The sequence below is a fragment of the Carya illinoinensis genome, chromosome 7, assembly GCF_018687715.1.
Source record: "Carya illinoinensis cultivar Pawnee chromosome 7, C.illinoinensisPawnee_v1, whole genome shotgun sequence".
In the NCBI taxonomy this organism is placed as follows: Eukaryota; Viridiplantae; Streptophyta; class Magnoliopsida; order Fagales; family Juglandaceae; genus Carya; species Carya illinoinensis.
This window is the reverse complement of record NC_056758.1, coordinates 32,463,265-32,522,216: the sequence shown is the minus strand read 5'-3', so window position 1 is coordinate 32,522,216 and position 58,952 is coordinate 32,463,265. Positions and strand designations below refer to the sequence as shown.

Sequence of the window (58,952 nt, the reverse complement as noted above, 5' to 3'; positions counted from 1 at the left end):
GTAAATAAAAAGGGAGGGATCAGCAGAACTACAAGTAAAACCATAAGCAATTAAAAAATTACTAAATTTATCAAACCAAGCACGAGGTGCTTGTTTTAACCCATATAAAGCTTTATTTAATTTGCACACATGAGAGTTAAGAGTCGGATGGATAAAACCTGGAGGTTGTTCCATAAACACGTCTTCTTGGAGATCACCATGGAGAAATGCATTCTTGACATCGAGCTGACGAATATCCCAATTATGAACAAGAGCAAGGCTGAGGACAAGCCGTATAGTGCATGGTTTAATGACAGGAGAGAAGGTCTCAGTGTAATTTATGCCATCAATTTGGTGGAAGCCCTTGGCTACAAGGCGAGCTTTAAGACGATCTAAGGAACCATCTGCCTTGAGTTTTGTTTTGAAGATCCACTTGCATCCAATAACATCCATGTGTGGTTGGTGAGGGACAAGAGTCCAAGTGTTGTTTGCATGAAGTGCCTAAATTTCCTCCTTCATTGCTTGGGTCCAACCGGGATGTTTAAGAGCGGAACGGACAGTCTTGGGTTCATTGGGAATTTCAATTAGGGAGTGATAGTGGGCATACTTGGGATTAGGTTTGCGGATCCCAACTTGAGATCGGGTTACCATGAGGTGAGGAGGAGGGGGGGAGTTAGGTGTATGAGTAGGGGAGGGTGGAGGGTTTGGTGTAGGAATAGGAGGTGCCTCGGGTATAAAGGGCAAGGGTGGAATAGGGATATGATCAATCTCGTGTGAGGTGGGAGTAGGTGGTGATAGTGGTACCTGCATAGGGGAAGCACTAGAACCATCCATAGGATTAGTAGTACGCCAATCAATAAAGGTAGATAAAATTTGATTGTTAGGAGAAGGAAGATGAAGATTTCCAGGTTGTTTGTAAGGAAAAGAGGACTCATCAAAAACAACATGTCGTGAAATGAAAGTACGACGAGAGATAGGATGATAACATTTATAACCTTGATGTTTGTCACTATAGCCCATAAAAATACAAGGAAGGGTTTTGGGTTCAAACTTGTTTTGTTTAGTATCCCAAGTATAGGGATAACATTTTGAGCCAAAAATTCGAAGAGAGGTATAGTCAGGTTGATGGCCATAGAGTAAGAAAAATGGAGATTCCAATTCCAAAGTAGTAGATGGAAGACGATTTATTAAAAAAACAGCAGTTGAAAAAGCTTCGACCCAAAAACGTTTAGGAACTCCACTTTGAAAAAGTAAGGTCATACCTAGTTCACGAATGGTACGATGCCGTCGTTCAACTAAACCATTTTGCTCAGGAGTGTGAGGGCATGAATATTGATGGATAATGCCTTGGTTTTGAAGATGCATGTTTAGTTGATGATTAGTGAATTCACCACCACCATCGGTTTGAAAAACTTTAATTTTTTTGTTGAATTGTCGTTCAATTAATTTTTCAAATAAGATAAAAGCATTAAAAAAATCAGATTTTTTGCGTAAAGGAATAAACCACATATACTTAGTGAAAGCATCAACAAAACATGCATAATATTGAAATTTACCAACAGATAAAATAGGAGCGGGTCCCCATAAGTCGCAATAAATTTTATCAAATACATGAAAAATATTGTTAGAAGATTGTAAAAAAGGAAGTTTACTCATTTTTCCTAATTGACAACTCTCACAAATAGAGTTGGTTTTATTTTTTCCAATAATTGAAATAAGACCTTTAGAATGTAAAGCTTGAAGAGTAGAGGCTTGAGGATGTCCCAACCGTTGATGCCACACTTCCTCAGAAACAGTGCGAAAGCGGTTCGAGAAGTGTGCCTCAAGGGGTGGGGACAACACATATAAATTACCCTTCCGTCGGCCGGTCAGTAATGTGCGGTTGGTCGCCCTTTCCTTAATAGAAAAACCAACACCAGAAAAGTCACAATTATAAGGATAATCTGAGGTTAATTGACTGATAGATAATAAATTTTTTGCTAAGTCCGGAACAAGTAGAACATCTTTCAATTTAATAAAAGAATGACCAGATTGAATAATTGTGTCGCCAATATGAGTTATTGTGTGGAGACTACCATCACCAATTAGAACAGCATCATGACCAAGATATTGACGTAAATTTGAAAGCATACCTGAATTACCTGTCATGTGGGCAGAAGCACCGGTATCAACTGTCCACTCAGCATCATGAATATTATTTTCAAGTGTCAGGGCAGCCAATGCTTGGGGTATATCATCAGGTTGGAGAGCATGATCAAACCGGTGCCAACATTTAATCGCAGTATGGCCTTGTTTCCCACATATTTGACAAGTGGGTATACGGTTAGGGTCACGTTCAGCCCGTGTATTTTGAGCCGGAAAAGGTTTTGGCCCACTGGGCCCACTGGGCTGAGGAGTTTGCCGTGCCACTTGTGTGGCTTGAGAGAAGCCACGTCCACGGGAAGACCAGGACTTTCCTCTTCCTCGATGTTGACCCGTTGAATGGCCAAAAAGTGCAGTTTGCTGCGCATGAAAGGCACTCTGTTGTGCCGTGTACATCTCGTGCAGCTGGGTTCGAGTCTCAAATCCTTGCAGCAACGGCACCACTTCAGAGTAGGAAGGCATCGGAGGCTTGAGCATGGTGGTGGTGAAGGGTTCATACTTCGGACCGAGACCATTGAGGAGGGCAAAGACTTTGAGTTTATCACTCACAGGGCGTCCAATTGCTGCAAGATTATCACAAACAGATTTAAAGTTTTTGAGATGTACCTGAAGGGAAACTGATTCCTCTTTCCGCATGTATGTTAATTGTTGGGTGAGTTGGAACTCCCTTTCTTGTGAATCTTGAGCATAAGCCTCTTGAAGAGCATGCCACACTTGATAAGCCGAATCAAGACCAACAACCAAGCCAAGCGATTCTTCGGATAGAGTGCTGATAATCCACCCACGAAGCAGTCAATCTTCTTTTCGCCATTGGAGGTAAGTAGAACTAATTTGAGGCTGTGTGGTGGTTGTTGGGTCATCAAGGGGCACGAATTGAGGGGGAGGGACAGAATTGTTGAGATGATTCATGAGGTCTTGGCTCTCGGCCAAGGCCACTACTTGTTCTCTCCATAAGGGATAATTTCCCTGATTCAATCGGAGAGTGACAAAATTGTTGACAGATAGGGAAATAGCTGCCATGGGAGGAAGACTCTCTTGCTCTCACAAGGCTCTGATTACCATAAAGACAGTTGAATGCAAACTGTTCGACACAATGTCTCATCAAGCGTGAGAGCATTTTAGAGAGCCATTTCATTTATATAGATAACATACAAAGGTGTAGAAAAGACTAGGCATTATACAATTGGAATTTAGAGAGGAAATTAGGTCTCAGTTTCTATATTAGGATTGTAGCCGTTGAGTATTGTTTCCTTGTATAGCTTTTGTGTCCGTTGGTGTGATCTGCTGTCTTTGGTCTTGGTAAGATTGAGGTTGAGTTGCCTTAGTTTCCATGTTTGGTTTTGTAGCCGTTGGTGTAAAGACTTGATTATCGTCAATATTGTTCATGAAATTATCAACTGCTTGGGTTGATAATTGAGCAGTCCCCTACCTGGGTTGTTTTCCGCATGCCCGTATTATCAACTAACATTGCATTGAAGTTTTGGTATTTATAACTACTAACTAATATTCAATCATGCCATGTTAAATCCAATTCCTTGCCCCCCCCCCCCCCCCCCCCCCCCCTTTTTTTGTATTTCTTTTTATTTCAATTTCCACAACAATGCATACAAGGTAAGGGCTCTTACCATTAATCATCTTTGTTCTCTCTGTGACTAATCCGGGCATTGTCTGAGTTTTCAGGGTATTCATAGTCAAGGCTTCTCTAATGTGCGTATGCCACATTTTAAGTTGCAAGAACACCTTCAATTAAGTTTCAAAGAATGGTTTGCAACTCAATGGCAACTGTAAGTGCCTTATTTAGTCACTGTACCTGCAGTAATTGCTAATGAGAGTCTCGATTGCTGTCTTAAAAAATGGAAGACGGAGTTTCCTTCAATAGAGACCAAAAATTTCATGACACAGACCGTAGTACATGTCCGCTGATAAGCATATGCATTATAATACTATCTTCTTACTAATCAATTTCATTAGTATCTTCTTACTAATCAATTTCATTAGAATCTTAACGCTCACCTTCCCGTGTGGTCTCAGCCCGTTTCCTGGAATAGCTTTGATGCATGTTAAATCATCAATTATCCAAAAGGTTAATGTATACTGGAACAAACGAATCTAATCATTAAATTAAAACTCTTTAACTCATTCTATGGCTTTTTGTGTCAAGGAATATTTCCCGTAATCATTGTAGCTATTATAGTTGTAGTCGGTAATCTGGTTTCACTATCATATATTGGGTATGTTACTTTAGGATCTAGAGCTGCAGGCCAAAGTGACAACAAAGTGCTTCTTTGATGTAGAAATCGTCTTGAACCTGTGGCTGTAGGTAGAATTGTAATTGGCCTATCTGGAGATGTTGTTCCCAAAATATTTCAAGATGAGAATGTCTTTTGGTAACTTGGAAATGTTTTTGACCCCTAATTCATGACATCCTATGGCAACGTTAATGTGGTGGCATGGTGCTTTACAAATTAGCTAATGAACCATTGGAAAATGAAAATATACTCAAATAGTATCTCCCCTACCCAACTCTTATGGGTGAAGGTGAGATTGTAGGTTTAAGACCCATTGGATGCATGTGTAACATACCAATAGAAAGAATAGGCACAATCACCAGCTAAAGGTTCAATATTGGCATTTCTCCTTGAGACTTCTCAGGAGGCATGACCCTTACTTGCAAATATCAAAATACTAAAAGGTGGAAGCTGAGGTTATGGCCTGAACCCAACCAACATTACACCTGAGCGAGACAGTCGAGTTACTAAAAAAGTTTCATGAGTTTTATTTATTATCTTTTAACTGTGTTCATTTCAGGTCAAAAGATATGGGCTTTTAACTGAATCCATTGCCTTTTATTAGGCAGATGTTTACAGTGCTGATCAGGTCTGGCCCATTTATAACTTCCATGTTTCAGAGGAAATATAAATAGTTATACAGAAATCCTGTGGTAGTGTTGGTTCTCTATGGCTGAAACACCTAATTGAAAATGTCCTGAATTTTCTTTATCTGGACAATCGACGTGTTATGTTTGGACATCTTATTGATGGAATAGATGTTGTGAGAAAACTGGAATCCCAGGAGACTAGCAGGTCATATACTCCTTGGGTGCCATGCACAACGTCAATTGAGGAGAGCCCCCTATAGATGGTTGATTCAGCTGTTAATTGATTTGTCCCGTGGTTTCTCTCTCTTTTTCCTAGTGCCTTTTATGTTTATTGTGCAAATGATTTAGCCAATAATCCCGTACATCAGATATTGTTAGTTTTGGGTGAGGAAAATTCTGACGATTTTCAATGAGCTAGCGTTGGGAGAGCGCGTATTATCATTAAGAAGTTTGTCACATAAGTTTGTAGGCAGTTCACAGGCCATTATGGGATGCCAAGTTGGAGAATATGTCTTGCTCAGAAAGAAATAGCAACTCGGGGACTACGATTTTTGTAATCTTTATCCTTTAATGATAATTGAATAAGCTTAACATAGGCATTCCGCATACACTTTATTCTACAATTTTGTATGAGAAGGTATACATAAATGTATGGCTAAGGTGAAAACTAAGCCAGAACAACGGTTGGAACAGCACCGGGCTGAATAACTTGCTCAATCTGTTCTTCTTTACCTTCCCATATCTTAGGTAGTGCTTCTTTGATATTGTGGATGCTAGTCAAGGCATGATCTGCACCAGGCACCAGTGTTGAGCTCCCCACCTGTACCAATAATCTTGCTTTGATTAAATATGAAAAAATATTTATTCTATTTCTCGAGTAATGATACTACTAAACTCTTTTATAACTATATTTAAAACTCATTTCACAATCAATCAGGAGTGATGCTATGTAATACAGTCAATCACATTAGTGAAGTATGTAAATAGTACGCAAAAGTATAGATGACATCAAATTTTATTTAATATATATATAATACAATATATATATATATATATATAATATATATCATGTTATCCTTGCTTTAGAGTTTCGAAGGTATGATATGTAACGGTCTTTTACAAATAAAAACCGAGCATAGGGCTTACGATAACGGTATGAAGTCCGGCTGCTTTCCCACTCAAAATGTTTCGAGCACTGTCATCGAAGAAAATCTGAGAAATGACAAAAAAAGACCTCCATCACTCACTCCGACGATGTTTTAAATCACGAAGTAAGATCAATAGTTTTCAAAGAAATGAGATGTGTTTTGAATATTACAGTTTTTTTGGGGTCAATATTTGCAATTTGAATAGCAGCTTCAATGGCTTCCACAGAGGGTTTGCAGAGAACTCGTGAATAAGAGCTGAGATTTGCACAATCAGGAACATTGGCCTTTGCGCCAGCTGTGATTTCGGCATCATCACCATCTGGCATATCCATGCAATTAGAAACTGGTTCAAGGGGAGGGTTAAGAGTTTCAAAGCATATGATGCCTTCAAAACAATCTTCCAAACCCAACCTGCTCAGAACTTGAGCTGCATGTGCTTTGTCTGCGTTAGTGAATATCTGAAAAGCAGCGGAAAATAGCCTTAGAATCACCAATTTCTTTGCAGTATTTTTCATGAACAGATATGATTTATACGTACAAGTTTGCGCTGTGGCATAGAGAGTAGAAGGTTCCTTAAAGTTGGATCGGGCTTGAGGACATCGTAGGGTAGTCTTCCATGGACATAAGCATGAAACTCATCGTTGTCAAACTCGTAACCAAGAGCCTGCTGGTTAGGAAAGAGTAAAACTTATGAATATATCGGCCATGAAGAACTTATAATTAGAATTCATGTCTTTGTATTTTTACCTTTAGACCCGCCATTGTTGTCCCGTATTCCTTGTACAAATCGAAGCACAACCTTGGTACTTCAGTTTCTTCCATGTGCAAATGCTGCAACATGAACCCTGCAATTTTAAAAGCTCAATTTTATTATCTTTGTAATGATAACACCACCACCATCATCCTAATATCTGTTGACAGTCATACCTTCTATGTTCTTGCGACAAGCCAAGTTGATACCTGAGCTCATGGGGTACAGAGTATCATCCATATCTGCAGAACATGTTTGGTACACACTTAGTTATTAAAATTTCCAAGCAAACTTCATCATCTTAAAGGATTTTTTATCAACTTTAAATGGTGATGGATGCCTTGTTATTTCAAATTTTCCAATCTCTTATTTAATTGATTGATCAAAACATTAAAATTTGCTTACACACAAATGGAGACATCCATTAAAGCCATGCGACCTTTATTCTGCATAGAACATAATTAAACTGACTAGATTAAAGTTGCCATACCAAAAAGCAAGCACTCATATTTAGCTGATTTGGACCTCCGAACAGAATCCATCTTCAAGACTGTATCTGCAAGAATTTTCTATTTCATAAGATTGCAGAAGACTGATTAGAGGAATCTGTTTAGAAAATTCTACTCAATCAAGCTGTCTTTCCCTCACATAAGCAAAGAGGAGAATCAGAATTTATAAACTCTAATTAAGGTAAGGGAAAACAGTCTAATCTTATCATATAAACATCTAACAATCCTTGCAGTGATGAAAATGCGGCCATCTAAAAACTATATCCATCATTTAATTATTTACGTTTATCATCTCATATATTGGAGTATCATGAACTTTTGATCTAGTCCACGATAGGATTCACCATGAAAGCAAAAACCTATGACAAGAAAGGAGAAGATGGGGGAAGAGGTCTATGATTAAAAACCAGTTCAGAAGGAAACAAACCAAATTTGATGAGAAGAAGAGAGAGAAATACCTGATGAACCTTTCAAGAAATGCAATGAAAGAGCATATAACAGGTTCAAGGCTCAAAGCTTCCAATCTAAATAATTGATAATCTAATGAGCCCAGATTTGAAAGGACAACATATTCAGCAATTTTCATGGAAATTATGATGAAAGCAATGTAAATCCATCAATGTTAGCCACAAACACAGAAATACTCTTAACGCACTACTGTATACATAGAAGGAAACAAATATGTGCATATGTATATACACTAAATAAATTAGGAATAGAAAGCATAATATATCTTTGGTACCTTCAAATAGTAGAAAGATTTAACTGCTCTGATCACACGTTATCCAACATTGACAAAGAGGGCTTATTTATACATATGTACAGTATATGATGCCCCACCGATCTGAACGAGGAATGCGAGAAGTGACGCATGCGATCATGTCTGAGGTGTTAAGCATATTTATCTTTAATTCTTTGGTACACATTGTATGAGAGTCATGTTGCTTTCTGTTACCCATCATTTTCGTCATTTATATATATATAAATATATATATATATTTATATATTGCATGATATGAGAGATCTCTCATCACAACACACCCATACATGGAGTTGGTTTAATTTTCCAAGGCATATATAATTAATCACGCTTGGTGAGCCATATATAACAAAAGATACGGAGCTGTAAATGTTTGTGAAAGGACTGCATGCGAATACTTTCCGCCTGGCGGGCTATCTTGGAATCATGGATATGTGGGTGAGATTACCTATAAGTGGGGTATTAAAGATGAGGATTATTCTTTTTACTAAGGAATAATGGATCATAAAAGTATCAAATAGCTGTAATATATATTATATTCTGATAGAGGATATGATAATATTCTGCATAATAATATACATATATAGCATCGGACCTCTTGAGATATCCTGTGATCTTTTTGCAATATTAATCAAGTCGGCTGCATTGCATATATATTTATATATATGTTTCCCTTTTAACGTGGCCATGAACCAGAGCTTGCGTCAACTGCAAAGTCGAATAATGATCATCCATTCAGTTGCAGGTTGGCAAGTGTAGTACTTAAGGTGGAAAGTTGATGTTAGAACGAGAAAATTCGTTTCGCCGGAACAAGATGCTCTTTATATTAATGGACAGTGTTGGCAACCAGCAAAGATTCGAAATTAAGGCGTCTAAATTCTATTTGCACGCCTTCTTGATATTATTAGAGCCTACCCTTTTGTCACGGAACTTGAATTTCACAAAAGTTCAGCGTACAGATGCTACTCTTTCGTTGCATTCTCATCGACACGTACATTTGTAGTGAATGATGAACTGAAAGTCCACGGAAGAACTCGATCATCAGCATTAGATATTGCTTGTACTATTCATTTGAGCTCTGATACCTATCTTTTTTCTCCCTGCTTTATCATTCAAGATAAAAAATTTGGGTAAAACTGATCCTGCAAGCTGGTTTCTTTCTTCATCAACCTGTAACAGATTTATCACCGAGGCAACTTGTAATAATTTCCCTCATGATCTTGACCTCTTAGAAGCCAATCAAATTACTTGTATTATATATATAGTTCTTTAACATGCTTGATGATAGAATGTTAGCTATGCTTATAGTGTGCAAAGATAAATGATAGTTGTAATCGTAATTACTATGTAAGTGCCGCATATTTATTTTAAAAAAAGTGAATAAATACGAAATCTACATAAAAAAAATTAATTTTTTAATAGTAGATTTTACTCTTTTTTAAAATAACTATATAGTACTTATATACTCTGCGACTATATATAGTATTACTCTTACGCATATAGTGTGTAAAAATTTTTGCTACTTCTAAATTAGTGAGTAAACATATAATTTATTCCGAGACCATGGCAGTTTTACAAAAAGGTCAAACATTATTTTTTATTTTATTTTATTTTTAGACTAATGTGATATACTTTGATATCATGAGTAACGTGTTAATAAATAGATAACATCTAACAAGTTATAAATAAACATAACTTATAAATAATTTTTTTGATTAATTACAATATCAGTACCAAAATTTTCACATTTTTTACAATTCAAAACTTCCTCACTCAAAAAGTTTACCGGAAGGCACTGCGCATGCTTTGAAAGCTCATGAGTAGCTTCTGCACTTGGTCTCTCGCGCGTTCTCTTCCCTGGTTGAAATGTAAGCTTCATAGAATTATTTTTGTTAAACTTCGTTTTATAAAATAAACAAGCATGTTTTAAGGACCCTTGAGCAGAACAGCACATGAACCCATCAGATTAGGGACTATGGTGGCCGGGTTCATGGTGTTGGGAAATTAATCACCCCCAGTTACCAACGATGCTACACACAAATAACATGTAATAAGAAAAATAAACAATCATACAAAATATAAAGATTTACGTGGTTTGGTAATATTCATGCCTACGTCCCGTCCATGGAGTTGCATGCAAGGATTTTTATTACGAGGAAAGTTTGCAATACATAGTGAGAATTCAAGAATTTTCACTCTCCCACTATTTCTCCCTCTCTTTAGCGCTTCTCCCTTTCCTCTTTGTGAAGAAATCACCCGTCCCTCTCAAACTCGCATCACACTACTTCTGTGCCTTTTTAAACATATGTGTGTGTGTGCGACTCGGTAAAAATCTTAAGGCCGCAACTTTGAATTATTCACTCAAGCGAACTCTCTGTCCAAACCCAAGATCTAGCTAGAATCTCTTTTATGCACTTTTTCAACAAGAATTAGATCTCAAAAGTCATCATATTTCAGTTTCATCTTCCCGACAAAATTACTTATAGTTATTCTTATGGTCTCCCAACTATTCGGCAATGCTGCTACTAGAATCAATGTTTGAATCTCACCCTCAAAATCAATCTAACAAAAATTGATTTGTGATAGTGTTGAAATCATTTACATGTTGAGCAACCAACGTACTTTTTTCCATCTTGAGGTTGAACAGCTTCTTTATCATATGCTTGTTGTTATTCGCGTATAGCTTTTCATACATACCTTACAAAAGCCGCCATAAGATCCACTGTGGTATTTTTCTTGATAATATTATGTGCAACTGATTTCAACAAGGTTAGCCGAATAACTCCCAAAATTAGTCATTCTAATAGGTTCCAATCAGCATCCTCCACGTTGTCTGGTTTCTTTCCCAACAGAGCAAAGTGGAGCCTTTTTTTTTTTTTTTTTTTTTTTTTTTTTTTTTTTTTTTTTAAGAAGAGCCGGTAGCCACCCACATAGCAGCCCCGTCCCAATTTTATTAATAAGCCCTCACTTGTGGCGGAGGAATACCGTGGTTACAACCCATGGCCTCGGGGCTACAAATAAAACCAAAACCCAAGCTAAAAAAACCATGAAAGAAACCACAACCACAAAGCAAAAAAAACATAAAAAAGACGCAGAACCACAACCTGCACAGACAAAAAGTAAGAAAGAAAAAAAATAGAGTGTAAAGAAAAAGACAAACCTGAAGATAAAAACCATCGATCAAAGCCCATTAACATCGTCTTTAGATTTTCCGAATGTAGGGAAGACCCCATTTGTCCAGCCGAATATTGCCTCTTATGGTAGCAGGTAGATTAGATAAAGAAAACCATGAGAGGGTATGGCCCTTAGCACCCATTTTAACAAGCCCATCCGCAACTGAGTTACATTCTCTATACCAATGAACAAGAGAAACATTAAGCCCGGCAAGACGACTCTGGATCTCATCCCAATAATCTTCCATGTATCACAAGCCACATCTCTGAGTCCTCAACCAGTTAAGCACAAGCATGGAGTCAAGTTCGATTTCCACAGATGAGACACCCAGCAGGCCTATATGTCGAAGCCCATGAAGTAAACCCATCAGTTCTGCATGGTTGTTGGAATTATGCCCAGTGGCAGCTGCAAACCCGCAAAGAAAATTGTCGTTATCATCACGAATGATGCCTCCTGCACCCGAAGGGCCTGGATTGCCTAGAGAAGAGCCATCAACATTCAGTTTGACCCAACCTGGCTTAGGAAGCTTCCACTTGACTGGAATAATAAACTCTTTCCTCGTAACATTTAAAGGCATATTAAAGCAGTGCAAGACACCTTCGTCACGTCGAGAGAGCAAGTTGACATCCTTAAGCTTTAACCCGATCCAAGAGACCCAATATTTAATAAAACACCAAACCTGTTGGACCGATTCCATCAAGCCTTCCATTCGGGCTTTACAGCGACGTCTCCATAAACGCCAAGTAATGATAGCCGGAAGAAGACCCAGCAATTGACCCGGGCGATTAGAATTTTTTGCCCGCCTATACCAGCACTCCACCCTCTGTTTCCAAGAACTACCTTCCATTCAAGGAATTCCAAGAACAACAGAACAAATACGCCAAATTTTTTCAGCAAAATCTCCTCTAGCAAGACAATGATTGAGATCTTCATACTTGGAATTAGAGCAACAATCGCAACGAGAAACAATAGAAATACCAAGATTACGGATTTTGTCATCCACAGGAAGACAATTATGAATGGCCTTCCACATAGTAATCGAAATATTATTTGGAAGAGCGGAATGCCAGACCCAATTAGCCCAAGGGAAAACAGGAGCTCTTATACGAATACAATTCCACGCGCTTTTAGTAGAGAAGAGCCCATCTGCTTTAGGAAGCCAAATCAATAAATCCTTCCCGTTTTTAATCCGACCCAGTTGCAAAATAAGATCCTCGGCTTTGTGGTGACTAACCAACCGAGTAAACAAATCCATATTCCAACCCAACCCAGCTTTACAATCCTCCAATTTAAGATTTGGCATATCAAAAATCAGAATATTATCACAAAGAGGAGCATCATCAGCCCAATGATCATGCCAAAAGAGAACATTACCCTCCCGAACTTTCCATTTAGAATTAGCTTGCACTAAAGGAATACTGTTCAATATCATCTTCCAGAAAAGAGACCCTTTCTTATGATCCACCACAGAAATATGTTTATCACCAATATATTTAGCATGGAAAAACTTAGACCAGAGAGAAGTACCTTGTAGAAGGTTCCAGGCTAACTTCATGTGAAGAGAAGACTGGACGTCTTGAAGGTTACGAAGGCCCAGACCGCCTTCCGAGACAAGCTTACAAATATCTACCCAAGAGCGCCATTTTTTCTTAGGCTTACCATCTTTAACACCCCAGAAGAAGGTACTGATGATTCTATGAATTTTCTCAATCACGGCTTTAGGAGTTCTTAAGATAGAAAGGCTGTGCACGTGAATACTTTGAAGAACATGTTTAATGAGAGTCAAACGCGCCCCACTAGATAACAATTTGGCCTGCCAACCCTCCAATTTAGACTGAACTTTAGCAATTAAGTCATCAAAGTGAGCAATCTTCAGTCTACCTGTGATAATAGGAACTCCCAGATATTTAAAAGGAAAACTTCCTTCCGTAAAACCAATGAAACGAAGGAGGGCCCGACGCCTAGATGCAGAGATCTGAGTAGAGAAAAAAATATGGGATTTATTTATGTTCACAACTTGCCCTAACCACTTTTCATAAGTCTTCAACACAGCAGTAATAGCTTTCAAAGAAGCCTTTCCCCCATTACAAAACAGGACTATGTCATCCGCATAAAGCAGATGTGAGATAATAGGGGAGCCTCGCGGGTGGTGAAACGGAATGATCTTGCCCATATGGATCTGTTTATTAATCATCCTGGAGAAAATGTCTTCCACAAGAATGAAGAGATAGGGAGAGATAGGGTCACCTTGACGAAGCCCACGACCACCTTTGAAGAAACCTTTGGGAACTCTGTTCATGACCACGAAGAACCAAGGATTTGTGATGCATTGACGAATCAACTTACAGAAAAAAGCTGAGAAACCGAAAGCTTTAAGAACCTGCAAAAGAAAGGACCAGTCTACACTATCGAAGGCCTTCACCATGTCAATCTTCAAGACAACATTCCCACCATAGACAGGTTTATTAATAGAGTGAATCATCTCTTGAGCCAGGCTAATGTTATCAAAGATGCTACGGCCCTAGAGAAAGGCTCCTTGATCAGGAGAAATAAACTTAGCAAGCAGAGGGGATAAGCGATTAACCAAGATTTTAGTGCAAATTTTGTAGAAAACATTGCACAAGCTAATCGGTCTAAACTTATCAAAACTCGTCAGATTTTCAACTTTTGGGATTAAAACCAGATGAGTAGCATTGAAAAACCGAGGGAGAGCCATACCTTGAAAAAACTCTGAGACAACAGCGACAACATCGGTACCCACAATGTGCCAAATAAATCGATAGAAACCCGATCCAAAACCATCAGGACCCGGGCTACTATCTTCCGGAATGAAGCAAAGAGCATCATAGACTTCTTGAGACAAAGGAACACAAGAAAGGAGGTCGTTGTCATCTTGTGAAATAATCGGTTGAACTAGGTCCCCCAGATTAGGATCATCACGACTGTTACCTGCTTTCAAGAAATTAGAAAAATAAGAGATAGCCCCGTCGTGTATTTGTTCAGGTGAGGAGAGAATAGAACCATCCTCGAGCTGCATCGTTTTAACCTCTTTGTGATTACGACGACTGACAGCACGGAAGAAAGCAGAATTTGCTTCACCCTTCTGAATCCAACGTTGTTTGGCTTGTTGGGCAAGGCGTTGTTCTTCCTTGTTCAACCAGACTGATAGCTCCAACTGGGAGGCAACAAGATCATCCTCCATGTCTTCAGCATATTCAAATTGTAAACTTACCTCCAAGTCCTTTATACGATCCTCAAGAGCCGCTATGTGGGAGGCAGTTTTACCAAAGATATGATTGTTCCAAGTTCTCAAAGCCATTTTAAGACGTTTAAGTTTAGTAACAAGCATATACAAACGAGATTCCCCAACATCATCAACATTCCAAGAGTGCGAGACACAATCGAAAAACTGAGCATGAGAAACCCACATTTGCTGAAATTTAAAGGAAGGAAAACCATATCGAATAAGCTGATTCTCCAACGAGACTGCCATCGGCGCATGATCAGAAGAAGTGCGTGCCAAGTATTCCATATTAGCACCAGGAAAAGCATCGAGAGCCGCTGTGTTGAAAATACAACGATCAAGACGAGCCCAGTGTCGTGATCTACCAGAATGACCATTACACCAAGAAAGAGAATTTCCACAGGAGGGCATGTCAAGAAGCCCACAAGAGCCCACCCAACTGTTAAACTCCTCCATAGCCAAAGCCAACCTTGGCCTACCTCCTCTACGCTCCGAGTCATTTCTAATAATATTAAAATCACCCATGACCATCCAAGGAAGATGATGAATATTAACCCCCATCAAAGAATCCCACAGTCTTCTACGCTCCAAATAGGAACATTTCGCATAGACAAAAGTAATACGGAAATCATTCAGATTAGTGATTCTAATAGTCAAAAATTGATCACCCATGTTCTCAACAACAAGATTTAAATCTTGAGACCAAAAAAACCATAATTTGCCGCCTTTATCAACATTAAAGCAACAACCATCGAAATGCAATCTATCACGCCACATATCTAAACGAGAGATACTAACCATAGGCTCAGCAATAACAACAAGTTTAGGGTGAAACTTCGTTACCAAATCCTTAAGACGCTTTCTCGACGTTCCGAGACCCCGAACATTCCAATATAAATAAGAGACCTTCATAAATTAAGACGGGAGGGCTTGCTTACAACCCTGGAAGAACCCCTTATTTTAATGCCTTTCCCATTCCGTTTAAGACCCGAAGGGATATCCGAGTCTGAGACCACAAGGCTATTTTTAGCTAAATGTTCCAAGGCCCATTTAGAGTCGGTATCTGAACAAACTTGACCATCAGAGCAGGTTTGATTACGTTCAATCTCCTCACAGTTTGGTGCACTTTCATCCGGGGCCATGGCCGGCCCATCATGGACCATATCATCAACGTCTTCCTCGTCAAGCTCTTCAAGAATGATTGGATCAGGTTGAGCCTTCGAGATGGGCCCAGTTTTGCCATGTTCCAAAGTAATGGCCACGGGTTCAAGACCCATCGAGTTCAAAGAACACCCCAAAGCTTCAGCACCCGAGTGTGGCTGCATTCCTTCATGATTTTTCTCATACAATCTAGACGTAGAAGTGCACGTAGTCCCTAGACCCTTAGCTTCAACATGGGCATTCCTGTCTAGCAAGAAGTCAACCAAATGAGTCTCACCAACCAAAACGGGAACAACCTCCATCAAATCAGTCTTCTTCGAATATTCTTGCATCTGCTGCACATCGTCCAAGCTCTGAAGAGCTTCAGCGGCAACCAAATTGGAATGATTTTGTTGAGGTTCTTTACTGGATTCACCTTGTTCAGTAATCACAAAACCAGCAAAAGGCACCACCCTCTTCTCAATATTATCCGAAAGAGACACATCCACTATAATCGGTAAACATCCATTGATGTTCTCCTCATTGGCACTCGGTTTTTCAGCTTTCGGTTTCCAGACTTTTCCTCCTTTCACCGTTTGTTTTTTTTCCCCTCCATTTCAACAGTTTTTTGGTTATGACCTTGGCATCGACACTTTAAGCAATAAGCCGGCAAAGTCTCGTAAAGGATCTCCTGCCTGCGGCTTCTTGGCATTCCAGGAATTCCAATCCAAAAATGAGAGATGGGCTGCTGAGAGGCATCGATTTCTAGACAAACCCAGACTCCATCTGTGCGGGTAGCACACTTCGTAGGATTATCTTTGCGTATATAGTTCCCGATTGGTGTCGTGAGCATCTTTAAGAGGGAGGAGTGGTAGAAGTTGGGTGGAAGGCCTGGCAAAAAAACCCAAACAGGCACAGTCGGCGGCTCAACGTCTTCATCGAACTCAGGAGACCATGCAAAGGCACGGTAGGGGATTCCTTCTATATCACACGATTCCCTTGACAAAGCCTTGTGACGATAAGGTTCATTAGACATGCAGATGAAAATATTTCTGCGGCGTTGCATGGCAGAGACGACTGGCAAGGAGGACAAACCCCAGCGGCTTCGTATGAAGGCACGAATGCTATCAAGGGATGGCCTTTGTCGAAGAAACTTCACCACCATGGAAAATCTGAAAGGCTCTGCAGTTTTAGCAAGTTCTTCCGATGAAAAGGAGAAGAAAGTCTCACCGTCGATGTATTTTGGTTGCCGGAAAGGAACAACCACCTCTGGCAGTGGTTGGGGCACGGACTAAACCAGGTCGGCGAACGACTGTGGAGGACCAGCCATGGGAGGCTGGCCATCAACGGCCGCCATGCAAGGTACGTGAGCGGAACAGAGAAAACCCGTGAAGCCCTAGCAGAGCGTTTCACGTAAAACGCACCGTATCCCGTAAAGATAATACTCCATCTACATCCTCCAATACCCAAAGTCTATGTAGTCAAACTTTTTGATTCCAACATTTACTTTATCTCTAGCCTTTACTTCATCAACAACCATTGTTTTTACTCAAATCCGTGCTTAAAGCTTTGATGCTATTTGTTGGGAAATTAAGCACCTGGCCTCCAGATTCTTACCAATGATTCTACAAACAAATAATAGGTAATAAGAAAAACAAACAATTACACAAGACATAGAAATTTATGTGGTTTAGCAACGTGCCTACTTTCATAGAGCTGCAGGAGATTTTATTTAGAGGGAAGTTTCAACACACAGTGAGATAACAAGAATTTTCAATCTCCCACTATTTTTCCCTTTCTAGCTCCTCTCCCTTTCCTCTTTGTGAAGAAATCATCTGTCCCTCTTAAAACGCCCTCACAGGCTCACACTACTTTTGTTCATTTATATAAATATATAAATAAATATATATATATATGTATGTATATGTGAAGCGAGGTGAAAACCCTAAGGCAACAACATTGGCTTATTCGCTTGAGCGGGCCTCAAACAGACTCTCTGTCTAATGTTCACTCGAGCGATCTATAAAGCAAGACTTGAGCAAACTCTCTACCTGTGTTTCCCTTGAACGACCTATCGTGTGGCTATATAGTGGACTTTCTATCTCAGCTTACAAACTAGTCTCCACAAACCTAACACATGGCAGGATGTTCATATATTCTCTTAACAATACAACATTAAATATATTCTCCTAAATATATTCTCTCATATATTTAGGACAATATTCTCTTAACTCAAAGAAACTGTCGGTAAAAAATACAGCATTAAAAGACTTTTTTTTTTCCCTAAAAAACTTGCATTTAAACACGATCAACTCCCCAAGAACAATTCACTGTATAATTTAATTTATGAAGTCACATCATATAAGTTTATTTTAATAAGAATTTTATGCAAGTATTCTATTTCTCATTGAGGAATACTTTAGCCATAAATAAATTATACAAAAAGATTACACAAAAGTAATTCTATAAACTGGCATGATTTAATGTAGTTTGTCAGATTATAAAATTATTTTTATTATAAAATAAATCTAATGGATGATATGAAATTATAATAATTTGTAAATTTATTTTATAATTTATATATATATGTTGCACTTCTCGTTCTCATCATTAAATTGTTCGTGTTTTGTCAATTAAAATGCTATTTTTTTTCTTTTTTAAATTTTGTATCAGAAGAAAGATCCCGATCCTGATGTGTACTTTTTTTCAAAGAAAAAAACTCGAGCATAAACCTTAGAAAAATGATGGGCCTGTTCAAAAAGTTCGTATTAGATTTTGCTTCTTCTCCCGGGCCCGCGTCCATGTCTGTATCTGTTCAGTTTGAAAATGGAAAATTCAGCAGCAAATGCAAACGCAAAAGAAGTTGGTCAGATAGTTCACGTCTTTTATGGGTTTCTTTGAAGGAGTCGGGAAGGTGTTAGTGTTACAGGTTACAAGGGTGGGATTTGAGGATGAACTTGTTCGAGAAGTATGGAACGTGGGCTTTGGTCTCTTGGACGTAGGCTTTGAAGTATTGTGGATGGGTAGCTGAAGATTGGGCCACAAGATTAAGGAGTTGGGCCAAGCTAATATAGTAGTAGTCCAGTGTCATAGACTTAAGTGAAGCCGTTTTCTTATTGGCTGTTGTTTAGAGACCATGTTATTATGGGTTACGGCAGAAGTACCTTAAGTTTGTTATTGACACCCTTTATAAGGGAGGAGTAACCGCTGTATGTCTTTTATGCATGATATAGAATTTTATGAGTTTCTTCTTCACTTATTTCTCCTGGAGGTCCTCCCGTCGGAGTGAGGTTTATGTTCGCGACAAGTTTCCAAGCCTTGGAAGCCGCCAAGAATGGGGATCTCCAACACCTAATCAAGAAAGCCATTTAGTCCGCCACTGATCTTTCCGGCCTCACTAAGGGCAACAAACGCCGCCTCTCGGACCCTAGCTCCTCCAACCCCGCTTCTATCGTTCACTTTTCAACCACCACTGCTAACGACTCCTCCTCGTCCTCGGAGGAGTCTGTAGCTTTTCATCAACAACAACACTCGTCATCGTCCAATGATGACAATGACAGTCTTACTAATATAGCAGAAGCTACTTCTTCTTCATTCACTACTTCTGCGGCGGAGAATTTGGATATTCGAGATGCGTTTGGATTGGTCAAAGAAGGTGAGCCCCAGGATTTGGAGGAGAGAAACAATGCTCAAGTGTTATTGAAGAGGAGGAAGCTGAGGGAGAGGCGACTTCCTTCTACCCCATTTTCCAGAGGGCTTGGGTCAGTGCTCTTTTCTGCATCTATTCGTCCCAATTTTATAGTAGCCTTCCTCGTGCTTTATAATACGACTTGCTATTCTATGATGGTTGTATTGTATATCAATGTCAACTTTTGCTTATCAATTCCTGACTAAAAATTCTCCAACTTTTCTATAAGGTTTGCTGGCCTTGGAGCGGGACTTGCATGGGGAACTGTTCAGGAGTCTGCCAGGAGGCTTGTCTTTGGCTCGCCACGATCACAAGACAAGCAATCTGCGGTCTCTCCATTCCTCTCTGAACAAAATACATAACGTCTGGTCCTTGCACTTTGCAGAATGCTTGGAGCAGCGCTCAAAATAGGCCAGATGTTGAGTATATAGGATGAATCGCTTGTGCCTCCTCCGATTTTCTAGTTATTTTCCTTTGTGCAATTTAATTTGATTGCCCGGAATAATCAAGTGACGAGGTTCATTTTTATAATGATAATTTTTCCTACTCCTTGCATCCTCATGAGAATCAATTACACAGTGTCAGGATTTTTGAGCCGAGGTTGGGGTTGAAAATATCGAGATCCAATATATTTTCAAGCTTGCTGTATGTTCCACAAACTATAATGCAATAAATTCTGTCGTATGGCTTTTAAATTTGCAGTGCTTTGATAATATAATCTAAGGAGAGTTGCTGAAAACAGTGATCACTAACTGTCATCTTTGTAAGATGAATGCCAGGTTCCGTGGCATTGGTTGTCAATAGTTGTAATCTAGTCTAGGCTTTGGGGAATCTAGGAAATGGTGATTTTGATCTTTTCATTTTCTCTGTTGTTTTATTTAACACTATACCTACTACCTAGGCTTAGAGCATGGAATATTGAGAAGCTTTACATTTTTTGACAAGGAATTAAGAGATTTTATTAGCGCAAGGATAGAGACATAACCCAAGGACACGTGAAGTATTGAAGCTGAAACACTTAAATACAAGCTATGAACTAGGAGCAAAGAGCTAAGAAAAGCTGAAAGAGAAACATTCATGTTATCCCCATTCAATACAAAACTTTTGCCTAAAGACAGAGTTCGGAAGAAAAACTCTCTGAATTCTACCAACAACCGTTATCTAACATCGAAACACCGCGCATTCTTTTCCAGCCATAAGCACCCCATCAAGCATTGAGAAGCTTTTCTAATGGCAAAACAATATTAGAAATCTCATTTGAACGGATTAAGCTATATTTATGCTATATAAATATATACGTGCTACAATATTTTTGACATATTTCGATTCAATGTAGATATTGGCTGCTCTGGATATTGTCCATCAAGTTGCAAATGTGATGCGAGGGAGCCAGCTTAATCAAATTTTAGATGCTGAATTGGGTCCTGACTGGACGTCAAAGTTGACTAGCTTTGATTATGAACCAATAGTTGCTGCAAGCATGGGTCAGGTGATAAGACATTGCTACATTGTTCGGTACAGTCTGTTCCCTGAATGCTAGTCCCCCCACCCCTTCCCCAGAATCTGAATCTCAGCCTATATTTAATGTTATCCAATCATCTTTAAAAAAAAAATAAAAAAGTAAAAGTACGTGTAAAGATGGTAGATGATGGGTATCAGAAGTTGATATTTTTCAGATTTTGTTTTGTCAGTTCTAGAACAAGGATAGTGATAGGCTTGCTACCTAAAACAATTATAGGTTCAACAACCTGTCACAAAGGATGGAACGCAAGTGGCAATGAAAGTTCAGTAACCAGCTATTGCAGATGGTATTGAAAGTGACATAGAGAATGTGAGACTTGATTATACAAACCTAGTTGCAGAAGGACTTTATCTTGACAGACCTATGAAGGTAAGCACATTAAAAAATGCGTCATACATTGATATTAGTGTATTGATTAATTTAGTCCTAGTATTGGTTAGTCTTCAACGCCATATTATCCGCATGCAATCTCCAAGATACCCCAGCAGCTTATTGTTCTTCACAAAGCCCAATTATCTCAACTTTTCATGCCGACCTCCTATCTTTAAAGAACCAATCAAGTTCTTGGTGAATTATGGTTCTCTGATCTTCCAACAAACTCGTGCCACTCTTCTATACCAGTTGTCAGTACACGTTTCAGTCTTTGCTCATATCACTCTCTTTTGCCACATGATTTGGACATTTAGTTCTCTTCTGTATGATTAGGTATGGAGATTAATTCACGGAGGATGCTGGCTAAAGCTAAGAAAGATGAAGGGTTATTTGTATTGAACTGTTTAAAATGCATGCTTAATTGCTTCCTGGAATTTTCATAGGTGGCAAGAGAAGAATTAGCTCGTGAATGTGACTATGAATTGAAGACAGCATGTGACGCCTCCAAATCCCACGTACGGACATATGGAAATCGAGACGTTGGGGATGATGATAACACAGGTCACCACCCTATCGCCAAGTGCCAAGTGTGTGTACATGCAACAAGTATACAATAAAAATACGCAACGAATAATAAAAGTCTTATAACTGAGTACCAGAATTTTTGTTTAATACAAACCTGTTTAAAACATACACAATAAATATTACAAGTCTCAAATATCGTTTTAAAACCAAATTACAAGGTATAAAACTCTAAATCAATACTCTGGTGGAGCTGCATCCTCGGGCTCAGCCTCCTCCTCCTCCTCGACATTTGCATCAAAGTCTACGGTACCAAAATGGTGCCGCAGGTAAATAAAGATCCAAACGCCACAAGATAAAAACATATTAAACTCAATAATATGCATGAAAGAATGCCAAATGCACATGTTCCATAAATCCACATTTTTTCCACGCACACCAAAAATTCCATTTGGTCCAAAAAACACATTACCTTCTAACTCACGCTAAAAGTCTCATTTGACCCAAATCCAAATTCATTTCAATATCCAATTAATCCGAATGCACCATGACCTCCCCTAAGGGTCATCCGCACACCCTGGCTCCCATCGTCACACTACAGGTAACGACCATGCGTGTGATTTCGTAACGAGCAATGTCCAGTTCCATGCCCCGCGCGTACGTAGCCAAGCATCTTCTAACCCTTGCCAGTAAAGAGCCACGGAGTCGGTACGAGAGCGTTACCATCCCGGCTGCTCCCGTTGTCGCTTACCTAAGGGACGTCACTCAGTATATTATGCTCCCCAGTGACTAGAGGAGCTCCACCGAGATAATACCCCATCTCGGCTTGTGGTCATGATAGACACGTACTCGAAAATCCGTTTACACAAATAAAACTGGTTTTTTTTTTCAATTTAATAAAGGCACATGAATGCACTATGTAATGCTCACCTCAAGACACAATTCATCCAAAAGCGGCGGTTTTGGGCGAGTGGCGATTCTGGGTGGAGAAGCTGAATGGCGACAGTGAGGAGAGAGAGAGAGAGAGAGAGAGAGAGAGAGCATGTCGCGCACGTGAGAGAAGGACGGAGAGAAGAAGGGAAAAAAAAGAAGAAAAAGGAAAAGAAAAAGAAAAGGAAAAGATAAAAAAGAAAAAGAGAAAAGAAAAAGAAAAGATGGAGAAAAGAAATGAGATCCAATCCTCACCCCTAGAGTTCAGAAACTGATCTGATGAAAATAATTTAAAAACCATAAAACGACTAAAATAAATATAATTAAAATATAATAATTTAAAATAAAAGAACTAATATTTTAATTAAATTAAAATATTCATTCAGTGAAAATATACATAAAAACGAGATATCACACAGCAAATTAAAAGCACTTCCATAATATTCTATCTAGCACCGAGGGGTTTTATGTTCCATTGGTTGTGGACAATCTTTCTAGCAAAAAAGTCTTTAACTTCAGAACTTGTTTCTGGTAAGGGCACTACAGCCTATATTTTGCTTCAATTACGATGTGTGCAACCCGAACCCAAGGCTTTTTAAATGCTCCTTAAGCTTCCAAACAGAGAAGTACACGGGCAATTTTTACAGTTCCATTAAGACCAAGGAAAAAAAAAAATCATTAGTCACATAGAGACCTGCTTATCTATTAAAACGCATCAAATGTAATTTATTACTGCCAGAAAAGTCACCTTCTTGTTCAAGTAATTGCAATCATCAATTGAAATTGCCATTTGGTCAGATCGACTTTTATTACTAAAAGCATCAAAATATATGATTGCTTTAATTTAATGCCGCAATAAAATGTGGCAATTGGTGTTTTTGGAGGCCCCCACATGTTGAGCCAATATTTTATTTAAAAATGCGATTAATATTTCCTGATGTGGTCCACAGATATAATGAACAATTCTGTTCTTGGTTTCTCCTTGTCTGCAATTAAAATAGTATTCTCTTTTGGAGATTTTATATTGGTATGATGCCAGCACTAATAATTGTATCATTTAATGGAAATGAAAAATTAAGCAAGAGAAAGAATCTGTTCTTTTATTTGTATTCCGTTTCATGCAGGCATGCTCTTTTCTGTGTATAATGAAGTTTTTTTAGTTTTATGTGTAGTCTCTATTTGTCTTGTATCTATCTGAGTTTCTTTAACTTTTTCCACACATGATTCATTTTCTATTGCCTTAGGAGCGGCTCAAGCATTTGTTATCAATGACTGAGGCTGTTCATACCTGCAGTGGTTAATATGAGCGGCTTCCTGAAGCTCAGTCCCTTGCTTGTTGCTTTACCAATATGCTAGAAAGGGCTTTTCTCGCTTGTTTAGTAAATTTTTAATAGACAATTTATACACACTTCATTATAAAGTCAGTCATCTGAACTTGAAATTGTTTAGAGTTTTTGGATCAGATATTGTAATTTGGTTTTAGGACAAAGCTAAGAGAAAAATCTACTTGTGATGCACGGCGTGTTTGATTGTCAAATTTGCTGCTGTAAAGTAACTAGTATGACTGCTGATGATAATGCTCTGGAATAGAAATGCCCCCTTATGATTCTTTCAATCGACTGATAGTTGTGGGTGGTTGACATGCTGGAACATTGTAATTAGAGGTGTAGGCAGTGCTTCTTGAAGTAATAAAGCTAGACAAGATGTTTGGTTGAGAAAACCATTTAACTGGGAAGGTGGGAAAGATATCACAGAGGCATGAAGGAAAGTATTTAGGAGGTTTTGCTTGACAAAAAGTGTCAATACCTCATCTAGTGGGTAGTCAAAACTACATGCCTGAATGGGTCTGAAAATGTTAGGATAATCCAGTTGAACCAAATGTTGGTGGGTAGATAATTCTCTTAAATGGGTGTGACACAGAGCCCACCTTGAATAAAATGAGAAAATGTTTTAGATTTTGGGTGATATGGATTCTTAGGTTTTGGAGCCCTAGTCAAATCAGACCTGCTTAGAACAAGAATGGATGGTGTTTACTAGAAGCTTACAGTTTAGCGGAGGCCCAAGCGGTGATCTAGTCCAATTTATATTTTTGATATTTTCTAACTCAGTTGCTTAGTAATATCAAGAGTGAAAGCATCTGTTTTACTTGACATGCATGGTTTTGATTGGTTGGTATGCTTGTTACTTCACGATTTCTCTGCTATTGTTTGTTGACACTTGTGCTGATTTTCCCCCTAACTATGGTGTACTTTTGTCTTTGATCAAGTGCAGACTGATCCTAATTGGAGTAATTTCTTGTTCGTGGAGGCAACAAAAGCAATCAATCTTATTGACTCTGGAGCTGCTCAAGATTACCCGAAAAGTTTTGTTGATGACTACCTAAGAATGGTGAGTTTTTTTTTTTCTACATTTAGCTTACCGAGGTTCAAAGTTTTGTTTTTGGTCTCTCTCTCTCTCTCTCTCTCTCTCTCTCTCTCTCTCTCTCTCTCTCTCTCTCCCCCATTTGAAAGTTAGTGGTTCACATTTATAACATTTTCGTCAATATATCTATAACCATGGCATAATAGAGGGAAGAGGGAAACATTAATAAGCATACTGGCGTGCTTCACTGCGAAGAAGGCTGTTGAAGCTAAAAGAGCATTGAACAAGGATGTCATCTATCTTTTTTGGTTGCATGTGTTCATATGAGGTGCTGAGGTGACTCACCTGCCCTGTTTTCTGGAACACTTTCAATTAGCAATAATATAGTGTTTTATTATTTACTTATAAAGTGGAATTCTCACAAGTAGCTTGGACATGACTTATATGTAATGACAATATCTAATGGGTTGGACGTGTATATAGTTCTCTATAATAATCTGTGTTTCTCTACCTCCATGACAATGCCCTTTTCTAGAGCCCGAAGAAACTGTAAATATTCTAGGTTGGTTGTATGAGTTTAAAGTGAAAATTTAAGATAGGTTCACACGATATAATTATATTTGGCCTGCGGTCATGGCAAAACTCCTCTAGTGCGTGAACTTGGCTCCGTGGATTTTGACAGTAATTTAGAGTTGTGTTGAAGAATAAATTTCATGTTGCCTGTGGACAAGGTCTTAGGCATGTTTATAAGCAATGTGCAATCCTCTCATGTTGAACTAATTTTATGAGATGAGTTAAGCTCATAAATTTTTTCATGGTATCAGAACCTGCCATAGTACAAATGGGGCCCACACTCCTTACCCCATGACAAGGACCATGAAAAATATTGGCCTGCATGTGAGGAAGGATGTTGAGGAATAACTCTTACGTTGCCTGTGGACAAAGTTTTGGATATGTTTATAAGTAATGTGCAATTCTCTCTTGTTGAACCAGTTTTATGAGATGAGTTAGACTCATGAATTTCTTCAAATATGGTGAATCAAGTTGACAATGTATGATAGATAACTTTAATTCTTGATTGACTATAATAGAATCCATGAAGTTTATGCTAGATACTTGGATTAATGCGGCTGATTTTGAATTTTAACTGTGAATCACAGGCTCGCAGCCTTAAGGTTGTGATGCATAGGCTGTGATGAAATGAAATGTCAAAAGTTGGAAGCAATATACCTTTTTCATACCGAGATCCATGTTCCTGAATGCTTTTATATATGTTTGATCAGGTGATTGCATGTGCAAATGGTGATAGAGATACAGTCATTGAGATGTCAACAAGACTCGGGTTCCACATAGGGAAGGAGTTAGAAATAATGTTGTATGCACATGTTCAAGCTGGTTTTCTCATGGGATTGCCTTTTTCAAAGCCAGGTGGGTACGACTTTCGCTCCACCAATATTACCCAAAGTGTCTCAATTAAACCTTGGGACGACAATGCCGAGGCACTGGCTGACGTGATGAAGTCTATAGTCTTCATCGGAAGCTTTCAGGCACTTTTTTGGCATGTGTTAAGCTTGGGGCTGTTGTTGTTAGACGACACTAGTCAAGCTACAGGTTGTATTGCATAAACTTCATCAGAATGACTACAAGTCGTTTCTCATAACTGCCTCCAGCACACTTCCAGTATATTCCTCTGTAAATATTCTCCAACTAGCAAACGTAACAAATCATGATGTAAAAGTTAGTTAGTTATTCTTTTCTGTATATAAGCTGACTTTTGTAAAGCAAGTTTGGCATATAAGGAAAACAAGAATTTTCCTCCATCGATTAGCTCTCTGCTTTCATCTATTTTCTGCTTCCTTACATGGTATCACAGAGCCATTGAGAGCTCATTTTCATGGAGAACACCGACCCTCTTCCTCCTCTAGACAATACCACAACCTTATCCTGCTACCTTAATCTCAATGATCCATCTAATCCCTTTCACTTGGACCATGGTGATAACCCAGCTCTTAGTCTGGTTTCTGAACCCCTCACTATTAACAACTATGAAACTTGGTCTCGTGGTGTGCGTCGTGCTCTTTGAGCGAAAAAAAAAAAAAAAAAAAAAAAAAAAAAAAAAAACTTGGATTCATCACTGGAACTCTGACCCTTTAGACCCTCTACTGGAACTCTGGGAACGTTGCAATGACATGCTCGTTTCATGGTTTCAGAACTCGATTAGCCCTTCAATACAATCCAGCGTTGCTTTCATCGATGATGCCATAGAGCTATGGCTGGACCTGCAAGACCGTTTTTCTCAACAAAACGGGCCACGTATCTATCAACTCAAGAAAGCCTTAGCTAGTCTTCAACAAGACCACGAATCAGTAAGCATTTACTATGATAAGTTGAAGACTCTCTGGGATGAACTTTTGATTTATGACCCTCTACCTATTTGTAACTGTGGCTCAATGAAAAACATGTTTGACAAATACCAACGGGACTGTGTACTCCAATTTCTCATGGGGTTACATGATTCCTACTCCCAAGCCTGTGACCAAATAATGTTACTAGACCCATTACCACCTCTTACCAAAGTTTTTTCCCTCATCCAGCAACAAGAACGATGTCACCTCATCACTCAACCTCCCTTACCAACCTCTGAATCCATGGCCTTAGCCACTCAAAGACCATTTTCCACTTCCAAGTTCCCACCTAAACTTAATCATTCATTCAAGAACGATAGACCATATTGCACTTATTGCAAGATTACTGGCCATACTTTGGAAAAATGCTTTAAAGTTGGCAATGCAGAAATTCTTGTATGCTCACATTGCCAATTATCTGGTCATACTATTGAAAGGTGCTATAAGTTGCATGGTTACCCTCCCGACCACAAGTTCCATTCAAACCCTCAAAATTCCACTGCTCTTGCAAATCAGGCTACATTATCTTCTGCCTCTACCTCATAAAGTGTTAGTGACGAAAAGGTGAGTTTAACTAAGCAGCAGTACCAGCAACTTTTGACTTTGCTCCAACCAAAGGAAATCTCCATTGCAGCTTCTACTTCCCACTAAAGCATGCATCCTTCCATTTCTTCTAAGATATTTGGTACGTCCTTTTGTCTCAACACACACACAGTTAATTCACCTTGGATTCTTAACACAGGTGCCACAGACGATATGGTCTGCAGCACTTCTCTTTTTACTACCATAACATCATCTGTTTCATACTCAGTCACACTTCCAAATGGAATTTCAGCTCCTATCACTCATATTGGTACCATTCACTTAACCAATACCATTATTTTGAAAGATGTTCTTTGTGTCGTTTCATTTTCTTTCAATTTAATTTCTGCCACAAAGTTAACCCCATCTCTCACTTGTTGCTTGTTTTTCTTCTCCACTTGCTGTTTTATTCAGGACCTAGTTTCTTGGATAACGATTGGAAATGGTGAACTAAGAAATGGTCTCTACCATCTGCTTTACACCGATATCCCTCCTCCAGCATTGACCAATTTTCTATCACAGTACTCACACAAAGCCATTTCAGCTTTTCATACTACCACTAGTGATGTATCTAGCTCTGACCTATGGCATTTATGTCTTAGTCATTTATCTTTTTCTAGAATGAAACTCATATCTGATCCCATTGTAAAGAAACACATCTCAAATATTAATGAAAAACCTTGCACCATTTGTCCATTAGCCAAATTCCATCATCTCCCATTTCCAGAAATTTCTCATGTCTCTACTAGAATCTTTGAACTTATACATTGTGATCTTTGGGGACCTTGTCCCACCATTGCTCGTGATGGTTCTAAATATTTTTTAACCATAGTAGCTGATTTTTCAAAAACCACTTGGTTGTATATACTTGCTAACAAAGCTGAAACCAGAAAATGTATTGAATTATTTTACAATTTAGTTGACACACAATTTGGAGTCAACATTAAAATTTTGAGAAGTGATAATGGAGCTGAATTTCAAATGAGAGATTTCTTTAATCAAAAGGAAATAATTCATCACAAAAGTTGTGTTGAAACCCCTCAACAAAATGGTGTTATTGAGAGGAAACATCAACATATACTTAATGTAGCTCGAGCACTTAGATTTCAAGCTGGTCTACCCTTAAAATACTGGAATGAATGTGTTTTGATAGCAACCTATATAATTAACAGACTTCCTACACCAATTCTAGACAATAAAACTCCATATGAACTTCTTTTTAACTAAAAACCAACCTATGTTCATATGAAAGTTTTTGGTTCATTGTACTTTGCTACCACACTTTCAAATGGTAGACAAAAATTTGATCCTAGAGGCCAAAAATGTGTTTTCCTTGGTTACCCTTTTGGAACCAAGGGCTACAAACTTTTAGATCTTCAAAGAAACACAATTTTTATTTCAAGGGATGTAGTGTTTCATGAGAACATTTTTCCTTTTCAAACTCATGCTCAAAATCATTCTTCCATTTCATTAAATCCATCAGCATTTGATTCCCACCCTCCTTCACCCATCCAGTTTGATTCCCACCTTACTCCATTTCTTTCAAATTCCAGCCCTGCACCTCAATCTGCCACTCTCTCCCCATCACCTTCTTCAATTTCCTCTGAACTTTCATATGCCACTACTCCCACCCAGCCCTCACCTGTTCCTCTTCGAAGGTCCACTAGAATTAGGACAGCTCCACAATATTTAAAAGATTTTCATTGTCAACAGGCCCAACTTACAAGCACTAACCAATCGCTGTCCAAGGATCCAACAGCTCATTCTGGTAAGGTTTTTCCCTTGACTAATTACCTATCTTATCATAAATTTTCTCCACTCATCAAGCATCTCTTCTTCACTTTCCATACACTTTGAGCCTACTTCTTATAAGCAAGCATTAAAACATCCTGGTTGGTGCAAAGCAATAGAAGCTGAAATTGCTGCCTTGGAACAAAACAACACCTGGACAGTCACTAACCTTCCTGCAGGTAAAGATGCAATTGATTGTAAATTTGTTTATAAAGTTAAACTTAAGTCTGATGGTACCTTGGAAAGGTTAAAGGCTAGACTCGAAGCTAAAGGCTATACAAAATTAAAGGGTGTTGACTATACCGAAACATTCTCACCAGTTGCAAAACTTGTAACTATGAGATGCTTGCTCAGTGTGGCAGCAGTTCAAGGATGGCATTTACATCAATTTGATGTAAACAATACTTTCCTTAATGGAGACTTAAAGGAGGAAATTTATATGAAAAAGCCCCCTGGGTATGACAAAGGGAAACCTCGCCAAGTGTGCAAATTACTCACAAGCCTTTATGGGCTTAAGCATTCCTCTAGGCAGTGGTACTCAAAATTTTCTTCATCCCTCATTGCTTTTGGCTTCATTCAATCTAAAGTTGACTATAGTTTGTTTACAAAATGAGATGGGGATTCTTTCACTGCCTTATTGGTATACGTGGATGATATAATTGTTGCTAGTGACTCCCAGACATGCATTGATTCCTTTCAGGTTTTCTTGAACAATCAATTCAAAATAAAAGACCTTGGCTGTTTGAGATATTTTCTAGGCTTAGAAATTGCCACATCTACCAAGGGAATATACATTTGTCAAAGAAAATATGCTTTGGATGTACTAGCTGATTCTGGTATGCTTGGTTGCAAACCCCTCAAAGTCCCATTGGACCAAAACTTCAAACTTAGTAAAGATGACGGCACTTTACTCTCTGATCCAAGTGTATATCAAAGGCTCATTGGCAGACTTCTTTACTTGACTGTGACTAGACCAGATCTTTGTTTTACTGTCCAACTTCTTAGTCAATTCATGGACAAGCCCACATCCTCTCACTTGGCAGCAGCTTATAAAACCTTGAGATACATTAAAGCAGCCCCTGGTCAAGGCATACTTCTCTCATCTGCTTCTCAGTTACAGCTCAAGGCCTATTGTGATTCTGATTAGGAATCTTGCCCAGACTCTCGTCACTCAACCATAGGGTATTGCATCTTCTTAGGAAACTCTCTAATTTCTTGGAAATCCAAGAAACAACAAGTTGTATCCTGTTCATCAGCTAAAGCTGAATACAGGTCCATGGCTGCCACATTTTGTGAATTAACTTGGCTTTGTTATTTGCTCACTAATCTTGGTATTCATCATCTACAAGCTGCATTACTTTATTGTGACAATCAAGCCGCATTGCACATTGCTGCAAATCCAGTGTTCCATGAGAGAATGAAACACATTGAACTCGATTGTCACTTAATTCAGGATGAAATCCAAGAAGGCTCCATCACTACAGCTCATGTCTCTTCCCAAACTCAGCTAGTAGACATTTTTACGAAGTCACTCCCTTCCTACCTCCTGCAATCACACTTATTCAAGATGGGTATAGTTAATCTCTATACTCTATCTTGCGAGGAGTTGTTAGACGACACTAGTCAAGCTACAGGTCGTATTGCACAAACTTCATTAGAATGACTACAAGTCGTTTCTCATAACTGCCTCCAGCACACTTCCAGTATATTCCTCTGTAAATATTCTCTAGCTAGCAAATGTAACAAATCATGATGTAAAAGTTAATTAGTTATTCTTTTCTGTATATAAGCTGACTTTTGTAAAGCAAGTTTGGCATATAAGGAAAATAACAATTTTCCTCCTCCATCGATTAGCTCTATGCTTTCAACTATTTTCTGCTTCCTTACAGTTGCACCATGCAGACAATTGTTACTTCAAGTTTATGAGCATCATCAATTTGGTGAAGAAGATATGTGAGATCTTTTCAAGTAGCTCAAGTTCTTCATAGGCTTATAACGTTAATTCTTGATTCTTTCAAATTGAATTATCTTACATATGTGTAGTAATTCTTGTATGCAATTATGCATCGCAGCATCATAGAACATTTTAATTTGTTGTTGTTCCAAAAATGTAGAGAGAGAGAGAGAGAGGCACACCATGTGAATTCATTATCCAGGTTTATGCAGTCTAAAAGTGACCATTCGTCTTGAGTCTATTTTGCCAATGGGAACGCACAGATGCGGGATCCACCCGCATATTATAAAAATGCGGCTAATTATGAAAGCATTTCATGCGGATTCATTTGTTTCTTTTCAGAAGACTATAATATTTCTTAATTTCTTCATATTCTTTTTCTTCAAAAGCGATCTAATTTAATTCATTCAGGTCCAAAGAAGCTTGTTTCATGGGTTGCTCGTTTAGACCTTAGTGTCTTGTCTGGGGCCTTTGGAAGCAAGATTTGAAAGAGAAAAATCTACAATTTTTGAGAAAGTTATTGGAGAAATTTTTATGGGTTTTTGGGGAAGCATCGGATCCATTACAAATAACATATTTTTAGACAGTTTCAATATTGAAATAAGTTTGAAAGAAAAATTTTGTGAGCATTTTTCTTAATGAGATTTTTTTTTTTTTGGGCATTTATTTGTTATAGAAATAGAGATATAGATGCTTGGATGGAAAATATTTTCAAGTTTATTTTGGTGTAAAGATCATGTTTTCCATTTTTTTTTTTTAATTTTCAAAATACTTAGTGTTGCCAAACATCAATCTCTCAACTTCGTTTTAAATTTAAATTAACAAAACACTGTTTATTTAGTTTGCTAGAAACAACTATTTTCACAATTCTTTTTTACAAGAATGGCAATTTATATGTTTGAAACCAAATATATTTTTGTAAAATAATTTTAAAAGCCATCATCATTTTATAAAAATGGCCTTCTTTTAAAATATGATTGTTAAAATAGTTTTGAAAATAAAAATTTTACTTATCATCTTTATATCACACACTATATATGATTTTTTTTTTAATAAATATATAATGTATGAATAATAAGTAAAAAAAATTTAATTAATTTGATAGGAATAAAAAAAAAATAATACCTGGTGTGTAAGATGATAAGGAACAAAGTTCTTTTGAAAATGATTGGATGCTTATCAACAAAATGATTGTGTTCATTTTTGTGGTGTTGAGTGAGGCTTGTCAATTTTTATTTCATAATTGAGTTGATGTTGGCTCTTCTAATAAGTCCAAGTTTGAAAGGTGTAATAGAGTGAGTTATTAACTCTTGACTTAAAAAAAAAAAAAAAACTTATTTCAAGCAATTTATCAATTTTCAAAATAATGATTTATTACGAAAGATTGACAGAATGATGACTAATCTGATGGTTTTTAAATTCTAATAAATTACAATTTAATTGAAATACTCAGCAACCAATATATATTATATATATATTGAATGAATTTAAATGACCGATTACATATTTATTATTTAGATCCCGTTTGAAAGTTGGCAATTTAGTTTAATTTTAAACTGAATCTAATATTTAAATATATAATTTTTAAATTACTAAACTCATTTTAATTCAAAATCTCTTTATACGTAAGATTTATAATTTTTTTTTTAATTTAACATGTTTTTATATGCAAAATTCATCAACTTTTTCAACATTCTATAAATACATTTAAACTCATTTTAAATTCAAATATATTTTAAGTAGATTCTATAAAATTTACTTCATTATTTCAATTTTTTATTATTAGTAAAAAATTTAACTTATCTCAACTCAACTCAACATTTAAACGAATATATACAAATTTTTCATAAAGATAGTTAAAAAATTTAACTTATCTCAACTCAACTCAACATTCAAACGAGTATATACAAATTTTTCATAAGGAAATAACGGAAGTTGGCGGTGAATGGAGTCGATGTAGCATATGCAAGAAAAAACAAATAACTTTCTTAATCTTTTTCCAGACTTCAGCAATGAGTAGGAGTAGATGGGAAGGAAAGGCAAAGGTGGGTGGGACACAATCAAATACAAAATGGAATACTTTGGACGCCTATAATTAAGTTGTTAACGGCCCAGAAAAGGAAATGGCTGAATTGATGGAAGACCACCCGCAATGATCAGCTTGCCTATTTCTTTCCTTAAAATTTCTCTATTATCATATTTTATTTCATTACCATAATTTATAATGTGATTTTTTCCAATGATTTTATATTTAATAATATAATTTTTATTCCGTTCATTTCAATTAAACTATTTCTTTTTACTATTTTCAATGATTATGTTTTTTTTTTTCAAATCTCATATTAATATCTAAAATTCTATGATGGCAATCGTCTAAAATGTTTATGTTGTTATGTTACATCATAAAAGGTCTCTGTTTCAATTTACTTTTATGATAACATAACAACATCAAGATTTTTTCTATTTACAAAAGTCAAAGTTTTTGTTATAAAAAGCTTCTCCACTTTTGTAAAAAAGATGTTGTTTTTGTATAAAAAGGGTTCCTTACTTTATAACCTATGGCAAAATAACTGTAGAATGGTAGCAAAAAACATCAATATCACAACAGAAGCATAAATGGATGTTGAGAGAGAAGATTAGCACTTTTAAGATTAATTGCCAAAAGCTTCAGTTACATACAAAAATGGCTACTACAGTAGATAAAAGGGTAAAAGCCATCTTCCATATTCCAAAATAGAGAAAATTAAAGTGATATTAGCTACAAAAGAATAGATTAAGTTATTTGAATTGAGAAGAGATGAATTGAGATAAAAGTAGAATAAATTATTATTATTCTTATTATTATTATTTATTATTTTAAAAATAAAAATATTATTTATTATATTTAATATAAAAATTTAAAAAAATTTAATAAAAATTTATTTATAGGCGAAATGCAACACTCCAATGCTAGTGCCACCGCCACGAGGAAGGCGAATAATTGACGAGAGTGACGAGAGTCATGTTACTCTGTGTCGGTAGCCATTCTTCAGAGCACGAGAGCGACAAATAACAATGGTGGATGCAAGAGGACACTGCCGTTGATGGATACAGAAACCAATAATAAATTCAAAACCCAAAAGCAAAACATACGGCAAAAAAACGTAAAAACTGCATTGATTGAGGCGTGGCTTACAGCTCTACATACAGTCCATTGATAGATCATATTGTGGAGAGAGAGAGAGAGAGAAATAGAGAGGGACAGAGAAAGGCTGTCACTGTTTCCTTGAGCATACAGACTGTCACTCTCTTTCTTCTTTTCCTTTCTTGGACCCATTTGATTATGTTTCACTACGAATACTTACACCAACAAATTAATTTATTCCCAACAGCCTGCATTTCATTGCGGGAGTGAAATTGCCAAAGACAAAAAAGGCCGGCCCGCGTTGCATTTCGCATACATTTGTTTATGCTCTACTTTACATAGTAAACGTGAGGTAAAGAATGACGGAGTGAGTGAGGGGGAGTAAGGACGGCGGTTGGAGAGACTTTAATTACAACAAACGGAGGAAGAGGAAGAGGGGAAGAAGAATGAGGGTGATTCAGATTCTGACAGTGCTGGGGTATGCCTTTTGCTTTGTTGGGTTCGTGTTGAGCGGATCTGAACGTGGTTCTTTTGAGGACTTCAATGTCACAGAGTTGGAAATAGAGACACAGAAGGAGGGTCTGCTTTCTTTTTTGGAGAATGATGCCGCAGCTGTATCACCTTCCTTGCTCAAACCCCTCATGGTCCCCTTGACTCTTATTTATGGAGCTGCTTCTAAAGGAGCCGGTCTCTCTCTCTCTCTCTCTCTCTCTCTCTCTCTCTCTCTCTCTCTCTCTCTCGCCTGTGCGTGCGCCTAGTTGTTTATGTACACTTTTGTATTGCGTGTCTTGCACATTGGCTTCACTCGGAAGCAATTTATATTCATTATATTAAGTGCATGTCATTCTTGTCATCGTTCATACCCCTTGCTTTCTAGCTAAAATCTTCTTCTTCTTCTTCTTCTTCTTCTTCTTCTTCTTCTTTTTATATAAATTTTCGTGTTTTACATTCGGGTTTGGGATTGTCGACAGCAATTTCCTTTCGTGCGAGCCATAGCAGCTCTAATTGTTTTATTAATTTTAATTGCTATCAGCACTGGAGTTGGTTCGGATTTTCATCCAATCAACTTGTTAATTCACTGCCTCAATGTCATTGTTGCTTTGATGCTAAAATTTGCCACCGTCCTGCTTAATGTTTTCACGCTACTTGTGGCTGCACTCATCAACATGCTGCATCAAATCTCATGTAGTAAAACCGAACTGGGGTCTTCCTTCTATTCCAGCTGTTCATTGGTTAAGAAGGAAATTACATGTTTCGAGTTTTCACGATTGTTTGACGTGCCGGTTAGCTGCTAAATTTAATTAACATCTTAATCTCGTGTGGGAAATAAGTTCTCTGTTTGCTGTCTTCTATTGCGACAGTTTGCTTGGATGGGACGCTGCCCGGTTACCATCTGCATCGTGGTCGCGGATCTGGTGCAAACAGTTGGCTCATTCAATTAGAGGTCTGTGACACCGTACTTAATTGTTGGAATTTTCATATTCTGAAGAACGGTGGTTCGAATATCTATCCATGTTTGATTTTTAAAGGTTGTGTTTAGTCGCTTGTTTGTCATGGGTTCTGTGTAGTTTCAAGTGGTTACTAAAAGTAGTCTTGCCCTCTATTCCTTGAATGCTTTGTTTTGGCCAATGCCTTTGGCTTTACGTCATTGTGTCTTGATGTAGGGAGGGGGATGGTGTAATACAGTAAGAAGCTGTGTTTACCGCAAAACTACCCGCCGCGGGTCATCAAAATTTATGGAAAAACTGATACCATTCACGGGAATATTGAGCAGTAAAGCAGAAGAAAATCCCGGTTTATTTTCCAAGCCTTGATACTTTCTCTCAACACACAATTTTCTTTGGTTCATTTATTCCCCTCTGTTCTCGTTTTCTGTTTTCCCGAGCATTTACCTACAGAAGAGCTTCTTATGCTTGCAGATTTTTTCAACTGGAACAGAGTCAAGCTACGTTACTGTGATGGGGCATCTTTCAATGGGGATGGTCGGGATGAGGTTGGTTGGAACAAAATCTTCCCTCACACTTTTTCCTGAAACATTAGATACATTTTTTTTTTCTTTTTATCACTTAATTTGAGTGGTGGTGCAGTCATTTACTAAATAATAACCCCCAAAATAGGTGTGGTTTCATTCCAACGTCAATTATCATACATCAGTGTTTGACAAGGTCTTTCTACCTCTGCTACTATCAATTTTCAGGCTGCACAACTCAATTTTCGAGGACAGCGGATTTGGTTAGCTGCTATGGAAGAGTTAATGTCCAAGGGAATGCAGAAGGCTAACCAGGTTTATTGTTTAACATTGAATTCTTTATTTTTACTCAGATTTGATGTTAATGGTTATTTTTTGTCCAAATATATCTACAGGCTCTTCTTTCTGGATGCTCTGCTGGGGGCCTAGCATCCATACTACATTGTGATGAGTTTCGGGACTTGTTTCCACGAACTACCAAAGTGAAATGTCTAAGTGATGCTGGATTGTTCCTCGATGTGTAATCAGCTATAATACTTGGAGATCTTTTACAAATTCTATTAGCATGCAAGTTGTTGATAGGAAAATGTATACTGATGATTTCATTTGACCATACAGAGTTGATGTATCTGGTGGGCGAACTTTAAGGAATATGTATGGAGGTGTGGTTCACTTACAGGTAATGTGTATCATTTTTTCATTTCCATTGTTATCAAACCCAGTTCAGAGTCTTAAGACAATTTTTTTTCTTGTGGTTTTTAAAAGGTTTGATTGTAAACTTGAATTTAACTTGTTGAGTGCTCTTTTCTGAAAATATTGTCAAGCTATATCTATGGCATTTACCTTTTACATAGTAAAACTCATTTGCCAAAGTATTGTATTATAATCGCAAATAATCATCTTCTTGATTTTTTTTCCTTTGATTGAAGCAAATATAAATCTTATGGGTTCTGAATAAATGTTCACTTGCCTAGTATGTCTGACCTTTTATTTATGGATATCTGTATGAATGTTTAGGGAGTGCAAAAGAATCTGCCAAATACTTGTACCAACCACCTGGATCCAACATCGGTGATTCTCTCTTCTCTTGATTGTAATGAAATTTCATGAGTGAATTTTATTAAGAGAAAAAATCCGAGAATCTGACATATTTGAATTTTCTCTCTCCCTCTCTCTCTTAGTGCTTCTTTCCTCAGAACTTGATTGCGAATGTTAAGACACCATTATTTATTCTAAATGCAGCCTATGATGCATGGCAGGTAACCCTTTCTTCCTTTTTCTATTCTTTTTTTTTTGTTGGGGGGGGAGCTTAATTCTATGCTCTATTTTGCTTTCCAACAATTTATAGTTACATCCAGTTATAAGTCAGTGTTGATGATTGATAGAGTTATCTATGCTTCCCATATCAGTGGTGAGGATTGAGAATGAGTTATGCCTCCTGAACTGCCCACAAGTTTCAAATGCAACTTTGTATTAGGAAATTCATCTTTTGAGCTGTCCCCTGTACTGGCTCTTAGCGTGAATGCACTGCTAAAGCAGAGTACTTTTCTTATAGGTTGGCAAGCAATCCAATCATTGTTTGGAGCCCTTTGTGCATTTGTGCTATCATCATACTCTTACTTAAAATGGTGTCTGCTAACCAATATAACCTGAAATTACTATGATTAGATCTCATATTATTTGTTTTCAACAGCTCCAAGAGAGCTTAGCTCCACGTTCAGCTGATCCTCGTGGCTATTGGAATAACTGCAAATTAAACCATGCACGTTGTAGTTCGTCACAGATATATTTTCTCCAAGGTAATCTTTAATTTATAACTTTGTTTTGGTTTTGTTTCCTTGATTGCATCAATCGTGGATGTAGATGTTTATTTTGGCATATTAAGCTTTTTTTTTTTTTTTTTCTCTCTCTCTCTTTTGGTTCTATAAAGCAGGCTTTAGAAATCAAATGCTCAATGCCGTTAGAGATTTCTCAAGGTCCCGTCAAAATGGATTATTCATAAATTCCTGTTTTGCTCATTGCCAGTCTGAGAGGCAGGACACATGGTTCGCTGACAACTCTCCCCTAATTGCAAATAAGGTATGCTTACCTATATAAAAAAAAAAAAATGCAAATAATGTTTGCATATATTGATATCCATAGCAATCTGTCACTGTATTGTCACGATATCACAAAAATCATATATATTCAATTTTACGTCTTTTATTTTCTGGTCTTGTAGAAAGAGGCTGTAGGTTTAGAATTGAGGGTTGGTAAGCAGACTTTTGTATCATGTGATGTGTAAAGATCTGAACAAGCTACAGGAGAAAAGTAGGATGTTTAAGAACATCCACAACTAGGTATTGCAAAGCTTGGAACCATTGTTGCAGCATCAATATGAAATCAGTTGGAAAAAAACAAATTAAAAAAAAAAAAAAAGCATCTTGTACATGCTTAAGAGAACATGAAACCCCCCCCCCCCCCCCCCCCCCCCCCCCCCCCCCGGCGGGAGTAAAAAAAAAAAAAAGGAGAAGGGGTGGGGTTGAGAATAAAGACAAACTGCAATATTTGCTAAATTTACATTTTAGTTCTGAAAAAGCCAAAACTTAGAGTGGACTCGACTCCATTGATTAATATGTTTACAAAACTCTTGATGCATACATATGCTTTCCCTTTCCACACGTGCACACATATAGGTATGCTTTTGGTACTTGAGAAAAGAAAAAGCTTTATTAGTGTGATCTTAATGTTATAATTACATGATTTCTTTACGCAGGGGATTGCAGAGTCTGTTGGAGACTGGTATTTTGATCGAGTGGGCGTGAAAGCTATTGATTGTGCATACCCCTGTGACAACACATGCCACCATCTAGTTTTCACGTGAGTGCGAGATTATTCAATTTTTTCTCACACGTCTTCTTAATTTTCCCTGAGTTCTATTTCTCAATTGTGAAATTGTAAAATTCATTTCATTGAAATTTGAAATGATAAATTCATGCTTGCCAAGGAGTGTAACTATAAGAGCTAGCACATTCTTGCTCATCTCTTTTGCTTATATTTATAAATGAGGTTCTGTTGTCTCAGCAGAAGTTGAAGGTTCCCCAGGCTCAATTGTCCAGAAATGATGCAACTCACAGACCCAAATATAGCATAGTTCAGCACTCCTCACAATCTTATACTGGAGACAATTGAATTATTTCGTTCCAAATAGTTTACAGGACCTCAAAATCTTTGAGTTTACACAATTGTTAATCTTTAATTCCCGAACTGTAGAGGACCAATCTCCCACCAACACAGGCTAGGCATTACCTAGTGCATCCTTTTATAGTATTATTATATAGAAACCTAACTGGGTGTGCCTAAATTAAGAGATGCAAAGCCAGAACCAACCAATTAGCTGTCAAACTTACAATGGAACGTGCCATTAGGAGATTTCAACTTCTGATAACTAGGTTTCCATACTGGGGGGAACTTTCTAACTGCCATGAAACCTAAAAAACAAAGTAGTTTTGAGGCAAAGGTGTTGTAAGTAATTTGTAGGTGGCCGGATTTTAAATGACAGCAAATGACAATTTTGAACCGTTATTTTGAGAAGAAACATTGGACTTCAGAATTTAAGGCTGGAGGAAAACGAAAGTGGTATCATGTTTCTCCCATTGAATTGATCTGCATTTGATGATACTAAAGGAAAGTACCCATCCTACCATATCTGAAGCACCAATCTTCTAGGTGGTTGAGTTTCCTGTTACCCCACCCCCCCCACCCCTCTCTTCAGTCTAGAAAGTGCCGAATTTGTTGTCATTTGATGTGTGCAGTCCGTCTAAAGGAAGTTTCTTTGTTATTAGACACAGATCACAAACTCATGGTCTTTGTAGTTTCTTGGCTTTCAATATCTTAGATACACCCTTTCAATTCTCCTCCCAATTTTCGTGTTAGAAACTGAGATTAGTGCCTTCTTCCGCAGTGGTGCTATAGCCACCATGACATATTCCCAGTCCACAAGGATGACTTCTACCCACCTATATCTGCTAAGTGCCTTCTTGATGCCCATAACATGTTCCTGATTCACCATGGGGTTTCAATTAGCCCCGTGGGAGTCGAATATCATTGATTCTATCTCCATGTAGAGAGATCATGGATTTCATTGACACCATCACAAAATCTTCAAATCAAGCCACATTTCTCTTTACGTTTTTATATGAAATTGTGATATTTAATGTTGATGGTAAGGGATGTGGATGTAGGGAAACTGATTCCTCGAATCCCAAAGGTTGGATGTTGGGTTAAGCAAGTTAATTAAATGCCTATAATGAGTGTTAGTGGCAACCTTTTGTACTTTTGGGGCGGTTTTTGCATGAGATATCATAAGTTGCATAAATCCATTCATTTATAACTCATTACTAGCAGGGCACAAGGCCTAACTAAATTTGCACCTGCAGTTTCCTCTTTTTAAGTGTACTGTTGGTCTTGAATTGAGCGGCACCCAGGTGTTCGCATGCACTCCATTGAATGAAATAAAAACTACTATGACCCTTAGTGCCTGTTCGCAAATCGCCTTTGGGTTTCGAAAATTGAATGATGCGATAAAAGTACCCTCAAACTGAGATTAAACATAGCATCACTTATTGGTTACTTTCCTTTGTGCAGTTGTGTCTAATCCATCACCTTTGTATCTCACATCTACTTTTGGTTACTTTCTAGCTGATGGGCTTTTTTTCTTGGCCAATACATCTTGACTCACAATATTATTGTCTAGAGTAAGAGTACTTGAATTGTGTACATTTAAATCACTACTTGTCTTAAAATCTTAGGCTGATGGACAGAGTTAAATTTCATTGTCGAAATTATACTCTTAACTTGATCCCAACCAAAGCAGTAAGTAATCCAGTCAATCAAGATGCTAAAGCTAAACAGATCGGTGAATACATTAATAATGGCAAACCAATTTCAGAAAATCAAATTAGTATATATTCAACTGTGTTTATAGTCTATCATCACTCTTCCATCCTCAATCTGGCTATATATAGTGCTATATTTACATGAGTGAGGAGATTTACATATGAATTGAAAAGCAGTGCACAACCAAATAGAAAACTGCACCTCATGAAATTCCAACGTCAATCCCAGGAAAAAAAAAATAAATAAATAAAAAAAAATTGAAGAAACGCTGCAAAAAAGGACCACTCTTTCAATATCGAAAGAGAGATAAAGAAACAACATTCTTCGTCGCACTAAAACAAAGCCTCGAAAAAGTAAAAAATACAATTAGAAACAACAAAAACAAAAAAAAGGTGGATATATAGTTAGAAACGTAGTCAGCTTCCCTGTCGAGATGTTGATGCGAGCGCCACAACCTGTGCCCACACCTTGAGCCGAGCCTTGACGTCTCGTGGATCATCACCTAAGTCACACGTTCAGCACTCGATTAGTCGTGATATATGCAATCTATGATATCTTTCTTTTCACTCAAGCCAATCAAGAAATAATGGTTCAAATCATGCACGCCACAGCACGCATGCTAGCTATACCAATGAACACCATCATCAAATTTGTCGGTAGGTTTGTTAATTTGGGACTAAATTATGGAGGAATGTAACATAATTATCCTAATTTCAGTTGAAAATTCATACCCAATGAAATGCTACATGAATAAACGAAGGCATTGCATGTAAGCGTGCACAAGTACGAATCCAACATATTGCCGGCCTAGCATGTTAGCTCTTTTCATATTATTGTTCTCCTGTTGTGAGTGTTTGCGTTCCGTATGTGAGAGTGGCAATGAGCACTAACCTGGGCTGGAGATGCGCCAGTTGGCAATGGGAGAATTGCCGCCACTGCTGGTGTCTAGCGGTGAACCGGAAATAGAGAGGCGAGAGGGTATCTCCATCATGCGCTCGTGTTCCAACTCAAACCCAAGATCTCTGCAGGCCTTCACTTCCTCCAAGTCCATGCACAGAGACCTCCTGCCTCCCTTTGGCCTGGTTATCACCATCACCCCTGCGCCACTACAGCCACCAGCACCGCCACCCGCACCGCCCTGGTCGCTTTCCCCACTGACGCTTTGGCAATTGGAATTAACCCCCGCGGCATCCGTCCCTCCCATGTCCATCATCATGTTGTTCTTGCTCATCTTGTTGCAGTCAAAGGTTTCCCAACCAGCTTTTTCCAACAGACATCTTTTCCTAATGATTTTCCTTCTCCTCACATTGTTCCTTGTCTTCTTTCTTGCTAGAAGACCCTTTTTAGCTTCATTCTCGCTCGCATACTCTTTGACCTCTATCAGCTGCTGCCCATGACCCCGGTTCCTACGACGTGGTGTCGCCGGGAGTGAATAACAACCCTGTTCGCTGTCGGAGTCAGACGACAACCCTGTTAGTTCTTTGCCTTCTTTTTCATCCGAGTATTCCCCGTCTGCATCAAAGCTTTCAATGGACAAGCGTGACATGAACATCCTCATGCCATTGTTTCCTTCTGCAGCTTGATAGTAGTTCCCATGACCAACATCATCATCATCATCATTTTCATCATTCTCGTACAAATTAGAACTGCTCGTACAGACGGAAAGCCTAGACAAGTTGAGGGGATGGGGTTGTTCATGATCATGATCATAGATATAATCATCGTAGTCATCTTCCTGTGTTGAAGAGTGGATGGTCATAGTCTCATCTGAAGCCATCTGAAACAGTACTCTCCTCCACGCAGATACCAACTTGGTACCAAACAATTAAAGTCTGATCAATTATTGGTACCAGCATGCACCAGGACAAGCACGAGTCAGAAAAATTAGATATTGGAAAGAAAAACAAGCAAGTGAAGAAGGTAAAGCGAATCAAAGCAAAGCTAAGAAGAGAGAGAGAGAGAGAGAGAGTGGCGTTTGGGCTTTTGTGAATCATTCGTTTGTGGCTTGCTGAATCATGATGATAATAATAAAAGGATAAAAAGGGAAGCGGAGTCGACAGCTGCAGCCAACGACCCTATTTATACCGTAGCTCCAGTTCTCCTGTTTCCCAACTTACCCCTCCAGCCTTCGTGGCTTCCATTATCAATGATTCTAGGTGTCATTTCATGTGCTCAATGTGTACAATATTTTATTTATATAATAATCAGAGATACATTAATTATTTTGATATTTTGGAAATGAGCAATAGTTCTCAAGTTTCGCTACCTCTATCTATCTGATCCACATGATTCGTGATGGGTAGAAACACAACATTTATGATTGATAATGAAGGTAGAATTTGAAATATTTGACAGCCGGATCAGAATCGATTGGTTAATTTGATATTAACGTGCGCAAATAAATGTATGGTGGTGCATGCAGCTTGATGATCCCGAGCCCAAGGTTGCGGTCATCGCATTTGGATCATGCAATCATGCTTTGTTGATCTCGATTACTTTGAAAGTTGAGGGTCGAAAAAGACTACTCTTTTATTTTGTCCTATACAAAGAGCATACCAAAAAGACTCATATGTACGTGACAATAGGGAGATAGGGTAGTTACGAACTTACGACTTATAAGTGTAGAGTAAACGTAGATATATTCAGTAGTACAGTTGTGTACGTAACTCATGTGTACGTGTTGGGTTACAAGTTAGAACTTGTATATATAGTTTCGGTCTGCAGAGGAGTACTGATCTCAGGTTGGCCAATATATATTAGCACAACGATGACGGGAACTTTACGAGAATGAGGGTATAATATATATATTGAAGTTTTATAATTATTTAGACACATTAATATTATACTATTCGAATAGAGATATGATATATATATATATATATATATATTAAATATTATTAATTTTCATCGATGTTCACATTATTTATCAATAATATTTTATAAAAACGTTGAATTTATATTTTATTTTTCCATCTTCAAGCTGTAAAATTAAGTATCATGTTTAGATAAAATAGTACTGTAGGGAATTCTTATGATATATAGACAGAAACCTACCTTTGTTGGCATAGAGTCCCATATATACCATTGGACAGGAGACACGTCGTAGCTTCCCTTCCTATATTCTATCATATATGAAGGAATAGGACTCATCACTATTGAGTGGGTCATTGCTCAGAAATATATATCACAGATCAATTGATGATCAATGTGAACATGGCCAGAAGAGAAATGCGACCTGCAACCACGAATACCTAAATCATGCATATTGGCCATTCAACTAAAGAATATCCACCCTCATCATCATCATATATATATATATTATATATAGTTGGAAGATAGGGACGTACATACAAACTATTAATACTTGATATTGTTTGGAATCCCGTAAATTACACGACTTTTTATTGTTTCAAATTCGTTAGATTATAAAATTAAATTTATCTTGAATTTTTTTAATAATAATTTTTTATATAAATCTTAGAATTTATGCATTTAGGTTTGGTGGTTATCTGAGTTCAATAAAATATTATTAAAATATTATTTTTATTTTAAAACTTAACTTAGTACTCTTAAGATACTATAGGTGATCGACCTTATATATAGCTGAGTACTCAAGGATGAATAGTGTTATATTCATTTCGAACGTGGAGGAGATGAAAGATTCACTGTTTAAGAAATATGATCGATCACAGCTCTATAAAATAATTGAAGTCAAATAATCTCACTATTGAAAAAAAAAAATTAGATAATATTATCTATATTTATAATTTTACTAGTGATTGAAAATAGTACAAATTTAAAATTTCAAAATTTAAAATTCAAATTAAAAAGTGAATCAATTAAAACTATCAATCAATTAGTATCAGTCGAATATTACTATGTGTAAAATTATATGGATATGTAATACTAAGGTACCGTTTAGATAGTAAAATAAGATGAGATATTTTAGAAAAAATTAAATAAAAAATTATTAAAATATTAATTTTTAGTATTATTATTATTTTAAAATTTAAAAAAAAAATTATAATAAAACACTTTTATTATAAAAACGGAATGAAATAATAAAAATGATTCCATTATTGGAAACCAGATAGTGTGTATTGATAAGCAGGGTCCATGGTTTGGGCCCTTTGGGCCCCTTTTATCTCCCGCCGACAAAGGATGTGTGAACCAACCGTGTTCATTGTTTGCTGTGTGGAGAGATCAAGATGAGACACCTGTCCCTGTTTTCAGTCTTACCTAAACCCTACGGCCTCCTTCGATCAATCAATTAATTATTTCATTATCATACAATAAAATTTGCAACACCACATGGCCCACTGACGTCCGCTCACCTGTACCATCTTCTTCAATCACACATGCCCACCTGGCCCTTATTTGAGAAACATGGGTCCACCATTTTTTTGTTTTTTATTTTTTCGAGACAAGGTCCACCATGTTTCACATACATTTGATATGCGACTATTGTTTTTTTTTTTTTTTTTTAAATAAAAAATAAATAGTAAATCGATTGGTGATGATATTATTAAGGGTGGTGTTGGATCAGCTGCTGATAAAAATTAATAAATATTTTTTTTAATATATTTTTATGTATTTTTAAATATAAAATAGAAAATTTAATAATAAATAAATACAAATCCTAAAAAAAAAATAATTAATCGGTATAAATAATAGGTATATTTGATTGGTGTAGCTATCATTTTCCCTATTATTAATTATACTAGTAATTATTTATAATATGTGGCCGACGTGGTTTTTATAATGCTAAAAATTAGTTCTTGGTCTTATGGGATTGCAAACACCGACCGTTGATCTCTATGACTGGTCGCCGTTCCAAAGCCAGCATTGTTGATGGCAACAACGAATGGAGGGCATGATGTTGCCTCGATGGCGATTTCCATGCACACACGTGTCTTTATTTCCTTTTATTTTATAGACACAAATTGGAGCAGAGATTTTTCTTGATTGTTAGTCGAAATTATATTTAGAGGATTCAAAGACAGGTACAGTAGAACATTATTAATTAACGTCGTATCAAAATCTATTTTCGAAATCTATTAATTAAGTGACAGAGAATGACTAATATTATATATATTTTGTGAAAAAATTTTATTATCATCCTCACACTTTACATACTATACTTATTTTAATTTTTTTTTTTTCATATTTTTTATAATAAATATATAGTTTATGGATGATAAATAGAATAATTCAATTAGTTTAATAAGAATAAAATGAAATAAAAAATAAAAAAATAAAAAATAATATTTTAATATATAAAATGTGTGGTGTGAAATAGTGTGGAATGATGTGTAGTATTCTTCATATTTTGTATCTTATTCGAAATAAGTAGTATTTATTTAAACCACCGTTCACTGGCTTTGTTTGCTCTTTATTTCTTTTTATTTATTTATTTTTTTTAATATGTGTTGGCAAATAAGATAGGAAATTTTAATCCTGATGGTTCCAACACTTGTTTTAGACTATGGTTTGAAGGTTCGGATCGAAGGATGGGAATATATATATAAGTAATGCTATAAACAATTTAAGAGTGTGTAAATATCGTATAATAATTTTGAAAAATAATTTATTTTATTATTAAAAAATTAATATTTTTAATATGAATCCCGTATTTATTTATTTTTTTCTAAATAATTACACGTTATTTATATATTCATTGTTACAACTATCAATTGTATATATATATATATAAATGTGGAATGTAGTAATTATTTATTAATTATCGGGAAATGGAATAAAGCTAAATATCAAGTAAATTATCTTCTTCAGTACTCACAACCATAAATGAAACATGTTTCTCAAGATGTTATCCAGTTTCTGATCTGAACACAACCCGGCCATTTATCTCGCCAGAAATTAAGCTGGTATTTGAACCCAAGTCAATATAGCACCAGCAAATTAAGAGGTGTAACGACCCTACTAGTCATGGATAATCACAATATCCATTGATAATGATCATTTTCGACTGCAAGGAATACCATGCAAAATACAAAGTTTGAAAGTTACAAACTTTTCGATTAAGAAAGAAGCTTACGTGCTCGATCCTGCCTCCTTTTTATTTGATTCAATCACCTAATCAAGTACTACACACCTTTGTGTTATCGTTTTCTATCATTAAATTCTTGAGCTTCATCATTTCATATATAAATTAATCCGAGTCTAACCCCTAATAATATCCTTATACTAATTTTTCATAGCATCCATTGACCGGGTACAAACGTAGCGGACTCAATAAAATAAAATAATAAAAAAAAAGGAAGGAAAGAAAGAACTCCTCAAGTTTGACTATGCATCTAGAATGTCATATATATATATATACAACCTTTACTTTCTTGATAAGATGATCAGATTGATATGAACGTAGCTACCAATCGATGCTCAACAAGAGGCTAATTCAATCAGGTAATTGAGAACCACGAAAATAAGGAAATAGTTACATACAGGTGGCGTTATTTCTTTTGTATTTCTTTTATTTTTGAACCAAATTAAGTATATTTAGGTTGCTTTCCTGCTATCTTCGCATTCAATATATTCTGACGAAAGCTGGATGGAGCATTGCCGCGTTAGAGCTAGGCATATAGGTGGAGGAAGTGGAGAGCTGTTTTCTCGTTCATGTACAAGATATAAGAGAGGTCGACGCGTTCCTTTTTCTGAGGGCTCCATTCAAGTTCTAAACAAAATATATGGGTGACCCACGTGTATTATCTTCTTGTCCTCAAGAGTCACGATCAAGGCTCATGTAGTTTTCAGGAATAGAAGGACGGTGAAGGAGACTGTTATTTTACTAATAAATAAAGTGGCATTCTCTGTGTTTTGCTTGTAAAAGAGGAAAAAAAAAGGTACAAATAACGTAGGCCCTTTTGCAGATTTTATATGATTATTTTCTGGGACTCAGTGATAAATATAAACGTGCTTGTCAGACTGCAAATGCCAGACGTATGCATGGCCTCGTGTCCCTCTAATGAGGAAGAAATAGACCAACGACCCCGCCTCCATTTGTTGGGATTGTTTTGGCCAATGAAATCATTTGCTTAATGGGGATGAAAAGCAATAGTAGCAACGAGACTTATCAACTTTAACAAATTAAATATTAAAAAGATTGCGTGTTTACTGCTTAGTTATTCTTAAAAAAAAAGGGTGGGGTACACAGATGTGGAGTTCAAAGAAGGGGAAGGACTTGGGGTTATCTGTAGAGAAGTAAACAAGGGGCCCAAACTGAGAAATAAAGTCCACACTAATGCAAAAAAAAAAAAAAAAACGTAATGAGGCCGAGTTGTAGCAGCCCAAATTTCAAGCAAAGGCAGCCCAAAATCCTCTCTTCCTCTTCCTCTGTCTTTTTAACTTTTTCCTTTCCTCGCATCTTCGATCTCCTCTGCCCTTGTCCAACAGACTTCTCTAGAAAAAGGCGACAACACATTTTAAGGTGGCACTACCCGCATCCTTTGGTTTTTGTCAGTTTCATGTTTATTGAGTGTAACGTGTCAAGAGAGCCAAGGATATAATTAGAGTTTCATTAAAATTATTATAAAGAATAAGTTTTCCTTCTCAAATAATATCGGATTTCATACATTACTTACCCTTATTACTCGATATGGGTATGGTCTCACAAATTTAGTAAAGAAAAGACTGTTTATCAGATTGACATAGAAAGTGGCATCATTTTTTTTCCCCGAGTTCTCTTGATTGCTATGGTTATACACCAATATGGTTCAATCAGTTAGAAGTTATCAGATTCATTTCCAATTGTCATTTTAATTAGAAGCAAACCAAAATCAACCTATTCCTGCTACTAGGAGTTCCTTTTCAAAGACAAAGCACTCTCCTTGTTGCTTTGACTAATGTATGGTTTGCTTGGGTATTTTTTACCCTACTTTTAAGAGCAATCAGCTAAGGCCATATTCCTTTGTTAACTTCAGCGCGATGCATCATGCATGCCATTAAAACCCGCAATTCGATGTGGAGTTTGACTTCTACTTTCCAACTAATATTTCATAATGGTGTTCTGAAACTTACATATTAGTCTTCAAAGTATGCATGATCCGTCTTGCAAGAATAGATAATCATGAAGGAAATTGACGTCTCTAAACTTATAGAACTGTGTGAAATCATCACTTGTCTCAAAAGGTTAAGATGATGGGAAGATGTATATTTTATTATTTGTATTATAATTCTTAACAAACTGGAGCTGCGAATTTCTCGTGAAAACTGCTAGTTTTACTGCTTCTAGCTTCTGCTTCATTTTCCAATAATGACCGGCTAGGCTTTAGGGAAATCATGAATTCCTTATCACTTCAAGTGTATCATGTCTTTAGAGAGGTGAATAATGTTGCTGATTATTTTGCAAGTGGGGTGCTAGGGGAACTTCTTGTCATTTCTTGGGTCGAAGATGTATTCCTAGAAAAATAGTGGGTTTGAACAGATTAGGTTGCTCTTATTTGAGATGTAGATAAAAACAACATAGCTTTGCTTTAAAGCAGCCTCGTAATTGGGTTTTTCTGTTTCTTTCTTGTACATGGTTTTTCCCCCTACCTTAAGTGAGGGTAAAGCAACAAAAGCACAGACCAGAATTTTAGAATTTTAGTAACAAGACAGATATGCAGAACAGAGTGGTCTTTTAGTATTACTCAGATGCCTCGATGGCAACTGTAAAAGTTTGCCTGTGCAGAAGAAGATACCTTACATTTTGGTCTTCCTAGACAAGTTGGCTTCCTGATTATGTATTAATTTCTGCTCTGCTTATGGAAATTTAGTTATATGTTGGTTGTTCTTTATCCCCTAAATCTTCGCAAAGTGTTCTGCTGAAACTCCACAGTTTTAATGGACCGAAAGGAAGTTGCTATTTGTTCAATTCGCAATAACTTGTAGCACTTGTATTCAATGTATTCTGGTTTAGCACATAATATGCATCTAACTTGCATGATCAAGACAAAGTGACATTGGATTTCAGAAGGCAAACCAATTTTGCAATATAAAGATCATTCGCTTAAGTTTCTTAAAGTTTGTGTTCTTCCCTTCCTCACTTCCCGTTCGAGCCATTTGGTCTTGCATTTTGAAGAGACCTTTTCCAGGTGGTGCCAACCAAGTGGGGTTGGTCTTTAATACCAAGCATCTTGGCAGCATCCAAAAAGCCGGGTAGATAAGTAGTCTTATTGGACTTCTTTTTTTTCTTTTTTCCTCTGCAATTGGAAGTTTCTTCTTTTATTTATTTATTTATTCCAAAGTGTTCCTTAAGATAATGCTATTTGCCTTGAAGAAGCTACAAGCCATGGAGAAAACATATGGCCGTTATTAGATTGAGAGTCACCATCTCTTTGTACGGACTCCAAAGTGAACAAGTCTCAATTCATTTGTGGAGTCACCCTCTTCTGGACTATATGGTGACACCCTTAACGCGCTCTCGTGCGTGTGTTCGTGGTGCGCTCGCATGTGTGGGAGAGATAGCAGTTGCTTATGAACTCGAAGTCTTGCAAATCAAGCAAATGAGACGTATTGCAGATGTCATGATAATTTTTTTTCCTTTATTTTCTCAAAGTAGTCCGAATGATATTCAACGAGGACGAAAACGAAAACACTGTTATAAAGGTGAATGGGATTTGCGTCCCGTGAAGTGAAGACAGTGATAGGCAACCATTTGAATCATAATCTTGAAAAAGAAATTGAATTAAGAGGATTCATGTAATATTCAATTGTCTAGGCCCTAGGGTAGTGGGGGGAGAGAGAGAGAGAGAGAGAGATTTGACACTATTACTGGTGAAAGGAGTAACTGGAAGCTGAATGAATCCCCAGCTGGATGAATAAAGTTTAGCAGATATTTTCCAGAACGGTCACCAGAAAGAATTGCAACATTATAGAGAGCATATGCATTGAGGAAAAACAAAAAAGAAGAGTAAAAGACACCGGTACAAGCCTTGTTTTGCAATTCTACCTCACACAAAAGAAGAAAGAAAAAGGTAATTAATAGCAAGAATGTTTCCTCACAAATATATCAAACCCAGAGGCTGAGAAAATGTTCTGTATTCTGACCTATATACAAGAGAAGAATATGTGGCACACATCTGTACTAAAGAAAACAGGCTAAGATTTGAAGCCTCTTGTAACTGAAATTCTGCAGTTTTGTTCTTCCGCCGCTGACCAGAGGCTGGACATGTTAATAATGGCTTGCTAAGTATGTCCAAAGGCCGCTGTTAGCGTTTGGATATCCTTACCACAAATATCAGAAGATTGTAAAGGACCTTGCTGCTTGTTATGTGGCCACAGAGCACTTAAACTATCGTTTACCAAATGCGATTCTGATTTTATCTCGCTGTACAAGGACTGTGGAGTTTGAGTTGTTTGTAAAGCAGCCGCCATCAATAATGGGTTATTAAAACATTCAGACCACTTTATGTCTTCCGGTTGTTGGCTTTCCATCAGATGGATTTGGGTGACTTTGGTTGATGTGCTACAGTCGGCCAATCCCCAAGAAAACAAGCTGTTCTCCAACAAGGAGCTGTTGCTTTGCAACTCAGCGCTGCTACTACTTCCACTGCTGCAATTACTGTTGTTGTTGGTGGCGCTTGGTTCCCAGTAACGGGATCCGTTCACTGCGAAAGAGCTGATGGATACATTGTCGGAGGGAAAAGTAAGTGGTGGAGGCTTGTAACCAATAGACGTTGGAAGAAATGAGCTGGTTGAAGGTGAAAGAACAGATATTGCGTTGGAGGTGAACTCGGAATTCATATCAAATGTTCTCCCAGTTTGGGTGAACCACTGAATGGGGTTTGAGGTTGCGGGGAGCCTGGCATTGGATGCATAATTCAATTGCTGAAGCGGAAAATGCCCCACAAAATCTGAAGCCTGGCAGTCGATGGTGGAACTTTCTTGGTGGGATGTTACAAACCTATCTTGGAAGAAGTCCTTGCTAGGTGTGTTTGTCATCAAATTGTTGTTTTTCTTCCTGCAGTTTGTTGTCTTGGAGCTGGAAGGACCCTGGACTTCCAATGGGTAGCAACCTTGTGCTGCTGCAATTGAAGATGGTCTCTGCTCAAGTAAAGCGGCCTCTTGCTTTGAATTGTCTGTCTTGAGGAGATTCAGTTCATTAGACACCACCGACATTTTGTCTCGGCTTTTGGCTGCTGTATCTTTGTCTTCTCCATTTTCAACCTCGGAAAGTGGTTTGTGGGTGACGGGGTCAATGCCTCTCTGCCTGAGCTTCTTCTTTAAGCAAGAGTTCCAGAGATTTTTTATTTCGTTGTCGGTTCTTCCAGGCAATTGCGCTGCAATCTGAGACCACCTGGGGAAGCCACAGAATCCCAAGAATGTTCAACAACATTAATGATTGTCCCAACCATAGGGAAAATGTTTAGACGAGGAGAAGAATAAGAATTTACCTATTCCCGAGAACTGCATGAAGTTCAATTATAAGGTTCTCCTCCTCCTGTGAGAATGTGCCTCTCTTCAAATCAGGCCTCAAGTAATTGATCCACCTCAATCTGCAGCTCTTCCCGCACCTTTGCAGACCTGCCAATTCATCACATGGAGATGGACAGTTAGAAATTTCTCTTGTTCAGAACATTGCAGAGAGGTTTAGTTTGAGAGTAAGAAAACACAGGGGAAGAGTAAAAATTAGGCTACCAGCTTGCTTAGGGACAGAGCTCCAACACCCATGGCCGTACTTGGTAATATGCCTCAGAAGCTTTTCATCCTCCTCGGGTGACCAAAGTCCTTTCCTTAGCTTCTGCTTATAACAGCAAGAGTGCCTTCCCATTTTGGAGCGAGTCCCACCTGCTATGAGGGATAACCTACCCTTAAACAGCAAGTTTGTTGAATCCTAGGTGAACTGTCAGCAACGGCTGGAGGTGGCTCTGAATGGATTTGTAGGGGAGCTTTGGTAGAAAAGATGTAGAGAGAGAGAGAGAGAGAGAGAGAGAGAGAGAGAGGTGACAGGGAGGTTGAGAAAATGAAGTAGCAGCTGAGAAAGGGAGTTGAATTAATATATAAGAACTTAAGAAGTAGCCCCCCAGAGAGAAAAGTCACACTCAATTAAGAAGGTACTTTTTTCAGTCTAGTTTTTTCTCTTCTTTTTTTCTTTTGGAGAAGAGAGAGAGAGAGTTGTCTGTATAAAAAGATGAGAAGGAATGGTAACAGGTTGAGTTGCATATGTCTAATCAAAACTCTCAGAATTAATGTCTCTTGCAAGAATGGTGGGGTATTTTCACTGATAACACCATCCGAGAACAACTCATGCTTGCATCCGAAGTCAGCAAAACTTAGGCAAACACAAATCACACATACATACTATTTTTTTCTGGGCACATGAATGGATGCATGCTTGGGATGCTTCTTTCATCCTTACTTGTTAAGTTTTCCTGGTTCATTCACCTTAAAACTCTCTCTTCACAACAAGTACAGTACTTGAGTTGAAAGAATTAAACAAGTTAAAAAAAAAAAAAAAAAGTCATTAATCTCAGACCTCTGATTAGACATATCACATATGCAAGCAAGCAGGCGCCAACTTAAAGGAGATGAGTCTGGAGAAAAAATTCACCAAATTTCAGTTTCCATACCCCATGGTCCATGCAAATCCCTCTGTCATGTGTGAAAAGTAAACCAACAAAAAATATTCCATTACTTAAGCTGGAAAACTTTTTCCTCGTAAAAAACAGGACGGTCTGTCTTCTTACTTTATACTTTGAGCTTTATGAGCTATTCTTCCCAAAATAATAACACTTTGAAAAGTCTTTATCATTACGTGGAAAGAGGATTATGCAGTGTTCATTTCCAAAAATAGAGCAAATGACCTCTTTTCTGAATAAATTCTACTGAATGCTGCAAATTATTTAAACCCATACGGTTTCCATTTTCATGTTAGATTTATCTAATTTCCCTTAAGACTTCATACGTACAGATTCAAGAAAAAGAGGGTTTCCCTGCCTGGTTAGTTCTTCCATAGCCGATTATATTGAACTATATATAGTCATGGCCATTGCTGACATAGCCTGACAAAGAATCAGGAGAGAAAAAAAAAATACATTTTATTAGTCTTAATACACTTTGAATCTACTAGAAAAGATAAAGCTTGAAATAAATAGTCTTTATAAAAAGTTGAATTTTCACAGGAATTATAGGAGATATTAATTCTTAAATAAGAACGTTTTGCATGCAAGAGTTTAGCAAAACCATAATTAATATCCCAACAATAAATAAACCTATTAATTAATTCCTAAATAATCGGCAAGTAAAGCCCTGATGTAGGAAAACTCGAGAATTACAAATATTATATATAATATATATTCCAATGACAAGTTCATGACATCGCATGTCAGATCACATATATGAATACATTGACAGTGACTAAGACTAAGGCATACATGCATAAAAGCAATTTGGATATACATGTGAAATTAGAAATAATTAGTGCTTTGAAAATAAATAAATAATATATACTAATAATAATAATAAAATCTAGATAGGAACAGTACTAGCAATTAAACCTTTAATTGTTAACAACTAACAGACTGGCATGCAACAGTAGATTTATTACCATGACCGATATATATATATATATATATAAAGCTTTCGGCTACTTAGTTTAATAAAACCTCATTAAAACCCACCGCCATTTCATAGATTTCTTCGAATTATCCAATTCAAGCATTTTCTCAGTTGATTACAGATCGAAGAGAAATATTGAATCACTGTTTCCTGCCCCGCGGCCTCTCGAATAAACGTTGACAATATGCAATATATTACAGACAAGTAAATTGTTCATGAAGTGACATGCATTCATGTTAAATTATCAATATTCATATTTTCTTTATTTGTTTTAATGATATAGTTGTCATGTACGTTTTCCTCGAATGATGATTTATATATCAAGTTCATGATCGATCGCTTGTGTAAGCTGGCACTTTCAAAGATATTAATGAGATAGAGATGCATGCAACTTGATTTTTATATACATATTTATATATAGAACTACTTATATATCAACTAACATGGCGATGCTCTTTATTTTGTTTTCCACTTGAAACAACCAAAAGACAAAAAGGATATGAATGAGAACTTGCTTTTGTCCCCTCTTCCATGATTGAAGATTAGGCAACTTTGTGACCTTAGGAGCAGATGATCAATATCAAGTTTTGGCTGTGACAACAATGTCAAATTATTCACATATATGTACGTATATATATTTCTCGAAAACGATTGGATCCAAAATTCAAATTTATCCAAAAACTCGATAGATCGTGGCATGCATTCATTCATTCACGGCCTTAATTCTGGGCTAGGTAGCTACAGATAATTTGATATAATTAATTGCAGCTTAGCATGTAAGATAAAGCTTTTGGATATTCCATCATCGTGGACATGATCGCACTTCAATTATTCCTTTTCCACCTCCATGCATGCACGCTCCATGTGCATGTTATCCCCCACAAAGGACAATGAGTTGAACCCTAATTAAACCCTATTTTAACTCATCTTCTCTACCAAATTGACATTACAATTGAAAGGAAAACGTATACATTTTTCTCTCTTTTTGTCTTCTAGTCTCAAATTATTATTCTTCATTGGAACATAAAGTTAGTCCGTGCAAGTAATTAAACTTCTTTTCAATATTAATTTCCATAATATATACGACAGTAGTGGGATTAATAAAATAAACGATAATATATATGATTCTCATGTTTTGTGAGTATTTTTATTTTAATATCAATGATTAGAAGGATGCATGGGCATGATTGTTTGAATTATTCTCAATTTTTTGAGTATTTTAATTCCAAAAATAATAATATATAAATATTAAACACATTTATTATTATATATAAATAAGTTTGCATTGATCTTTTTAATTTTTGGGTTTGCTTTGGACCCCCCCACCCATGGCGGCCTCCCACCCTCTTCTTCCCTCACCTTTAGAGCTCCAGCTTCAAGTCTTCTAATCCCCGCTGTCTCCATCCTTTTCTGGGGCCCTTCCTTTGGAACCATCTGCGAGTTAAATTCAGTTTTCCAAGAAACTTAAAGCTGCTGCTATATTCTCCAAATTAATATCACACACAATTAGCAGCTACCTGCTAGCTAGAGCCTAGAGGGAAATTACATGCATTCACAATATATTCGTCTGTACTTCAATTTTCATTTAATGGCTCATGTCTTTTTGTGTAGATAAACCTCATATATTTATATATATATATATATAGCTAGCTAGCTAGGCCTGTACTTACTTACGTACGTAGCTTGAACTCAAGATCATATATAATTTTTTATTTTTTAAACATCTCTATAATTATTTATTTATTTTATTAATTATCCCTATAATTGAGAGAGATAAAGAGTGAACATTTTAGCTGAAGAAATTGCAGTTATAATAGAATTAATTAATTAATTAATTAAACCATTAAAAAGATTAACAACAAAAAATTATTCGCATTCAATTATTGCAAATCATTAGCAGCCGTGGTTGTGGCCCGCTTTTATTTGTGAAACCTTTTCGAATCTCAATTGGAAGATTCGAAAACATAAAGGTGCAGTAAAAAAATTTTAATATATATATATATATGATTAATATTATTATATATATAGTTATTTTTATATATTTTTTACGTATTTTATTAATATGATTAATTGAATTAATTTTTTTTAATAAATAATTAATTATATTAATAGAGTGTATAAAAATATATATAAAAATAATTATACATAAAATTTATATATATATAATAATTTTATATTTAAAAAAAAAAAAAAAAAAAAAACTACGCCGACCACATCATATGATTGGCTTTGTACACTTCTTATAAGAAGTATAAAGAATTTAAGGAAAATCACAACACTTGGCCGATCGATCTGCATTAATCTGAATGATTCAGAGTATATAAATTATAATTATTTGTGGATGCATATAAATTGCGGTGGAATTGTGATTTTCAAAAGCGAAAAAAAAAAAAAAAAAAGTGGAATTTTCAAAGTGGACCCAAGAGAAAACAAAGGGCATTACACATCTCCATGTGCTATACACTGTGCAGATATATAACATATCTGTGCGACATCTTTCTGGGGCCCAAGAGTGTCTCAAATTATATAAGGATCATCGATACATATTGCTAGATGGTGATGATGATTATTAATGCAAAGGCATCATATCATCCCCCATTTGACCTTGTATTTTTATATTATTATATAAACTAGTTTTCTTTTTGGCCATATATATATATATACTTGTAATAATATTGACGTACGTAAAAATGGATCAGATCACAAGTACTGCATGTTTTGCTGAGGCCGCCTGACTACTGCAAAGTACGGATGTAGACGGACCCATGACCGGAATATTTAGTACTGGATAATGATACACTTACCATTCTTTTACCACTATTTTATCACTTATAGTATATTTATTTTTTTATCATTTTCTTTTAAGTATTTTTTTAACATACTTAGCCATTAAGAAAAAATTTTAAAAATATATAATTTTAATGATAGTCACTTGCTTAATTATTAAGTAAAAGAAAAATTTTTAAAAAAATTAAAAAATAAAAAAAAGTGGTAAAAGAGTGGTAAGATAGTGGTAAGGCTATCATTATTCATTTAGTACTTGGAGGGTAAATTTTGCTTATTATTTTTCAAAAGAATAATAAATTTGTAACTGTTCACATAAAAAAAATTTATTTTTTAATAATATATCCATTTCTTTCTCTTTTTAAAAAAATTATACATTCTATAAGTATATATAATATCATTCTAAATAAATAAAAATGACACGGATCCCATTGGAGATCCTGTTCATTTATCCCACTTCAATTTTTTTTTTCTTGAGCTTTCTTTTATGTAATGATTAAAAAAATATTGTTTAATAATATTATAAATTTTTTCATTTTATAAAAATATTTAAAAGCGTTTTTTTTCATATAATCTTTTTAACACTTTTAAATATTTAAAAAAATAAAATTCATAATATTATTAAATAACATTTTCTTAATCACCATGTAAAAAAAAAAAAAAAAAACTCAAAAAAAAAAAAAACGGAATGCTTAGAATCTCTCAACAGGATCTCTAGCATTGCCCATAAATAAAAATCCTTGCTTGTAAGTCTCACCTATGGAAATTAAAAAACCACGAGTAAGTATACC

At 36.8% G+C, this 58,952-nt stretch overlaps 4 protein-coding genes and 1 long non-coding RNA gene across 11 annotated transcripts; 2 read left to right on the top strand and 3 right to left on the bottom strand.

Moving 5' to 3' along the window:
• Positions 1-5,547: 5,547 nt before the first annotated feature.
• LOC122314786 (uncharacterized protein C24B11.05-like) lies at positions 5,548-8,273 on the bottom strand. 7 transcript variants are annotated; one of them, XM_043130373.1, is made up of 9 exons: positions 8,150-8,273; positions 7,866-7,931; positions 7,389-7,467; positions 7,075-7,140; positions 6,895-6,992; positions 6,686-6,814; positions 6,318-6,605; positions 6,146-6,211; positions 5,548-5,819 (listed from the first exon to the last, which is right to left on the bottom strand). In XM_043130373.1, the coding sequence occupies exons 3-9, from the start codon at positions 7,438-7,440 to the stop codon at positions 5,667-5,669; spliced, it is 852 nt and encodes a 283-aa protein (XP_042986307.1). In that variant the 5' UTR covers positions 7,441-7,467; positions 7,866-7,931; positions 8,150-8,273; the 3' UTR covers positions 5,548-5,666. The 7 variants fall into 7 exon arrangements, with proteins under 7 accessions (XP_042986307.1, XP_042986304.1, XP_042986305.1 ...); XM_043130370.1 differs by having other exon boundaries at positions 7,389-7,454; XM_043130371.1 differs by having other exon boundaries at positions 7,389-7,454; positions 7,866-7,947; positions 8,150-8,165.
• A 26,804-nt stretch (positions 8,274-35,077) lies between these two features.
• LOC122315121 (pectin acetylesterase 12-like) lies at positions 35,078-40,023 on the top strand. Its single transcript, XM_043130892.1, has 12 exons — positions 35,078-35,663; positions 36,338-36,420; positions 36,641-36,770; positions 36,896-36,969; positions 37,174-37,260; positions 37,341-37,465; positions 37,564-37,624; positions 37,963-38,016; positions 38,127-38,204; positions 38,639-38,744; positions 38,879-39,024; positions 39,701-40,023. The coding sequence occupies exons 1-12, from the start codon at positions 35,423-35,425 to the stop codon at positions 39,806-39,808; spliced, it is 1,293 nt and encodes a 430-aa protein (XP_042986826.1). The 5' UTR covers positions 35,078-35,422; the 3' UTR covers positions 39,809-40,023.
• Positions 40,024-41,869: 1,846 nt separating this feature from the next.
• LOC122315122 lies at positions 41,870-43,962 on the bottom strand. Its single transcript, XM_043130893.1, has 2 exons — positions 42,715-43,962; positions 41,870-42,325 (listed from the first exon to the last, which is right to left on the bottom strand). Exons 1-2 carry the CDS (start codon positions 43,598-43,600, stop codon positions 42,240-42,242), a joined length of 972 nt encoding a protein of 323 aa, XP_042986827.1. The 5' UTR covers positions 43,601-43,962; the 3' UTR covers positions 41,870-42,239.
• Positions 43,653-54,009, top strand: LOC122315124. Its single transcript, XR_006243947.1, has 2 exons — positions 43,653-43,791; positions 53,920-54,009. It is a non-coding gene; the product is annotated as an uncharacterized LOC122315124 (long non-coding RNA).
• On the bottom strand, positions 51,679-54,239 carry LOC122315120 (transcription factor MYB61-like). The gene is made up of 3 exons (XM_043130891.1): positions 53,458-54,239; positions 53,214-53,343; positions 51,679-53,116 (listed from the first exon to the last, which is right to left on the bottom strand). The coding sequence occupies exons 1-3, from the start codon at positions 53,588-53,590 to the stop codon at positions 52,006-52,008; spliced, it is 1,374 nt and encodes a 457-aa protein (XP_042986825.1). The 5' UTR covers positions 53,591-54,239; the 3' UTR covers positions 51,679-52,005.
• Between the last annotated feature and the right edge of the window lie 4,713 nt (positions 54,240-58,952).

Bases quoted from the DNA above. Each gene is read 5' to 3' on its own strand.
- LOC122314786 (XM_043130373.1), bottom strand. From the start codon at position 7,440: ATGGATTCTGTTCGGAGGTCCAAATCAGCTAAATATGAGTGCTTGCTT. The intron at 6,993-7,074 runs GTATGACTGTCA...TTAAAATTGCAG, and splicing joins TTGTCGCAAGAACATAGAAG to GGTTCATGTTGCAGCATTTG. The intron at 6,212-6,317 runs GTAATATTCAAA...GTCATTTCTCAG, and splicing joins ATATTGACCCCAAAAAAACT to ATTTTCTTCGATGACAGTGC.
- LOC122315121 (XM_043130892.1), top strand. From the start codon at position 35,423: ATGAGGGTGATTCAGATTCTGACAGTGCTGGGGTATGCCTTTTGCTTT. The intron at 36,771-36,895 runs GTTTATTTTCCA...TTATGCTTGCAG, and splicing joins TAAAGCAGAAGAAAATCCCG to ATTTTTTCAACTGGAACAGA. The intron at 38,205-38,638 runs GTAACCCTTTCT...TGTTTTCAACAG, and splicing joins CAGCCTATGATGCATGGCAG to CTCCAAGAGAGCTTAGCTCC.
- LOC122315122 (XM_043130893.1), bottom strand. From the start codon at position 43,600: ATGGCTTCAGATGAGACTATGACCATCCACTCTTCAACACAGGAAGAT. The intron at 42,326-42,714 runs GTTAGTGCTCAT...CGTGTGACTTAG, and splicing joins CTGGCGCATCTCCAGCCCAG to GTGATGATCCACGAGACGTC.
- LOC122315120 (XM_043130891.1), bottom strand. From the start codon at position 53,590: ATGGGAAGGCACTCTTGCTGTTATAAGCAGAAGCTAAGGAAAGGACTT. The intron at 53,344-53,457 runs GTAGCCTAATTT...ATGAATTGGCAG, and splicing joins CTCTGTCCCTAAGCAAGCTG to GTCTGCAAAGGTGCGGGAAG. The intron at 53,117-53,213 runs GTAAATTCTTAT...TGGCTTCCCCAG, and splicing joins CATGCAGTTCTCGGGAATAG to GTGGTCTCAGATTGCAGCGC.